This window comes from Mixophyes fleayi, chromosome 6 (genome assembly GCF_038048845.1).
Source record: "Mixophyes fleayi isolate aMixFle1 chromosome 6, aMixFle1.hap1, whole genome shotgun sequence".
Lineage (NCBI taxonomy): Eukaryota > Metazoa > Chordata > Amphibia > Anura > Limnodynastidae > Mixophyes > Mixophyes fleayi.
Genome location: NC_134407.1, coordinates 153991308 through 154063396, shown reverse-complemented (window position 1 = coordinate 154063396; position 72089 = coordinate 153991308). Strand labels below are relative to the sequence as shown.

General features: G+C 40.0%; 1 protein-coding gene across 1 annotated transcript; it reads left to right on the top strand.

Moving 5' to 3' along the window:
- The first annotated feature begins 16765 nt into the window (after positions 1-16765).
- On the top strand, positions 16766-68496 carry GDAP1L1 (ganglioside induced differentiation associated protein 1 like 1). Its single transcript, XM_075176825.1, has 6 exons — positions 16766-17140; positions 32388-32580; positions 39890-40063; positions 44824-44918; positions 50530-50644; positions 67075-68496. The coding sequence occupies exons 1-6, from the start codon at positions 16961-16963 to the stop codon at positions 67416-67418; spliced, it is 1101 nt and encodes a 366-aa protein (XP_075032926.1). The 5' UTR covers positions 16766-16960; the 3' UTR covers positions 67419-68496.
- The last annotated feature ends 3593 nt before the right edge of the window (positions 68497-72089 follow it).

Genomic DNA, 72089 nt, shown 5'->3' with positions numbered 1-72089 from the left:
TTGCCCAGAACCACTTGTCCACATGTCCGTGGTTAAGTGGACAGTGGGTACAACCGCATTTTTTAGAGCACTGAGGACACTTGATCGTACTTCTCTGTACATTTTTGGTATCGCCTGCCTAGTGAAGTGGAATCTCGACGGGATTTGGTACCGGGGACACAATACCTCCATCAACCCTCTAAATCCCACTCCACTGATGGCGGACACCGGGCGCACGTCTAACACCAACATTGCAGTTACAGCCGCAGTTATACGCTTTGCAATAGGGTGACTACTATCGTATTTTGTGGTCATGGCAAACGACTGTTGGACGGTCAATTGTTTTGTGAAAGACTTAGCGGTCTTACGACTTCCCCTCTGGGAAGATGACCGACTAACAGCAGCAACAGCAGCAGTGGCAGTAGTAGGCGTACCGCTGCAGGATTCCTCGGATGAATCCCGTATTGAGGAGGACTCAGTCTGGCTGCTGACTTGGGCTGCAGGACTGAATCTGATGGAGATTGTGGAGGAAGTTGACGAGGAGGGTGTTGCTGGTGTGTATCCAACTGGACCACGGGATTTAGGTGTCCCTGTACCGATGAGGGTCCTAGCCCCAGTTCCTGAACTAACCACTGAACTATGAAGGTTATTCAGGTGACGTATAAGGGAGGATGTTCCTAGGTGGGCAAGATCCTTACCCCTGCTTATTTGAGCTTTACATAAGCTACATATGGCCATACATTGGTTGTCTGGATTTGGATAAAAATAACTCCAGACCGAAGAGGTGCATTTTTTGGTCTTCTGACCAGGCATGACGATGGGCTTTTTCATCCCATGGACATCAGCTGTTTCCCCCCCCTGGTGCCTCATTTACAATAACCACATCACCATCCTCATCATCAAGTTCCTCCACAGCGCCAGCTACATCATCAATAGCCTCCTCCCGAGCCACCTCTTCCCGTACAGTGATGGGAAGGTCAGGCTTGACAACCACCAACATCCTTGGACTCGCCTTGTGGATTTGTGATAATTTCTCTTTAGAAGGCAGAGTTGTTTGCTGTTTTGTTGCTGACAGCATAACTCTCTTCAATTTTTTGTAGGGGGGGGAGGAGGAGGAGGGCTAAGATCCGTGGGTGAAGCTGAACCACTAGTCATGAACACGGGCCAGGGCCTAAGCCGTTCCTTGCCACTCCGTGTCGTAAATGGCATATTGGCAACTTTACGTTTCTCCTCAGATGATTTTAAGTTTCTCTTTTTGCTACTTTTTCTTAACTTGGGCTTTTTGGATTTTACATGCCCGGTACTACGAGATTGGGCATCGGGCTTGGAAGACGATGTTGATGGCATTTCATCGTCTATGTCATGACTAGTGGCAGCAGCTTCAGCATTAGGAGGAAGTGGGTCTTGATCTTTCTCTACTTTATCCTCCAAATTTTTGGTGTCCATTATATGTAGCACAAGATACTGCAGAATGTGTGAACTTGGTAATATTGCAGTACCAATGGACTTATACTGCTGGATTGGTTTTGCAAATTTGGTTATAATTATATATATTTTTTTTAATTTTTAATTTTTAATTTTTTTTACTTTTTTTTTATTTTTTAAAAACTTGGGAATAATGGGGAAATAACTATGCCCTTAGAAGCACAGAGCACAGGACACAGCACCACTGGACTGAACAGGACACGGCACAGGACCCAGCAGCACTACGGAACTCAGCAGGACAGAGCACAGGACACAGCACCACTGGACTGATACTGCAGAATGTGTGAACTTTGTAATATTGCAGTACCAATGGACTTATACTGCTGGATTGGTTTTGCAAATTTGGTTATAATTATATTTATTTTTTTTAATTTTTAATTTTTTATTTTTTTTTACTTTTTTTTTATTTTTTAAAAACTTGGTAATAATGGGGAAATAACTATGCCCTTAGAAGCACAGAGCACAGGACACAGCACCACTGGACTGAACAGGACACGGCACAGGACCCAGCAGCACTACGGAACTCAGCAGGACAGAGCACAGGACACAGCACCACTGGACTGATACTGCAGAATGTGTGAACTTTGTAATATTGCAGTACCACTGGACTTTTACTGCTGAATGTGTGAACTTGGTAATATTGCAGTACCAATGGGCTTATACTGCAGGATTGGTTGTGCAAATTTTGTGGTAATTAAAAAAAATTAAATTAGTTTTTGGTATTTTTTTAAATAACTTTTTTTTATTTTTTTAAACACAGGGGAATATTGGGGAAATAACTATGCCCTTAGAAGCACAGAGCACAGGACACAGCACCACTGGACTGAACAGGACACAGCACAGGACCCAGCAGCACCACTGACCTCAGAAGGACAGAGCACAGCACACAGCACCACTGGACTGATACTGCAGAACACAGCACAGCACAGCACAGAACTAAACAGCACAGCACAGAACTAAACAGCACAGCACGAGATCTACCAGGACAGAGGACCACCTAACACACCCTCCCTCTACCCTGATCAATGCCCGAGTGAAGATGGCGGCGACTAGCGGGGAATTTATAGGATCCGAGTATCGCGAGATCCGACAACGGGATTATGAGTCAGAGCCTCAGTTTCAGATTTGAATTTGGCGCCAATACCCGGATCTGTCTCGGATCCGACTCGGATCGGCAACGTTCGGGTGGGCTCGGATTTCAGAAATCCGAGTGCGCTCATCTCTACCGTGGAGCAGAGGTTTTTAAAGGTTCCCGGGGTTGCGCATGTGCAAAATACTTGGCAATATGGCGACCGAGGTTTGAGGAACGCCAGGCTGTACAATAGATAGGAGTAACCATGGGAAACCCATGTATACAAGGATCAGAATGGAACTAAACCGGTGAGATGCATGATACTTATTTGGAGCTTGTGGCAATTATGTATTGCACCTAATCACTGTTTATTACTTTTCCCCTGACTATGCATGCATGACAATGTGTATATTGTATGTAATCTTGTAATTTAATATCAAAGTGTGCTTTGCTGGCTGACATAAATGATCTGTGCAATTGACAAGAGTCTTTTGAAAGTAACCAGGCCCAGGGACAGATAGCATCTCTGGGGATTTACAGAGGATGTGTAAAACAACCTGGCCAGCTAGGCAGAATGAACAGAGGTGAGAAGTCCTGCCCTTTGAAATTTCAGATTTATCTCAGGACATTGATAACTCATTCTGAAAAGCCCCGTGTCATTCTGGGAATCAATTTGCCCTCACTTTGAGAGAGTTAATTTCCAAAGGTGAGGGTGGGAGCAGTGTGAGAAGTTAAAATTTGTTGCCTGACCCAGTAATATTGTTCATTTCTATGGGGAGACCTATCAAGGAGGAGATGTGCCATTGCTCCCAAAGTGTACTCCTCTCATGCCAAGTCTTAAACTAATAAGTTAGTGACTCTGATTTTATTTACTATTTTATTTCTGAAACTTATTTGTGCAAATTATTTTGTATATCTTGTTATTAACTGTTTTGTTCTTAAGCCTTGGAAATATTTTTCAGATTCAATACATTCAATATATCATACTCTCTGTGATTCTTTGTGAACTTACGAAGCCAAGTGAGGCTCATGCTATATGTGTATGTGATTTAGGTGTGAAACATTAATAAGTGGTTTTGGTGATCGCAAGGACTCCATAGTAAATCCTTTGTGGTGGCAGAAAAGGTGTATTCATTGGTAAGTGACTAAGGTGACTAGTCTAGGCTAGCTGTTTCAGACTGCTGTATCTGAGGCACGCTGGGTGTTCGTGACAGAGCTTCTCACGTAATCCTTTGGGAACTGTGCTTGAACATTGCTGTGCTGCTTTCTTTCTCTCTCTGAAAATACCAGCTATTTAGAAGATTGATTGTTAGGTAATTTAATGCAAGATACAGGCAGGACAGAAGTTCAAACAATTATGAGTTTATTTGAATATGTCTAAAATATCCAGAGTAACCAATGAATAAAAACAGGGAAAATACAGCTTGCTTGTTAGGAACAGCAGGTAACTGCTGTTTTCATTTTGGCTGCTGCAGTATTGTTGTCAGCCTGGATGTGATCACATGAACTCCACTCACTTGCAGGTCAATCTGATGCAAGTTATTAGCCATTAAATAAATGGGCATTTGAAGAATGGAGACATTGGTTGTAAGGCTCTAAGCATACCATTACAGTATACAAGGATGACAAAAATATCCAATACATTGAGACAGCCAAGAGGTTGAATCCCAGACAGTCGCGCTGGGCTCTTTTCTTCTCTCGATCTAGTTTTGTGATCACATATCGCCGTGGTTCTAAGAATTTGAAGGTGAATGCCTCATCCAGAATTTTCCTACGGAAACATGAGAATCCCCTTTATAACACTACTATCATTCATTCTAAAAACCATTGTCTCAGGGCTGACTCTGATTTGTCATTCCAGTTACAGGCAGTTCAGGATCAGGTTCCAGTTTCTATGCCTCCCAATTTGTTGTTTGTGCCAGCTGTGAAGAAAGACGTAAGAGACTTCGTTCAGTCCTGTGAAATATGTTCCAGGGTGAAAAAATCCAGAGATTCACCGATGGGACAAATGATCGCTTTACCTGTGCCCAGTGTTCCATGGACCCACATTTTAATGGATTTTATCACAGATTTTCTTTTGTCTATAGCGTGTAATTGTATCTGGGTGATAGTCGATCGCTTTAGTAAGATGGCTCACTTTATTCCATTACCAAAGCTACCCTTTGCTAAATCTTTGAATCCACTGATCATTCAACACGTTTTCAGATTACATGGCATACCCACTAATATTGTCTCAGACAGAGGTACTCAATTTGTGGTCTAGCTCTGGAAATTATTTTGTGCCTTGTTAGACATTCAACTGAGTTTTTCATCAGTCTATCACCCAAAAACTAATGGCCAGCAGAATATTAGGATCTGCCTCTGGATGCTGCTTCATCTCGGCAGCTTCTGCCTCTGAGACTATGCTGGACTTTATTATTGTATTTACCCTGCAGTACCTGTGTACCATCAGAAATGCTGCTATTCTGTAATTGCGTTCCACTACCAGGGATTATCTAGCTGCACTAGTCAAGCATTTGCACCTGAGTGTCTCCTATATATGCCTGCCTCTCCTTGTTCCCTTTGCTGGTCATTAAAGTGTCTGTGCCTGTTTATGTTTGTTACCCTTGAACTACTTCCTTGCTTTTCTCTGATCCTGTGGAAATCTTTGCTTAACCAGTTACTGCTTCTCTGTAGCATTTACCACTCACCTGTATCTTGTCTCCTGAAGGTAAACCTTATTTCTGCATTATTACCTGATGTTCTACAATACCTGGAAATCTGTTTATTCATTGACCTGGTCTGTGTTTAAATTGCATCACCTGAACTGTGTTTTCACTGCAATAAACAGTTTAATGTGTTCAACATATGTCTGGCTCCATAGCTGTAATTACAAAAACCTAGTTTGTGGAACAGATTTGTAACACAGAGGGGGTAAACCAGTCTTTGGAACAATACTTAAGATACATCTCTGAATTACCTGACAACTGGGTGGAATACCTGCCATGGGGTGGAATTTGCCTACAATAATTCACCACACTCGTCCTCTGGTTATGTCCATTTTTACTGCATTTATGGTAGACATCCCAAGTATGTTTCGTTTTCTGACATCATCCCACCCACCCTGAGGTTGAACACATTGCTCGTTCTCTAAAGAAAATATGGGAAAAAATTAACCTTTTTATTGAAGCAAGCGGCACCTCGAGCCAATTTGTTCAAACATTCTTGTAAGTTCAAGGAAGAGGACGGGGTATGGCTTTCCACTAAGAACATCAAACTCCGTCAGCCTTCTTTTAAGTTTGGAACCACATATATTGGTCCATTTAAAATTAAAAAAATATATAACCCAGTGACTTTTCAGTCCAACTCATTAAGGACACCCCATACTTTCCATGCATTCTTATTGAAGCCTTCTCATACATCCCAGAGATTTCCCAGAAAACAGCCTGGTAAACCTGTTCCAGTGATAGTGAATGGTCAAATGGAATATGTTGTTTAAAAAATTCCTGATTCCAAATGGGTACAAAGTCAACTCCACTACTTTGTCCACTTGAAGGGGTATGGTCCTGAAGAGATATCTTTGGTACCTGCCAGTTACTTGCATGTCATTGACTTAAGGAAAGCTTATCATCAGAAGTTTCCAGATAAGCCTAGATTAAGGGTTTTCTTAACCCATCAAGGGGGGGTGGGTGATGTTAGGAACAGCAGGTAATTGCTGTTTTCATTTTGGCTGCTGCAGTGTTGTTGTCAGCCTGAGTTTGATCACATGAACTTCACTTACCTGCAGCTCAATCTGACACCTGCCCTGATTGGTTACTACTGCTATAAATACCTGTCAGTTTCACTGAGCTTTTGCCGGTTATAGCGTTCACACACTTGCTTCACCGTACTCCTGTTCCTAAGTATATTCTGCTCCTGTCTGACACTAAGTTTTGACCTCTGGCTGTGACCTAACTACCCCTGATCTCTGTCTGGATAGACCTTTTGCTTGTGACCCCGACTACGTATATCGCTGCCTGGACCGACCCTTTGCCTGTTGTTTGACTTTGCCTTTTGTCGGTAAGACCACCACCCAACAGCAGGATCGTTGGTGCCTGCTATCTGCTCTTGTGTCAGCGGTGTTTCACCATCCAGATTGACTGCTCGATCATGCTCTGACACCTTCCCTTGCACTGTGTTGCTCCCCAGCTCCCTTCTCTACTCTACACTGCCTTACTGTTATACTGGTAGAGCTTGGTACTACAGCATATTGCAACTCTGCATATTCTGGTTCAGATGCATCCTGCATCCCTGTTGCCATAGAGATCTCTACTTAGCATGAAGCTGCCAAGTCCTTTGTGGTGCCCACCTACCTGAGTCTCAGAGAGCATTCTGTGCAGGAGACCAGAGTAAAGTCTATCACCCTACAAAGAAGCATAGAACAGAAGGGTGTTTTAAATTCCAAAGGTCCCATCAGGTCAGGAAAGAATTCCCTAATTTAATGAGACAGGTGTGCAATGACTCATGCTCACCACTGCAGTAGAGGTAATGTCAACATAACAGTCAGTGACTCATTCTTAAAGAGGCAGTTCCAATATCTTAACATTGATATTACATTTATACATTTATATAACAAGACCGTTGCCTTTCTTGACCAACTTCAAACCTCAGACCAGATAAGCAGGTGCTTAACTGGTATGAGGAGACTGTGGTATTAAATGCACCTCTTTATTTAACAAAGTTCATACGTACACTACCTGTGAAAAGTTTTAGAATACTAAAATTTTTCCAGTTTTTATTGAAATTTACACAGGTTATTGTCTCAAGGTACTATGAATTTAAATCATATTACAAATAAACAATTGAGACAAAAATGAAATCATAGAATAATTCTGCTTAACAAAATTTTATCAACATTTTTGACACTTCAGAGTAGCCACCACTTGCAGATATAATCACTGAGCACACTTGTGGCATGCTGTCTACAATGGACATCAAATATTGTTCTGAAAATTATCTCCAACACGGTTGCAGAAGTTCCCACAAATGTGTTGGACTTGTAGGTTGCTTTACTGCTTTACTTTCACCCTTCTATCCAGTTCATCCCAAACCAGCTTGCTATTATTTAAATATGGAGACTGTGCTGGTTATTCCATAATTGTTCTTTTCTTTGTAGGTAGCTCTGACATAGCCTGTATGTTTTGGTTGATTATTTGCTGTAAGAAGAATCCCTGACTAACTAGATATAGACCAGAAGGCATTGCATTGGTGCTGCAAAATGCTGTGGTAGGCCATTTAGTTCAGGTTGCCAGTCACTCTGTTGCAAACTGTGGGTCCAGCAAAAGAGCCCCAGACCATCACACTTCCTCCTTCATGTTTGACAGTTGTTGTTACACACTGAGGAACCATCCTTTCCCTGACACATTGGTGTATATAATCCCTGCGTGATGAACCAAAGATTTAAAAAATTGAGAATCAGTTCATAAGACATTCTTCCAGCCTTCACTTCATTGCCAAGGCAAGCCATTTTTTGTTATTTTGCCATCTTAGCAATGACTTTCTTACTGCTACTCAACCTGTCAAATCTACAGTTCAAAGTCTGTTCTTCACAGTTGAAACTGAGACTTGCTTACTTTGATCACTGTTAAGCTGTGATTTAAACTTATCTTGTGATTCTGATGTGGTTTGGGGTCTGCCAGACCTCTTCCTTCGAGAGTTTCCTCTAGTTTCCAAGTTCCCTTTGATAGTGTAAGAATCTGTACTCACTGACACCTAGGGCTAGATTTAATAAGAATCGAGTTTGGTGGCGGTTGTTTAGTCATCCAAACAGCAACATTTACTATAGGAAGGTTTGAGGCTGCAATTTAAAATTGATGACGATGTGTGGCGGATTGAAAAAGCTAAACCGCCGCCGGTTTGGTTAAAACCGCCATCAAAGCCGCCAACCAAAAGACAGGACAGGACAGTTTTAATACCTGCTTCTGAATGGCTTGATAGCTCAAACATGCTGTTTGAGCTATTTTGGCATTCAGAATATAAGAGAAAGCCCCATTGACATTTAAATTATTTGGGCAATCATTATTTGTTGATTAAGGGGCAAAATTAATTTAATATTAACTTATGGGGGAAATCCCCCCCCCCCCCAATTTATAAAGGGGACAACGTTATATAATTATTAAATTATTCGGGCTAGTGACAGTGCCCCCCCTTGATGAGGGGTTAAGGAACCCAACAACCTGGTTTCCCGGGAAACTTCCTAAATAACTTGATGATGAGCTTGTCAGTGTGTAGACGCCTCCACGGAACTCCATGAACTCTGGGCCATAGCAATTCAAATGTACAAAGAAATGAATTTGCCCCTGGACATTCTTGGAGTCAAGGATCTTCTCCACAATAACTTTGTGGTGCCCATCCACATTGACTGGCTGCAGTCTTTGTGATCTGTGAGATTTGAACTTGTTAGATGAAACCACAGGTTTCAAAGGAGAATAATGGAACGTGTTCAGAACTTTTTATGACGGTAGGAGTTTAAGCCTGAAGGCCGCGGGATTGACCTTTTTGATAATGGTAAAAAGTTCAATGAACTGGGTCCAAGTTTCCAACAGGGCTGCCTGAGCCTAATGTTACAGGTGGAGAGCCAAACTTGATCACCAACTTTAAAGGAGCAGGTTCTACGATGACGATCCAATAAGGACTTGGATCTGAAAGAGTCCTGGAGCAAGGTGAAATGGACCTTCTTCCAAATTGCTCTAAGCCGTAAGACAGTAGAACGAATTCCAGGAAGACCAGAAGAAATAATTGTGGAATTTGGAGATAACAAGCAAAGGAATTGTTCCAGGGACTGGTTTACTCTTTCTACCTGCCCGCTGGATTGTGGCTGGTAAGCAGATGACAGGCTAACCTTCATTCCCAGCAGGATGCAGAAAGATCTCCAAAAGTGGGCAATAAACTGAGAACCACAGTAAGTCAATGTCTTCAGGAACGCCGAGGAGGTGTAAAATGTGTTGAATGAATAAAGAAGCCAGAGTTTGAGCATTAGATAGCTTAGGTAAAGGTACGAAGTGGGCCATCTTACTGAAGCGATCCACGACCACCCAGATGGTATTGTGGCCAGATGACCATGGAAGGTCTACAATGAAATCCATCAAGAGATGCGTCCAAGGTTTAACTGGAGTAGGCAAAGGCATCAACTGACCCGACGGATGGCTACTAAAAGATTTGCCTCTGGCACATTCTAATAACAGAGCACATACTTCCTGACATTGAAGGATAGAGTGGGCCACCAGATCAGGTGTGAGAGGATTTCAATGGTTTTAAAGATTCACGGATGTCCAGCAAGTCCAGTAAGTTTTTTTCAAGGCATTCGGCAAGTACTGTTTTGATGAACATGAACAAACAACCTGTCCATAGGGGTTTCAGAAGGAGCGATTCGTTGAAATTGGTGGAGAGTAACCCCCAGGTCTTGAGTCAAACCAGCATGAATAGAGGAAGATGAAATAATGGCAGAGCGTTGTAGGAAACAAAGCTTTTAAAGAGTGCATCGGTTTTGATGTTTTTGTGGTTAATGAATGCCCATTTGATGGCTAACAATTTGTGGTTGCCCACATCATAATTGACCTCTACTACAGAGAATTTTCAGAAGAGATAAGCACAGGGGTGCATTCTTTGGTTCCGAGGATCCTTTTGGGAAAGGATAGCGCCAGTACCTACTTCTGAAGTGTCTACTTAGATTACAAATGGACGTTCATCAATTGGATGCCTGAGAACTGGAGTGGAGATGAAGGCATACTTGAGGGCCTTGAACGATGCCAAAGCCTAGGAACTAGCATAACACATCATTTCTATCATCATGTATGCCCACTGGGGCATTACAGAGACCAAATGGCATGACCAAATATTCATAGTACCCTGAGAGAGTGTTAAATATGGTTTTCCATTCATCTAATTCTTTTATTCTGACCAGATTATAAACTCCCCGTAAATCAATCTTAAAAAAGATTGTAGCCTATGTGAGCTGATCAAAAAAGACCAAAATGAGAGGGAGCGGATATGTGTTTTTGACATATGATAGGAGTTAGCGCTGCACCAGTATATGCCTGCACACTAATTAAAATAGAGATGACTTTGGTAGATTGACAATATGTCAATGATATATAAGAGAAAATAATGGTGTGTTGCCTAAAATAGGTACCTAATACCCCACGTAATGTATATGCAGAACAGGCGCAACAACCATATATAACTGTAAGCGGAATATTTATTAAAAGCAACTAAAAAATAGTATTGCCATACTTTGACACAAATGCAAACAAATTTCAGATAAAAACACAAAATAAAATTTGAAATAAAATCCGTATGGATAATAATAGTTCACAGTGGTGTAGTCTATTAATCAGGCAAATCAGAATCTTATGAAAGATGTTGAATTTTCATCTGATATAACTCCCTCATTAGGGATCCTCTACAAACTGTGTAGCCTTGATGTATTCATAAAATTCGCAGATATGCGGTCCTTGGTGGAGGGTATCTAATAATATAAAACAAAGGTCCCAATACCTTGAAAAACAGTCCTCTCAGGTAAGAAGATTAGCGGTGATGTGTGGCGAAATTTCCTGTCCAATGATTCTTCCCGGCGGCCAGCGCTGGTGTAGGCGTGCGTTCCACTTCGCTGTCTGGAACGTACTAGTTACTTCCTAGTTCATGTCTAGGAAGGCAGAAACAGAAATGAAATGGGACCCATAGGCCAGCCGGGCAGGAACCATCACAAAATTCTTGGAAGAGACTATTTAAGGACCTAGGCGCACCCCTTCCTCAATGTCTAGGGCTGGTCTTTTCCTGCCTTAATAGGGCAAGTAAATTACCCCTATTGCCACAATATAGGCAGAGACCCAAGGAGCATCGCCTAGATCAGGCCTGTCCAACCTGCGGCCCTCCAGATGTTGTGAAACTACAAGTCCCAGCATGCCCTTCCAGCTATCAACAGGTTGTCTACTGGCAAAGCATGCTGGGGCTTGTAGTTTCACAACACCTGGAGGCCCGCAGGTTGGACAGGCCTGGCCTAGATCCTTCCTCTGGAGAGAGGTGATAAGCTCCCAACTGCATGGGTTCAGGTGCGTCCAGTGGTGCAGGGTGAAAGACCAGAGAGTAACCAGAGGAAGAGGATGTGTCTCTTTCAGCTTTCCTTTCCTTAATTCTATGGTCAATATTAATTACCGGCTGTATAAGAGCCTCCAGGGTATTAGATGAAGGATACTGCATCACAGAGTGTTTAGTCTGCTCAGAGAGGCCAAAATGGAATTGAGTGAAGGTTGTAGGGACCCTTTTTGGGGGGTTTACCTTGGACGTCTGCGCTTCTTTTTTGTGTTTTGGTAGTTGTTGCTGCCGATATGGGTGTCACGGTCGTCCCGATTTCCGTGGCTGGAGTATTGTATTTTGTTGGTTTTGCCGTGGCGCAACTTGAGGGTCCTGAGGGTGGAGAGAAGAGGGAGAGAGATAGGAGGTGGGGTGGGAAAACAAGATGGAACAGACTAGTAGCGGTACAGACAATATACTGGTGTACTGAGTATTGTAGCTGGGTGATTATAGCCTTTTGCAAATTTGAATGTTATAGCTATGTTTTGCTATATGGTTATAGCTCTATTGCGGTTTATATTGACTGTAATGTTTAGGGCCTACTAAGTTCTCTTAGCTCTCTGTTTAGCTCTTGGAGAGAAATATCAGGTGTTTATAGCAGAGTTTATAGCTCTTTGTATTATAGCTCTTAGTAATTATTTTTTGTGGGTTTTGAGAGCTAACGTTTATAGCTGTGGTTTGTTTGTGGTGTGTCTCTGTGGGTGGAAGGTGGTTGAATGACGGTGTATTGTGGTGTGTGTTTTCTATTAATATAGAACTGGTGTGGTCTGTTTGGGTGAGTGTGACGTGTTACTTCTCTTTGCTGGTACTGCGGTAATGAATGGTGTGCTCTTGAAAAAGGTTGCTCTTATAAGAGCAGTTTTTTGCTTTTGATATAGGTTGTCTTTCTCCGGAGCTCTTTTTCAGCTCTATCGGCACTGGGTTAACTTGGCCGAGCGGCTTCCTTGAACGGCACTTGGAACGCACTGTGCGTTCCAAATGCCGAACTTCCGGGTTTCCGGTGGAGCGCACAGATGCCCCTTCGTTCCACTGCTGTGTGTGCTCACTGCTGGCTTCTTCTTCGTTTCCCCCTCGTTCGTTCTTTGGTGCAGGGGGTGGATGTTGTTTGCCGATGATCCGGTGATGGTGTGGGGATTCTTTGGAGTCTTTATGGTGTAGGTGCTGTATCTTATCCAACGCTTTTCGTCCGGAGACTTCCTATCCTGAGGATAATGTGTTTTGATGGGTACACATTTATCACTTAACAAACTTTCTATCTTTTTTCATTTTTAGAGAAGGTAGAGTCTTCCTATCTAAGGTGGTAGGAACATTTTCTGCATCTCACAATAGTGTCTTTAGAGCCACTCTCTACAAACTTTTCTTTTTAGCATCCATTGATTTATAAGAGTGTTGAGAACTATATCCTAAGTATGACTGCTTCCTGTTACTTCCTCTTCAGTGTGCCAAGAGACAGTAGAGGATTGGAGGATGGGTTAGAAAAATACTGAAATGTGCACTGTGTTTATACAAGAGTTCTGAGGTCTGCGTTGTAACACTACCGGAGATCTGAAGGTGGCATTGTAAAATTGAGCTACAATTTATTTGAAGATGGCAAACTGAATCACTGAATATTTGTCTATTTTCATTTAAAAGACTGTGACTACCCCTAATGGAGGAAGGTGCCACTATAGCACATCCCAATAGTCTTCATTATACTCCATAGCAGTGGTTCTTAGGGGCATATTTAATAAAGCATGATAGTGCTTTTAACGGGTCATTAAGGTCCCACAGTGTCCTCCGCAAATTTATTAAGGGGGCATCGCAGCAGATATCATGGCTATCTGCTGCTTTGCATTCCTCTTCGTTTTTGGGAGCAGTCACCATTCAACAGAATGGTGACTGCTCCTGGCCGCAACCTAACAAGTCCCGGAAAAACATTTTTTTCGGGAACTTGTCATGTTAATGTAAGCTGGCGTACATCATCCTAATTGAAGAAATCTAATGCTGTCAGCTCTGCTCCGAAGAGCAGAGCTGGACAGCGCATGTGTGGAGGGATCACATGATCCCTCCCTGTCACTCAGCGCTCTCTCTCTGCAACTATCGTTGCAGAGACAGAGAGGGGATCTGTGTGCGCATGTCCAGTTCTTGGAACTGGACATGCGCAATTGAAGAGTGAAGAGAAGACCCGAAGACAGCGCTTCCGAAGAGGGGGGTAAGTATGATTTTTTTTTATCACTGAAACAGCAGTTTTTCGGAACTGCTGTTTCTGTGCAGGGCTGTACATAAATGTGAGAAGTAGTTCAATCTTTATCATTGCGATAAGGATTGAAAACTACTTTTCACTTTATGTGAATATTGATAAATGTGCCCCTTTGCCTTTTTGACTCCTGGGACACATTAACACTTTTCATAAGTCAACTGCCACTGCAATATATGTAAACAGACCTGTGCCCATTATGGCCTCTATTTATTATAAAGCGATGATAACCAGAATTTACCAATAACATGTCGCAGACTGACAGCCCTTCATTGCCCACTTCTTGGTTGTTGATAACCACTGTGTCATAAATGAGAATCCCCTTATAGACAAGCACTGGGAGGATTGCAGATCACCAATTCTCCCCTTTAGACTTGGAACACTGTTTAAGCTATGAAGAAACACCATAGAACTGCCATATCTAGCACTGCACACGCATTGACTTTTTATTTTTAGATTTTTTTCAGAACAGGATGTATATATAATTTCATTATACTTTACTGTGTTTAGGATTCATATAATATGTACTAATACCGCTTTCATACTGCCGCCCCGGCAATATCCCGGGTTTTTCAAGCCGGGTTTTTGCCGGGGCTCGGAGCGTCCCAGCTCAGAAACACCATTCATACTGCACCTCGGACCCGGGAATTTCCCTGGCAATTTGTGGGAGTCATCACCAGAGCAGTTTTTATTGGCTGAAAACATTTTTTTTTTTTGTAATAGTCTGCTTTTCTGCTGTTTTGTCCATAAAGATGTGTGAGTGTATCTTATAAGATATTTTAATTTTTATTGTTCCATTGTATCATTTGTAAACAATCAGACATTTCTTCAGTGTTTCCACCAATTCCGTTCTGTACTGCTCACCGCTCCGTACTTTACTTTAGTCACCTATGTAAAGTATGTGCGACCTTTCTCTTTCGTTTGTTTCTTATAGTGTGGATGATAGAAGTAGTTGTTTCAGTCCATACTGTTGTTTTCCTTTCGTATTTTTTTTCCCTGGTTTTATGTATGCAGTTAATGTAAATATTGTGAGCATTACAGGTCATTGCAGTGTTGACACTGTGACATCATCCTCCAGAGACAGGCAGAAAGCCAATCAGCTTGTTTTCTGTGCGGACCCGGGTTGCCTGCACTATGAATGGTGCAACCCGGGTCCGACCCGGGAATTACCCCTCGATAAATCCTGGATTTTTGACTTGTACCATTCATACTGCACCAAGACCCGGGTCATTTGAGCTCGCCCCGGTAAAAACCCGGAATTTTGGTGCAGTATGAATGGGGTATTACATAGGATATGTATATTTAGGAAAAGTCAAAGTTGGAACCCCTATAGTCAAAATCCAGCACTTGCATTGAAGTCTTAAGATTTTGTAAACGACTATGGTGGATAGTGTTCTGAAGGAGAGCAAGTCAAGGTTTGTTAGGGCTTCTGGCAATAAAATTGTCTGCAGGTAGATCATGTCAGAGACACCCAACATGGCCTGCAAGCTGATCTGTTTTCCACACATTAACAGTGTAAATATGCATTCCCTCCATATAGAAGGGGTCATTCATTATTCATCCTTTAACAGGGGTTTGGTGCGGTGCTGCAGAACCAGAGGTACAGCTCTCATAATACATTGCATGCTGTGCTGCGGCTCCAGATGGGGGAAGCAGGAGGCAGAGGGGGAAATTTGTGGGGTTCCCCTGATGTGTGGGGGGTGCAGGATGAATGCCCCTGTTGCTTCACCCATAATCCAGCTCTGTTCTGAGGACTACAGGGTTGTGGCACAAGCTGAATTAGTGATTGTTAGAGGTACTGTGAGAGTACAGGGTAATAGTCGTAGTGGGATTTTGGCTACTTAACCTGTTTACACTTACTGACATTTACAGATGTCAGATCTGGAAATGCCATTCGGCAGAGTGATGTTTTAAAATATAATCATGCAGAAGGGGAAGGGGCTGAAGTTGTACTTCTGTAAAAGTAACTATGGTAAATTATGAAAAGTGTATTTTTAATGGACCTAAAATAAAACGTTATATATTTCAATATGTTAACAAACATCATCTATATGTTCTGAAAAGGCAATATAAAATTTGCTTGGCTACGTAGATTCCCTGCAAAACCAATGCAACATGACACCATGAAAATGGATCTGGTCTTAGAAGTATAAACCACCTCCGGTCCTGTAGGGATTAAGAATTTGATACTGCATGGTAGCAGTCATTTTAGGGTTCCTCTAGATTGTCTGGCAGGACTTGCTGGGAATAGTTACCTATCTCTGCATTTTTAGGATTAGATATATCTTTAGAGTATATTTAACAATATCTTGCATTTACAAGATTTACAAGATGAAATCCTTCATATTTCCATGTCAACAGAGGCTTTAATATGTGATCATGCAAAACTGTGTCCCTATTTGACTCGTAGTGTGATTTCAAATAATAATCGCTGAAGTCACACTCCTGTAATATAAATATTTAATGTATTTCTTCTGGGCATGTAATAACTCCCCAGGAGCTGAGATACTTTGTACACATCTTAAATTCAACTCAATTTATTATTTTTATATTATTCCTCAAGTTCAATCCAGTTTTCCAAATAAATGTTAAAAATGCTTTATTTTAAACCTGATGTTTCTATCTTCCAGATATCAGCATACTTCATTAAGCATTTCAGTGCATAATTACTTATAATTTGATTTTTCTAATAGTGCATATCCAACATAAGTAAAAGTATTTAATTCAAACGAAAATGAAACGTTTGCAGCCTTACAATAATGAAAGGACAAATGCAGATGTGACCTTTTGCTGAATGCTGCGTCCTATATTTTTGCTGAGTTACTAGTAATTAGGCCGATATTCTTACGCACCGTAATTTATCACACACAAGCCATCAATGCAGTGGTTACTTAATATCAGAGGGAGATTCCTGATGTTCTAGCACAAGCTGTTAAGGATGATTGCATTTATCTGTCAGTCTTTCCCTCAGCACCTGATGTGATGAGTAATAGGACGGAGGCTCTCTGCTAGTGGTGATGTCCACAGAAGCCATGTGATGCTTTCGCTGGAGCAGCAGCAGCTCTCTAGCTGTCTCCTTTCTTCTGTCTCCGGCTGTCATGGCGACTGCCAGCAATCTTACTCCCACAAATTGCAGCTGGTGGCCTATTTCAGCTCTAGAGAACGATGCAGGGAAAACAAATGAGGGTGAGGAAGATTCTGAAGCCGCTAACCCAAGCCTCAAATCCAAGGACAGGCTGGTTTTGTATCACTGGACACAATCATTCAGCTCGCAGAAGGTGAGGGCATGCACTGACTGTATAAACGGCGGGGTCCATTACTATCACTGAAACAGCATCACTTACATTGCAGGCTGCAATAATAGGCAAGATTACTGCCAGTACATGTGGTAGAAAAAAAAAGCTGTACTTATATATATTTATTGCTGTAGAAAGATGCATATGCTGCATTGTACAGGGGGTGTGCTGTTTGTGTTTATTATTGTACTCCCCTATAGATCTGCCGGTTACATACATTATATGACACATTCTCTAAAGCATCAAGGACAAATCAGTGTAAAATAGACTTCACAAGGACATGTACATTCTGAAAATGTTACTTGTATGCAAATTGCCAATCATGGCAGTATAATAATACTGTTGTTATTATTATAGGCTTTATGTGGGCACTAGATTTATATGCAAACATCTTTATGATCATTTACTTTCCTACTTGACTGAAACAAATAAATGCCATAGTGGGAAATCATGCCTGGGGTCATGCTTAATAAGGCTGTAAGCTAGTCTTTTTTCAGTCTGAATTAATTTTTGTTGCTATTATACATTGAACATGCATTTTTGTGTGTGTATACCTCTTTTTGCATGATATAATGTTGAGATTGCAAGAATCATAAGCCATATTTAATGATAAGGAATTCTTAGACTTGGGAGTATAAATGGCTGACCCTTATGACCTCGTTCTCTGTATTGACTGAAAATATCATACTAAATTAAATCCTTTTTACTAGCATGTGATGTATAGATAGATGTCACCTATGGCAAATCTAATTTCCTCATCTTACATGTACATGCTTCCAAAAATGTTAGGCCCCTGTATTAGGCCTCTTACACATAGGCATTATTAATGCGTGTAATGTGTATTTTTAAAGCATATTAAAGGAGTTTTGACGCCGATAGTTAAAAAATAATGTAAGTGAATACAAAACACAAACTTTCTCACAAGCATTCACTTAGATGCATGTCAACTGAGCGTTAATGCTCAGTGAAATGCATTAGCGTTGCATGGGGACGTTCAGTGCAATGCACATATACATAGTACACTGTGCTGCAGGGAAGGTTTGAGAACACACCGTTAAAGTGAGGGAAAGTACAAGGTTTTCTCTACGCTTCAACTAGCACTTTTCAATACCTTTGTGTACCAACCCTCAAAATCACAGGGACAGGTGGCTGTTCAATATTATTTGCCTGTTTGTTTGTTTTTTAAATAATCATAATCCCATTTTTATTTCCATAATTATATTTATTAATATATGTATATTAATATTATAAATTAACATTAATTTACATGGGACAGCTTGGTGATGGAAAGCTTATAAAGACTTTATAATAGTGACAGGATATTTTTTTATTTTTTTTTATCTTTTTTTGTTTAAATTTGATTTTGACCCATCCCCATAAACTTTACGTTTTCTGAAAATGTAGGTATATTATATGTTTTCTTCTAATTATTGTATTACATTAGCCGATGCCTAGCTGAGGGGTCTTGTGGGGTCAGGTCAGACCTCTGCCAAAGAGGATCTAACCTGACCTCACTGTCATTAGTTCCAAGTAAAGGGATGGGATCCCATAGATTGTAAGCTTGCGAGCAAGGCCTTCTCACCTCTTTGTCTGTTTTACTCAGTTTATTAGTTTATTATGTTTGTCCCCAATTGTAAAGCGCTACGGAATATGTCGGCGCTATATAAATAAATGATGATGATGATGCATTCCTATAATTATGGGTTCAGCCCACAAAATGGTTGCCGCCAATGTGTGTAGGTGACATGTACACTATAAGATGTCATGTTTTGCTTTAGTGTCGCTGTAAATTATTAACATAGCTATTGTATATTAACATAGCTACTGTATATTATTGCAGCGGATTCATTTAGTTAATTAATTTGTTGGTTTAAAACACATCAGATCTGGCAAAGATTTTTGTTTCTCTCTTGGTACTAATTTAATGCACAGATTGAAAGATCTCTTAATTACAACATTGTCAATCTTCACTTATATACAAGTAGGCACTCCCTGTTGTGTTCTGATCTCTATTGAATATTTTCTAAAAGCTGTGAGCATCAGAGGTTTCCTATTATTTTATAGTGAAATCAATGAAGTAGCTTAATTTAATGGCAATAATAGCAGACCACCCCAGGATGCTGTTATCAGGTCGTTCTGCTCAGGAAGTACAGTGGATCGATTTGAATTCCATTTGCCTTCAGGGCTTTCATTGTGTGTTTCCTCCTATAGCTTGTGAAATGGTTTCTAATTCATCCCTTTAAATACTGAGATGTATATATTTTACATGTTGTATGGATGATTGGGGAGTGGGGGGCAGTGTGTATTTGTACACTTTGCATGTTTCACTATTTAAAAGTATTGGTTGACATGTTATAGGGAGTAATAAAAATTGTGGGGAGTACAGCACATAAAGAATAATTTTAATTAAATAATTTACTACAATAAAACCCAAAAAGAAACTCACAGAAGATCTTTAATGAACCACAATACATGCAGGAAGGAAGAGGATTTCTTTTTTTTTTTAGCAAAAGCACAAAAATAAGTGCATGCCCACATTGAACTTTTATATGTACTCCTCTGAGTGACCTATTGTGGGATTGTGGGATGACATGAAAATTTGTTTGGTGGCTTAGTAAAAACCTGACAGTGAGGTTCCGTTTACTACATTAGGACCACCCCCTTATTCTTTTCAACTTTTAATTTTTTCGGTGTGTATTAAGTTAAATTAATCATGAGGGTAAGGGGCTCAGCACTATGTTTGTTACATGCTACTATCATACATGTGAATTATTTTGTTACATTGGTAGAAATGCACCAAGAAATAGGTTTCCCATATAGGGCCTCATTTAGATTATACTTGCCAATAATTTCAGGGAGATTCCTCAAGTAAGACCTAAGCAGCATTCCGTTGAAGGGGGCGTGTCCTGCTTTGCCAAAGGGGTGTGTCTAGCCACACCCATTGGCATAAGTAGTGACACCCAGGGACGTGTTCAGTGCTGCTGTCTGTTCTTTGCCCATTATCTCTGTTTACTTTGCTGAGCCTTTTACTTACCTTATCAGATAGATTAGGAGACTATCCCGGGAGTCCGGAAGACTGCCTGTTATTCCTGGAGAGTTGGCAAGTATGATTTAGATTTAGGAGCAAATCAAGCTAAAGGGTGCAAATTTGCACCTGGACAAACCATGTTTGAGATGCAAGGAGAGCAAATACAATTATTTTTTGCCTGCAGGGGAAAAACATCCTGTTTTGCATGTAGTACACAAATACTGCACAGATTTACTTTTACATTGCGATTTACAGTTGAACTAGAATTTATTAATATATGGATATAGGGTTTATTTTGTAAAATCATCTATCGCAATTAGGTGTTCCCTTTCCTGTTGCTCAGAACCCCCCTACATTATGGTATCACTTCAGATTAGCCCATACTTGCCAACATTTTTCACCTCACCTCTGAGAGAATCGTTGCTTTATAATAGGCCGCAATGCCAAGTACAGGCAGTCTTTCATAGTCCGTGTCGAAGTCAGCAAATTGGATAAAGTCATTTAAATTAATGTCGAGCAAACTTGATTGTCTTTGTCTGAAATTATGCGTAGAGCACGCTACGGCGTGGAAGGGCGTATCCAGCCACAACACGTGACAATAACAGTTTTTACACTTTTGTATACATTCGCACAAACACACACATTTGTAAATAGTACACATTGATCGTAGTTGCAACACATAGTTATTTATGTTGAAATATAGTAGTGTTTATGTGTAATAATATAAGTTATATGCATATTAGTGATACATAGGGTTCAGGTTAAAGGAAATGTGTCATGTCTCATATCATATTAATCCCCTTTACATCAGCAGCTGTCCGGTGCATTCGGCGAAGAGATTGCACATTGCATACTCTAGTTATTGATGTTAGGGAATAAACCTTTAATATGATGCTGACTATAAAATGCTAATAGACTAGTTGTAACTGGAGTCTTGGCGGGAAGAAAGGAGCACATCCCCTGGAGAGATGACCCCCACCTTTGGAGTCTTTAGTTTGAACTGGCCTATGATCTGCAACCCCCTGGACCTTCCTGAAGCTTGGACCAATAGAAGCAAGCCATACCATCTGCATTGTTTTACTATATTTCTGTTTGCATATAAGCAGTAGCTTTCATCTAGTGTTCAGTTATATCGACCACAGACTTCAGACCTGAATGACTGTTCACTGGATCCAGAGCGCCTGCGATAAGTAACGGCTGTACTTATTATTATTTCACTTGAATTATTCTGCTACTTTTTGAGAATAAATATTTGTGCATTGGAAACACAAATCGAGATTCGACAATCATTATTGGATAGCGACAGAACATGCATAACATCCGCATGAACTGGCGTAATAGAGGGCAATCGGTGGGGACAAAGTGTGTAGCAATCAGAGTGACAAATAGGCTGACAACAGCATATGAGGGGGTGGTTTATATTAAAAAATGTAAGGCCATAATTTATTATTAAAATCTTGCAGAGGCTGCTGAGCAAGCTAACTTGTAGATTCACAGCGCCAGTCGGAGTAGATATGCGTGACCTGGCTAAATGTTTTTTAAAATGTTTTCTAACATCTTTAACTTATTAATATGGGATATTTTGGGCACGTTACTGCTAATCGGGTATGGTCACATCTCAATGGCGATGTGTTCACATCACAATGAGCCCATGACCACAACCTCAGGACGTGTGTAGCACTTCTGAAGTGCTAGATCATCCCTTACTCTTACTCCCCTCCCCTTCTCTAAAAACCCCACTCTGAGCTGGGCCTTGATGTCGAGCTAGAAGCCCACCTTACTGTCCACCCATTGCATCAGATTCTCACTGCTGTTCAACCTTTCCAACAAATTGAGAGCCACACTTGGGGACCTGAAAACTGATGCTGCTGAGCTGGGAGACGGTACTGACCACCTAGAGACCAAAATAGGCGAGCTGGTTGCCTCTCACAATGACCTCCTTTCTTCTCATAACCAACTCCAAACTGAGGTCAACTTCCAGAAGGATAAAATGGTGGACTTCGGGGACTGATCACGCATGAACAACATCAAAATCCGGGGAATCGCGGAATCTGTGTCTAAATCCAACTTGCAGGAGTATGCTATTTCTCTATTTTGGAAACTATTACCTTCTGCGGATGATAAAGACTTTCTCATAGACTGCATTTATCATCTGCCACGCTCACGCTGCGCGTCAGGAAACTACCCCAGGGACAGTCTCCTCCAGATTCACTTTTTTCACATAAAGGAGGCTATACTTCAGGCTGTACGAAACTCCAGTAATGCAGACACCCTTGGAGATCTTCAACTTTTCCAGGACCTTTCTCTGACCACCATCAATAAGAGGCGCACCTTACAACTGATGTCGGTGGCTTTACAGGCCCACGGCATCTCTTACCAATGGGGCTTCCCTGTTAAACTACTGGTTCACTACAAGGGATCCATCTATGTAATCTCGTCCATCAAGGCCAGCTCCAAACTCCTGGAGTAATGGCAGATACCTCTCTCCTCTGGTTTCTTTGCAGGGAAGTCTCCTCAACATACGGAATTGACACACGTTGGGAAGGACTGAGGCTCCATGCTTTGCTATGGGCTTTGTTCTTGTTCATGTATTTTGTATACATGATTCTTTTTTTTCTCATCTTTTTCTCATTCTTGTTCTCTTCTTTGTGTGTCTCTCTGGCCGTGCAGTTTCCCATGTTTGACTTATATCCTGACCATGACGGATAATAGAGGCAGCAGAGCAGAAAACGCCATCGCGAGTTTCGCTAATGAGCTTTTCAAACCTTACAAAATCTCCCAAGTGAAACGCACATTGGCGTCTACTGCTCTGCTTGCCTTTATTATGCACTATATCTGCCATTTCACCTAATTTTTGATCGTTCCTCAGTTTATCATAGGCAGGGACCTCTCACATATCTACGATATAGGTGATATATTTTGGAGGTTATTACACAGCTAATCTCTATTTTGGCGCCCACAATACAGGATATCTGGCGTCTCACTTTAGACACTCCAAGCTTTCTTTTTTATGGTGCCATAGTATCCTATTGTTACTCAGGAATTTCTCTATTTTCCGATCATACCCCAGCTTATAATAGGCAGGGACTCTTCACATATATTACAATCTAGTAGAAATAATCAGGAGGATATAATTTCATCTATCCTCTATTTTAGCACCTCACACATAGCTTACTCAACGTTGTCTTTTGTGAGTAGAATTGTCTACTTTTAGAAATTTAAACCTCTCATTTCTATCAGAGAGTAGAATTAATATATTTTTTAGTGGTATCATATTATAATTATATTTTTCTCACCACAAGAGTTTGTTATTAACAGCGGACTATATATAAACCTTATCATAGGAATATACTCTGATTTGTATAGAGGCAGCAAAGCCATGCAACACTATCTTGCATTTTTAATTCACAATAAGCACATTTTAACTCTGTAAGTTTTTAATTATTTTGCTCCAGAAATCTGACACTTTCCATTTCTTCTTTTTAACGCATACCTATTAAAAATAAGAATTTTATTATTTGTTATCCGGAAGTGCCCCCAAAGTTATACAGGCTTCCAGTCTTACTCCTATGTACTGAATTCACTGCCCCACGAGTATGGTAGCCCTTGGTCCATGTCCAGTCATGCCAGCCTGCGGGGGGCTGCACGCCCCCTGTTGGTTGGCATGGTGTTGAAGTGCCTCTTTCAGTCTTGTTCCTGTACAGATTTCATTGTTTTATTATATTTGCTAATATTTTTGTAACATGTATGTTATCATGCCTCTTGATCACGCTGGTCTTTCTGTATCTCTGTACCTTGCTGAGATTTGTATGTTTTACCATAACTTTTTGTAGTATGGGAGTTGCCCTGCTGCGCCCCAAATGTTAACTATTTCAGTTACTGTATGTCATGGATACATTGCCCGTACTCTGAATCTTCTCCCCTGTGGTACTTAAGTGGTGGTTAAATTCTTTTCCTTGAATGTTAGAGGCCTTAACTCCGTCAACAAATGCCGGATAGCTCTCACCACCTTTCACAAATGTAGGGCTGATATTGTTGCCTTATAGGAAACGCATTTCTCCTCTCAGGCCCCCACCCCTACTCCAAGATCCTAGATGCCCTGTTTGTTATACAGCAAATGGCCTATTTAAACAGAATGGGGTGGCTATTTTGTTTAGTGCTTGCTTCAAATTTAATCCCCAGGTGACAGTAGAGGGACAATTTCTGATTCTTGCGGGAGCCCTAGAGGATAAAGCGGTGACTATAATTTCTCTATGAACCCTAATTCTCGACAGATTCCCTTCCTTAAATCATTGTGCGAGGATGTTTACAAGGTGCAAAAGGGCCACCTGGTCATGATGGGGGACTTCAATCTAACCCTAGCCCCTAAACTAGATAAGTTATATACCCCTATCCAGGATAATTCTGCTGTTAATTCTGGTCCCTGGCTTGTGTTTTGCAAGTTGTTGGTGGAAAGAGATTTGTATGATCTGTGAAAGGTCAATTCTACCTGTAAAAGGGACTACCTATTATTCAGTGGTCCATAACTTGTAGTATTGACATGATTTTATCAGACAAATGGACCCTACAACACACTGGTTCCACCAATATCCTTCCCATCACATGGTGAGACCAGGCATCTAGAGAATGGTCTTGGAACCTCCATCAGACCAAGGTCCCCCCTAGACCCTGGAGAATGCCATCTTACCTTCTCTCCTCTCTGGAACCTAAGTCCACCCTCTCGGAAGCCCTGACCCTTTGCACCCAAACTAATCACCCAGAAGACACCTCTATTTTCACATCTTGGTGTACTCTAAAAGCAATCCTTCCTGGTAAGGCCATTCAGATAGGTTCCCACCTGAAAAGACAGTACCTCCATCACCAAAATAATCTAGACTCAATTAACCAACCTGGAACTCCCAAATCAGAGGCACCCCCTAAGTCTCTCCGGAAAAAAATAATTGGAAGTCTAAAAACGCCTTAATCCCTTAATATATATTTTACGCACCGTCCCCAAACGATGGATCGGTTCTAATGCTTCCTTGGTACAATATTAGGAGGCTTGTATGTTGACACACCATCGAGACTGGTTACCCCCCCCCACCTCTAAATCATGGGTAGACCTCGAAAGAAAATTGCTGCATGCCCAGACTTTCCTTTAGCCAACCTGCTCTGGACTCCCAAGGGTGCTGCTCTCCATCTACTCGTAGTCTTCTTTCTGTTTCAGATGTCTGGGACAAGCTGATTGGGCTGCAAAAGGAATGGGTTCTCCTCCCTCACAACCTGTCTCTCCAAGCTCTGTACAAGCTTATACCTAATTTGAACTTGTCCACATGGTGTGCCATGGGGTTGCTTTCTTTAAAAGATCTATTTGCCCAAGATCTCCTTCTCTCTTTTGCTTTCCTGCAGGACAAATTTGATACCCCAGTCAAACACATCAATATATACATTTAAATCAGACACTGGGTCACGGCCTTCTCCCTCATTCTCTGCGTTTAACCCCTGCCCCCTGGTAGACAGACTGACAAAAGGTGCCAGTAGGGGAGGGATCACATTTTGGTATCAGTACTTTCACTCTATGGTTCTGTCTTCCAAGGTCCCTTCCCAGATACACTGGGAATGGCTGACATATTCCATGTCTTTTTATTCTGCCTGCTTATTCAATCACTTTGGAGAGAAGTTTTCTATGTAATATCTTCCGTGCTTGGACATACTGTTGTCCCGGAGCCTGGTCTAGTACTCTTTCATGTTTATCCAGCATCTGTCCCACAGCATGATAGATATGTCTTGGGGCATATCTTAATTGCGGCCAGAGCCGAGAGCCCAAAACTGGAATACTCCAGCCCCACCTCCTCTAAGATTGTTGCGAATATCCAGTAAAGTTTTGACATGAAGACTAGATATGCCCTATTCCACATCTGCATCAGCTCCGATTATGAAATGGTTTAAATGGCATGAGTATATTACAGACGGATCATGCTCAGCTCAACGGGACTTGGCTTCGCCCTTGAGTACCACTCCCTTTGCATTACTCGAATCCCCTCGTTTTCCCTGTTTACTCAAGCATACTTGTTATAGTCTGATATTGTGCCATGTTTCTTCTATTTTTTTCTCTACTCTTCTGTGGTACATTATATTTCGCTCTGTGCTTCAGTATCCTCATGTTATTTTGACTGTGACACTCCCTCTGAGTAACTCCCCTCCCATCCCCATGTGGGGATTCCCCCTTATGTCCTATCTGTTTTACTTTCTCCTTCATTTTTGTTCCGCTGTATACCTTTCAATAAATTTTAATAAAAATTATTGATGACAAAAACCCCTATGCATAGCCATGAGCATCTATGCAGATTTGCAGTTTACAGGACATACCTCCCAACATTCCTACTGTCGGGATGGTGGATCAGGCCCCTCAAATCAGTACTGTCTCTCCTAAATTTGATAACAATAGGTTTATTAAAATAAAAATTAATTGCATTGTGCTTTTAAAGAGAGCATTTAGAAAATAATGTTCTGTGCCATTTTGTATATGGATACATGGGCCTGATTCATTAACAACCGCAAAAACTGAGTGGATCTGAAGATATGTCTAGGTCCACTTTGCTCTAACAGACAATTTTTTTAAATTATTGTCACTTGTTAATAATATAGTCATTAATGACAAAAAAAAAATTCTATAACATTTAATCAGATGTTCTTAATGTCTATTGTATCTAAAATACATTTTACATTTTTACAGTTGCTCCTGATTGCAAACACATGTAATAGCATGCATACACAGCCATTATCGCTAGTAATTGGCACTTACACCAGACCTGCAGCTGGTGCAAGTGATACGACTGAAAAGCACATGCCGTTGAGATGCCCAAAGATTAATACTGACGCGCTGCGTGCGCTTGAGCTTGGCACGTCCCCAACTGTACATTGACTATTTATGTACGCCCAATCCCCTCCCCGTTCCGCCCCTAGCTGTAGTAAGGGTCCTTTTCTGCATTCTTTGGCTTATGGTCCAGTTCTGGGCATGCACAGAGTAATTGTGTAAATGAGTAATTTTGTGCATTATATGCAACTTATAGCTATTTACTCCTTAATGAATCAGGCCCTTGGTGACAGCAGGAACTTTTTAGATACATGTTCTGCAGAATAATCCTCTACCAGAATGTCATTGGCAGATAAGACTCATATTATGGTTGCCAAGTCGTCTGCTGTAAGTAATAAATGTAATACCAATAAAGATTGGGCTTAAGAGCATTAGGGGAAATGGAGACAAAAATCAGCACAGGAAATATATATTAGCTACTACAGGTTGAACATGGCAACTTGTCTGGTAAGTCTAAAGGACAGCTGTGACTGACACAACAAGCAAACAAATTGTCCTCTAGCTAAGCAGTTCATTTGCATTTAATTTCGCAGTGATGATGTCACAGAAAGTAAAGTGTTTTTGTCCATTAGAATCTCTTAAAGTGACATTACTTAAATTGCTAGGCACACCTCAGAAAACATGGCACACTCCATGTGACGTGATCCCGACTCCTAATTGTGTGAGTGCCGCATAATGACATTTTTACATTGTGTGTATTTAAAGGCACAAGGGTCTGCCCAGCCTGCAGATCCTCCCATCGTGACACAGATCCCTGCGCTTACCGTAAAAAAAGGGTATACATATCTGCATGACGCTACAACATGACAGATGCACTGCAGATCCGTAAATAATGCTTTATGTACTTGGCTCAATCTGTGATTTTTATATTTGATGGGTTTTCTGTTTCTTATGTTTGTTTTCTGTTTCTTTATGTGAGATACAAACAATGTTTTATTTGTAGATTTTTGGTAGGAATATATTTCTATCAGCTGTTCTAAGAGCCCACTCAGTACCCCTATTACCTAGCTTTTGCCAGTGCTATGCCACAGTGTAGCCCCAGTCCGAAGAAAAATGAGGCTCAGTTAATGGAAACAAGCATGCCAGTTAATTTTAACTTGAACTGGGAGTGTTCATTTACTAAACTCATGGGTCGGTCTGATAAAAATTCCCCGGGCTGAACATTTCTTACAATGTCCGTTTCTCATTTTGTGATTTTCTCCTGATATGTAAATGGCAGTTCAGTGGCACACTGATAAATTTCCAAAGATTTCAAACAATTAAAACATAATTGGCTGTATTTGGGGAAAAAAGTCTTTGACATCTTTTTGTATCCTCCTAACTTGTGCCTTTCCACAGCTTTATCCCAGAGCCGTTTTGGAAACACATTTCCAACCTTGGTGAATTCTTGGTGAATTCTTTGCCTTCCCATGCACTGCACATTTCCAACCGTGGTGAATTCTTGGTGAATTCTTTGCCTTCCCATGCACTACACATTTCCAACCTTGGTGAATTCTTTGCCTTCCCATGCACTACACATTTCCAACCTTGGTGAATTCTTGGTGAATTCTTTTCCTTCCCATGCACTACACATTTCCAACCTTGTTGAAGTCTTTGCCTTCCCATGCACATGTAGTAGTACAATCCTCAAGGAACTGCCTGTTTCTTATAAAGATATCAAACACACTACAGTTGATGTCAGGTGGAGGTTATTTTTAATGTGATGTTGAGGGTCATAATGTGTAAATGTAGCTTGGAAAAGTTGATTTAATTTATATCAATTTCATTGCTGTAATGATGACTTTCTATAGGCACTATATACAAGAGCAGCTTACAGTTAGCGTGGTCTGTCCCACGAACTCTACAAGAAATTATCAAAAGTGATGGTTAGAAGTAACTGGACTACAGAGACATTATCAAAATTGGTGCTGCTGTAGAAAAAAACATTGGTAGGACACATGTGGTCTTTATTTTATACTTAGTAAACCCCTATTCTAGATGATATACACCCATCTTTTTTTGTAACTGACCTTTTAGTACTCTATTTTTCGAGTGTTGTTTGAGTGTATGTAAGTGTATATTAGTTTGCCAAACTATTAATAAGTGTATAAAATATGCTTGTTATAAGACTTTAACTATTTTTAGTGATAGTGCTAGTAAATCTGCTCACCATGTAGTAGACCATTCTTTGTCTTCATGTGTTTTTATCTCCTTACAAAGCCTTCCCTTCTGTAAGTCTTATACTAGGTATTATAAAGAAGTTGCCATTTTTGAGGTTAAAGCCCGTTTAAATTGTCTGCATGTTATAACTATAAGTCTATTTCATTCTATTGAAGAGCATGTTAGCCCGGGATCCTATGGTAACATTAATGGTAGCCTGACTTGTACCTACTGGATGTAGACAGCAGTATTTGCTTATCAGTTTGCACAGACAAACATAACATTTTCTGCTTTAGCTATTTATAACCTAGCATATGGTGTATTTCTCTGGTTTGCTCAGTCATACCTATTTGTGCAGCGACTGTAAAAGATAGGAGTCATTTTATGCATTATCATGAAAAAATATGTCTTTAGTTTGATAAATCGTTCTGTGTAAATCACCTTCATCAGTCACCTTAACTTCAGTAAAATGCCATATAGAATTTCAACACTGGTTTGTATAGTCAGCAATGATGGCCTGCAAATATAGTCACAATATACTTGGGACGGCTGTGGGGTCAGAACAACTGTGCCATCCGACCTTAGTGTAACTCCCAAACTGTGCATAACTGCATTTGAAGACTTGGCCATAGCTATATGAGTTAACATGAGATCTGTAAAAGCCAATCAATGGGTTTTTTTTTGGCTAGGTTGTGGGCAAAACCTATTTTCAGAAGAACATAATAAAAATCTCACAGCAGTCCAGAAAAATCAGAATTCTTTGTTATAGATTTCCCCATCAGGACAGTCCAGTTGTTTTGCATTTTACGCATATTTTAAAGATGAACGTTCGTCTTAAATAATTGCCATGTCATTAAATAGTTGGTTTCACTAAGTCATAAGTAAAACATAGACTTGGATAATCCTTGCAAAAATACAGTAAAAGTTTTGAATTGCTAGATGATTTGCCATCAACAGGATGCCCAATTAGAGTGTCTCACTTCATAATAATGTCCCTCAATTTGCTATAATACTGACTTCTGCTAATAATTTTTTTTTTCAGGTGAGTAAAACAATGGTAGGCAGTCAAAGATCATATTGAACAATAATTCCCTGTATCCAGTCTACACATTGATAAGTGTGTAACAATTGAAGTTCTAAACGTTCCCCAATCTTACCACAAGCTTTGCTACAACTGAGAGATTTGAATACGTTAGGACATCTCTCTCATGCAAATGGTTAGAGTATATTGTAGTGTTGGCTAACCTGTGACACTCCAGGTGTTGTGAAACTACAAGTCCCAGCATGCTTTGCCAATATATAGCAGCTTATTGCTGGACGGGTATGCTGGGACTTGTAGTTTCACAACATCTGGAGTGTAACAGGTTAGCCAACGCTGGTATAGTGTATAGCTTCTGGTTTCTTTAAGAAAATGTGGTATCATTTGGTAACCATTTTTTTTTTATTGTACAACATTAAAAAACTATTTTGGACCCTCCCCCCTTCTGCTTTGTACACCCAATTAATTATTGATGAAAATGGAATAAAAAAAATTATGACACTATATAAATTGATGATGATGATAATGTTGTGTGCCACCATTCCGCCTCTCCAGGCATATGGACACGCAGGTATGAGATTCACAAACATCGATTCAGATGCATTTTTATGCATAGGATATGAGTATATTGTTTGCTTCGAAAATTGGTGTTTTAAAGGGTTGGTTGTCCGCTAAGCTTGTCAATCTATAGGAAATTCTGCCCCTGAAAATTTGACAGAAAATGAAACTGACTGAATGGAGGGAATTCAATTCCCTCCGAAGTACCGCCGCTTTATGGATATTAATATTAATATCAGGGAGCTGCGAGCAAAAAGCTGGCGTTAAAACTACCGTAACTACGCGCACTATTACCGTAATAACTGTAATAGTTTGAGCGCGGTGGTACTTCGGGGGAAATTGAATTCCCCCCAATGAGTATAGTATGTATGTATGTATGTATGTATGTGTGTGTGTATATATATATATATATATATATATATATATATATATATATATATATTTATTATATATCAGAAATGCAGAAAGTAGTTGTGACAACAGTCTGTAGTTTTAAATTATACGTCTTTCTTTAAGTCACCAGGTCGGAAGTATCCACTTATGGTCGCAGTGTGTAATGTGGTCAGATTAACTGACATTTTACTTCAAAATAATTATAAAAAAATAATTTTGCTGTAGCTCTTCATTGTGGTTTGGTTATTGAGGATACGTATCTATCTATCATTCATCGGGTCTGTCTTTCATTTCAATTCTTCATGATTGCGGAGGTATAATAGAACGTATAATGGGCCTCGTTTAGGCCACATTTAAATTTTTTTTGCAAGCCTGATTCCCCTAGGGACCATTTGTTACTGATTTCCCTGTTATAGTGGGACAGAGCCCCACCTGTCATAGCCTGATGCTAGGTGTGGCTTTGGCTAGGGGACTCCTCATTGTTCATCTCCCATACATTGGGTGGTACCAGCCCAGCATCTCTTTTTGGGGCAGGTGCATTATGAAGGACATTTTTTGCTGTGCAGAGGGGTACATAGTTATTTCCAGTCCACAACGTATCTGAATTTTGCACCAGCTCAAAGACCTAAGATCAGGCCTCATTCTATATTTTAAATGGGACACATCTTGAACCTTCTAATAGCACTTCAGAAATGCACTTCTAAACAAAAAAATAAATACATGAAAGTGCTGCCTGTAATAAAGACTGTATCCATGTCCCAATATATGTATGGTGACTTCCACATCTCTGCACATCAAGGTGAACTTCTAGCATGCAGAAGTGTCTCAAGAGAGGGGAGGATAGACGCATACCTTGAACGGTGCTGGGCGGACCTCCTAGGTGCACAGTTGCAAAACAAAAGCATTTGGATGCAACTCGTAAATGATGTTCGGTGGCAGCTGTCATTTTATGCTCTGAACAAATATTCAAAAAATGTAACCCATCCATTTATTAGGAACTAGAGAGTAATGATGCATCAACAGCCTATTAGCTCAGTAGGAATGGGACATCACTGAGGGTAGCACCAGCAATGTAATTTGTTTATAATGAATTGATAGTCTGCATTTTCAGGTCTTTTGATTAAGTCCACATAACGGAAGCCTCCACTGTGTATTACATCTGTCATTGTAAAAGTGGAAACTTGTATTCTGTTTGTAATTGCTGCTCCACTTGCAGATACGTCTTGTGATTGCGGAAAAAGGATTGCCGTGTGATGAGCGAGATGTCAGTCTGCCTCTCGCAGAACAGAAAGAGCCATGGTTCATGCGTCTCAATCTTGGGGAAGAAGTACCAGTGGTTATCCATGGAGACAATATCATCAGTGACTATAACCAGATCATCGACTATGTTGAAACTAATTTTGTGGGAGGTAAATGTTGTTTATGAATTCTTACTTCTGCAGAAATAATTGGATTTCAAAAAAAATGGAAACTATTCATTAAAATTGAGCGGACATTTACAGAGCTGCGGGGCAAGAGTTAAAAGTCCATGTATGATCTCTCACTAGGTCAGCTTAGTCCACAACTCTATGTTTTAGCCTACACTTCGAATGTATGAAATTACTGTTATTTATATTTGAACTGGTAATGTGCTTTATGTATAATTGGGGCATTCTAGCATCAGAAGTTGCTATTATCTAATTTACAGAAGTTGCAATAGACAATGTACAGTACATTGATTTGTATATATAATACATAAAAAATGGTGGCTTATTTTTAACCAGTATGTTAATTAAGCTAAATACTGGGGGCTCTGTCTCCCAAGGACCCACTAATATGTAAACCAAAGCCCTGGCTGTCTACATTGTAGGCCTTTATTACGACATTGAGGTAGATGTAGAATTCAAATTGACTTGAGTCATTTAATGGTTTCTTATCATATCTCTTTGCTGTATTTTATTTAATAGTTGGAGTGTAAACAATCTTGTGTTTCTTTGACTCCTATGTAGTACCTAAAAGCTCATGAATATATAGTTGTCGACATTTGAATACAATTTCCAGTGACACTGTCTGGCAACAAGACATAAGCAGTGGACATTAACAGATTGTATACTTCCCAACAGTACCATTTTTCACAGGTCAGTGCAGATTTCTGTGGCCAAAAGGGGGTGTGGCCTTGTGATGTGGGTGTATGGTCTCATGGTTATGGAGACATGGCTTGAGCATATTGGAGTCTCACCTGGTGCAGCCTAAAATAACCTGATTTTAACGTCCAGAATGTTAGGAGACAAGATAATGTACCTAGATGTTATGTTAAATCCTCCACTATATTAAGATAGGTGTCATTGGGCAGTTGTCCAGGCATTCTTCATGCACTGCAAGGTAATGAGACACAGTCTGTAACTACTGTTCCACTTTAATTTTTTCCTTAAACCCATAAATAGTATTTCTGCTTACAGAGAATCTTTACACTCTTGTACTGCTTGTGTCAGTGACATTGTGTAAACTGCAAGACCCACAAAGTACAAGTAACATGTAATTGTAGAAGAGCAGTGCAGAGTCCAAACATTAAGCATTTGTGGCATCACCAAGACTACTTTTGAACCAAATTGCTGGACAGTGGGCAGATCATGGGTGTAACTATGTAGACAAATGTTACTGTGTAACGCAGCATAAAAATCCCCAAAAAACTAAACGGTGGCTTAATAGAAATTTTAATAAGCAAAAAGTTGTTCACTTGGCAAATTTAAAGGCATGCCATTTATTTGCAGTGGGTGGAAGACTTTATGTAGATATTTCCACCTGTTTGAAGGTGATGTAAACTAGAATTTTCAATATGAAGTCAAGCCTGTTCTTAGGTGCACAACAATTACGTAAAACACATGGAGGATACACACACAACTCTTTTTTCCACTATCCACGGCTGTTAATAATAAAAGTTATTGTGAATTGAACAGTTACAGAAAACATTACATTAATGAGCATGTTAGCAATAAGAATGCATAAGTGAACCTACAGCACATGGAAGGTAAAGGAAGGAGGGGTCCAGATCCAATGTAAGACCAGCCACAAAATCTGCACACACAAGCTGGTGCAAGAGACACCTACACATTGTAAATGACACCAAAGTTTAAAGCATAGTGTAAAAATACTTATACAAAAAAAAATAGTTTTACAGCTCAATAAATCCTATGTACCTTTCTTATCTGGCTGTTACAAGCTATAATATATTTTAAGCACCTTCAATCAGTGCAATCAACATGAGTAACCAGAGCCTACATTTTTTTATGTGCATTTCCTGTATTGTTTGTGTCTGCAGAGAAGTCTCTGATCACAGTTTAATTTCCTTCTTAAAATGCCATCTGGGAACAGCAAGCTGTTAAGACTGGTAAAGACCTAAATTATGACTGCCTCTCGGCTTTATTAAGTGCTATGACTTGTAAATGATCGGGAGAGTGACAACCAAAGGTTTTAGACTCATAAGTGCCTATTTCTAAAATGTTTTCAAATATACAGTATGTTAGAGCCAATGTAATTTTTTGTATACTTCATACTGCTATACTTTATACTGCACCTCATTTTTTATTATTGTATGTAAACTATTGACTATTATACTTGTCATGCTGTTTAACCTTGTTTATGACTTACATAAATAGAGTAAAAAGGGGTGGGGCCTTGTGATGTGGGTGTATGGTCTCATGATTAAGGAGTCATGGCTTGAGCATATTGGAGTCTCACCTGGTGCAGCCTAACATAACCTGATTTTAACATCAGGAATGTTAGGAGACAAGATAATGTATCTGGATTTTATGTTAAATCCTCCACTATATTAAGATGGGTGGCATTGGGCAGTTGTCCAGGCATTCTTCACGCACTGTAAGGTAATAAGACACAGTCTGTAACTACTGTTCCACTTTAGTTTTTTCCCTAAACCCATAAAATAGGGCTGTCTTCATTAGTTGTCACTTTATTGTGTTTGAAACTTTATTACATTTTTCGGACTAGATATGCACTTATCTGCTGAAGGCCTCTTCTTGTACTATACACATGTGCACTTATTTACATGTTTTATTACAATTATAATATAACATATAAATAAACAAATATTTAAAAGCTGAGACTTCCTCCCAGATCCTCAACAAGTCCCAGTGCTAGAGAGCCTTGGTAGGTTTAAACCAGGGGTGTCCAACCTTTTAGCTTCCCTGGGCCACATTGGAAGACGACGAGTTGGTTTGGGCCGCACATAAGATACACTAACAATAATGATAGCTGATCATCCAAAAAAACATAGAAAACATAGTTAACATATATATATATATATATATATATATATATATATATATGAGAAAAAAAGTGATATATATATATATATATATATATCACTTTTTTTTCAAATCCCCCTATACTTACCTTTAAATCGCCCTGTTCAAAAAATCCTCTCTAGTTATTATACTATAATCACTTTTTGTATTGTTTCGATGCAATATCAATAAAGTGCATTTAAGCCAGGCATTGTATATCAGGGTGCCCTGACCAGGCCTGCGGTACCTGACATATACATCACTGTGACCCCAAATTGTGACCTGTTTTGCTAATTACACCACTAGGTTAGTTAAGGGATAACAACTTATAATGGGCCAAAGAGAATAATATATAATGCCCCATTAGTAATACAAGTAGAAGTATGTAGCAGGGAGATAAGGTCCTTGATACTCCAGGACCAGGTGACTTTTATTCACTGGTCAGCGTCCCTTGAAATAATAAAAAAAATCCCCCTTAACTTACCTTTTAATCGGCTTGTTCTCCTGTCCTCTTCTCTTCTTTTCTCCAATTCTGTGCTGCTGATTGTTCTTCTCGCGCGGGTGACTCCTCTGTGCTGCGCTCCGCAATGGATGTTGGGCGTGATGACATCATGCCCGACATTCACTGCGAGCACCGCACAGAGGAGGAGACAAGGGAGGGAGCCGGAGTACCAGCTGACGTGACCGCGTAACCGCAAGGTAAGTATTTTCTTTTCTTTTTTTTGCAGGATTTTTTTTTCCATTAACAGTGCTACCCCCTTGCCACAACCAAAACTCCTTCTGGGCCACATTTACAGGAGTGCTGGACAACCCTGGTTTAAACTATAACATTGAGATCAACCGCTGCCTGGTCAACGGAGGGCTGGTGCCTTTATGTGTGAGTTGCTTGAAAAAATCAGTGTTCCCTACCCAGAGGGTAATGGCTGCTCGTTGACACACCCTGATGCTCTGTACAACTCTCCTGGGCTGCAGGGCTTAGTGTAATTAACACAATTATGACCCTTGCAGTGGAAACAATGGCTTTGGATTTTTTTAAAAATTTACTCAATTAAAGTTCACTTTAAAATTGTGTGTTTATATTTTACTAGTATAATGGGCAGGGATTTTAGGGACCTCAGTCATTATATTGTAGACATTGTAGTGGACACTTTAGAGGTCCCAATCTTGTTAATGACAATGGGCGCCAACAATCAATGGTGAGCCCCATTGCTTTTCAACAGTGGTCTGATAGCCTCTGGGAGAGGGATCATGTTTTCTGCATCTGGCATTTCTGAGTATGCAGCCTAACCAAATACTAAGAACCAGGACTATATTTACTACAAAGGAAAACTAGGCACATGTGTAGGGCAGCACTATTCATGTGTCGTCATAGAAATGTTTTCATGTTAATTGTATTTATATTTTTAATTTTCCTTTTTTTGCTACTTGCTTGTTGGCATCATATATTTCTCCGGGTTAAAATAATGGAGAAGGGGTGTTGCCAAGATGGGTGTCAGCTTTTGGGTGCAGAATTACTCATTTAGGGGGCAATTACTCACAATGCCTAGGGCAGCATCTACTTTAAATATGGGTCAGTTTGATGCTAATGACTAATGACTTTGTGCCTCATCTATCAGTAATGTCACTAGTTTCTAGTGAATTGAAAGTCTGAATAATGGTTCCCCCCACAAAATAGCTGCCACTCTGTGTGTAGTTGATGAGTACACTTTAAGAGAGAGAGAATGATGTGAAGCATAATTTTGTTTTAAGTACATTGACACACTGCCCTGCTTTTAGTAAAACAATCATTGGCAGCAGCCACTGCACAGTCTAAACTCAGCTCCTGCTGTACTTGGTCAGCAGTGTCACTAACAGACACAGTAGTGAGACAACCAACAGACACAATAGTGAGACAGTAGGCACAATAGTGAGTCAATAGGAACAGTTGTGAGACAATAGGCACAATAGAGAGACAACAGACACAATAGCTAGACCAGTGGTTCCCAAACTTTTGCAGTTCGCGGCACCCTTAGTCTCCTTAATTTTTTCAATGCACCCCTCGAAAATAATTACTGAGCAGTCCTATTTTGGATGTAGTTGTGTCAAAAAATTGTAATAAGTATTTAGGTCTGGACAGAAATACTTATTTAGTTGTATGCAAAAATGCCCCCTCTGCATCCACACACTCTGCCCCCTCTGCATACACACATTCTGCCCCTTCTGCATCCAGACACTCTGCCTCCTTTGCCCCCAGACACTATGCCCCCTCACACTCTGCCCTCTCTCATGCTGCCCCCTCTGCCCTCTCTCACGCTGTCCCCCCTCCTCTGCCCTGTCTCACGCTGTTCCCCCTCCTCTGTCCTCTGTCACGCTGGTCCCCCTTCTTCTGACCTCTGTCACGCTGGTCCCCCCTCCTCTGACCTCTGTCACGCTGGTCCCCCCTCCTCTGACCTCTGTCACGCTGGTCCCCCCTCCTCTGTCACGCTGGTCCCCCCTTCTCTGCCACGCTGTCTCCCCTCCTTTGCCACGCTGTCCCCCCTCCGCTGTCCCCTCTGCCGCGCGCCAGCCATAGAAAAAACAAACAACACAAAAACTTACCAATCCGCGTGGTGCCGGGACCCAGCATCCACCACTCTCACGCTGCCCTCTCTCACGCTGCCCTCTCTCACGCTGCCCTCTCTCACGTTGCCCTCTCTCACGCTGTCCCCCCTCCTCTGCCCTCTCTCACGCTGTCCCCCCTCCTCTGCCCTCTCTCACGCTGTCCCCCCTCCTCTGCCCTCTCTCACGCTGTCCCCCCTCCTCTGCCCTCTGTCACGCTGGTCCCCCCTCCTCTGCCCTCTGTCACGCTGGTCCCCCCTCCTCTGTCATGCTCTCTCACGCAGCTTGTCACTGAATGTCGATATTCAGTGACAAGCTGCGTGAGAGAGGTGGATGCTGGGTCCCGGCGCCGTGCGCATTGGTAAGTTTTTGTGTTGTTTGTTTTTTCTATAGCCGGCACGCAGCACCCCTGTGACAGTGCCGCGGCACCCTTGGGAGCCGCGGCGCACACTTTGGGAACCGCCGAGCTAGACAGTAGACACAATAGTGAGCATGAACACAAATGTGGGCTGTGTTTTAGAGGCAGTCCAGCCTGGAAGCAGATTTTCTTATTTGTATGCTAGGCATGTATTATTATGTGTATTTATTGCATGTGACACGCCAGCTAGAATGCCTTGTGCATTTAATATTTTCTTTGATACTGTGTATCCCACTATACAGTGTATCTTAACAGTCCTAAAAAAATCCTGATTGGCTGTGAAAGATTGCTATTTGCTGATAATTACTAGAAGCACAGAGAATGGCAACAATTAATACAAAAAGAACAAGGAGACGTCTGCTCCGAGGTTACCTAATCATTTATTGAAAGCCATGGTTATCATGATTCGGATTTGTGCCTGATGTAACACGTTTATTTCAGTTTATAAACCACAGAATATATTGGTGCTGCATAAATAAAGACTTGGGAACCTATTTAAGAAAACACAGTGATACCAATGATATTTTACTGCTGATAAAAATCTTACAGATACTGGACTAGAGCAATAAAGGTAAAATATTGCTTTCCTGGCCAGTTAAAGTGGGGGTGTATGCAGTGTAATGCCGTACTGCCACTTCTCATACTGCCTTTATTGTAAAACTTTTCACTCACATTTCCAATACATTTTCCATACCACCACTTCTACATATATTTCCACTGGACCTGACTAGCCGATTCATGCATGCTTCGTGAAACTGAAAGCTAAGACTTGGACTTTCAGTTCTACTTGGCAATAAAAAAGCTAAAATAAAGGGAAGATATGTTAAACATAGATTTAAAATATGACAAAATTGAAAACCTATTTTAAATGTATTCACCACTGAAATATGTTTCATTTAAATAAAGCATTTTTTCATTAATTTTCGGAATTTTATCGGATAGCGAAAAGCCCAGCAATAAATTCACTGTGTTTCACTGCCATTATCTTACACATGCAAAGCATGGTGAAGCCTATTTAATATTCATGGTATTTATTGTATGTGTACCAAAACCATAAATGTTAAACAAGCTTCACCATGCTTTGCATGAGGAAGATAATGGCAGTGAAGCACAGTGAATTTATTGCTTGCGGGGGCTATAGGGCTTTTCGCTGTCTGTTAAATACGCCCCTAAATTAGGTGAACATGATAATTCCAAAGTTCTTACAGAAAAAAAGTAAAATTTTTATATCTAATATGGTCAATCAAGCAAGCCAAATCTGTTCTTATAGGGAATATCTAACTTCCAGCCAGAAATAACATCTTGGGTCATAAATGAGACACCAAGCATGTAAATTTTGAGTTCCTAAAGTCGAATGTATTAGGTCTCGGACTACATATGCTCGAGATTTGTGCTGTGTGTTCTCTAAAAAAAATGTTAAGCTTGTTTTTATTTCCATTCCAGAACTTATTCCACAGGTAATACCAGAAGCTGGGAGTCTTCTCCATTCCAGGGTCGTCCAATATAGAGATATCCTGGAGAGCCTTCCGATGGATGCCTACACTCATGGATGTATTCTTCACCCGGAACTTACCATAGATTCCTTGATCCCAAAGTACGCCACCGCTGAGATCCGCCGTAAGTGGCCATCTTAGCTGGCTGCCTTTTGCTAAGTCAAGTGGGAAGGATAACCTTTAAAAAATATTCATGACAGGTATCAAAAGTATGAAGAGACCAGTTACAATTGTGAGCTTCAATTAAGCTATAATTTTGAGCTATAGGTAGTAAAAAAAACTAAACAATTGTTTGTGTGAACTTTGTTTCATAGATATGTTTCACACAGCAGTGTTCCTGCACCAATTTGATGGGGGCCTCACATTACTACTCTGTTCTGTTTGGTGAACCTGCTCCTTCCACTAACTCTGTCCGTGAATTCCTGTTTGTCTCCATTCGCCTTCTCACATCATGTCAAACCTTACTTAGCCCACACTAACACAATTACACAAATGGAGAGGTCACTGTCCACAAGATTAGCGCACTCACTGCTGTGAATATTTCGAAGACCTGATTGGCTACATGTTGTTCTATCCTCACTTCAGAACTGGGGACATCCCGGACAGATATGAGATAAAGGAGTCTTTTTAGTAACATTAGGCAATATGGAAGATCTTCTTCTACCGCCCACTTTAAGACAAACATTACACCGGGCAGATATTTTTTTTTAATTTAAACTAAAAAAAAAAAAAAGGAAAACATTTATTTTATTGGGTTGGGTATGAAATGTCTACGTTCATAAATTCAAAATATTGACATGTAAAATGTGTACAGGATTGTAATGTCAACACTCAAAATGTCGACATAAATAAATAGATGTAAACAGAAAAAACAGCAATACATGTAAAAGAAAAACTGCAATAAATGTTAAAAGAATAATGAAGCAGTGTGCTCCCCCACAAACAGCTTAACCAACCTTAGTGCTACCAGCCTAGTCAGGTACTAGCAAAATTGGGGTGTCAAAAAGCTTGGGGATCCCCCGACTTTACTATTACCAGCACTAGGCTTTGCCAGACTGGGCTGGTGGCACCCGGAGCATGGGGTCCCCCTGCCATAATGCCAGACCAGCCCCAGGATGGTCCTCACCCCCCTAGGTTTAACCTGCCCGTGATAGCATTAGGGCTCTTTCCACACCCCTGGGGCGGTTGGTGTGGGTAATGTGAGGTAATATTAACTGTTTACGTGTAAAAATCCATTTTGTCCCTTGTGCACTACAGGATCCAGCATGCCCAGGCTACCATTAAGTGTTTGGGGATGCAGGTACCTGTAATGCACCAAGGAAAAAACTAAATAAAACATACACACAAGTTTAAAAATAATTTTATTTAAAATAAACACACCTCATTCAACCTCTTTATTGCTCATCTAGATCCAAGCTCTTCATCTGTAATAAATCCAGGGATCCTTGGCTTGGCAAAATAAAAAAACCTCAAACGTAATGCAATACTGGCTCCAAAGACCTTCTGGTGCAAATACTAGCTCATAAGAGCTCATGGAACTCCCCATGTTATATACAGTGATGGCCAAAAGTTTTGAGAATGACACAAGTATTGGTTTTCACAAAGTTTGCTGCTTCAGTGTTTTTATACCTTTTTGTCAGATGTTGCTATGGTATACTGAAATAAAATTACAAGCAATTCATAAGTGTCAAAGGCTTTTATTGACAATTATATTAAGTTTATCCAAAGAGTCAATATTTGCAGTGTTGACCCTTCTTTTTGAAGACCTCTGTAATTCACCCTGGCATGTTGTCAATCAACTTCTAGGCCACATACTGACTGATGGCCGCCCATTCTTGCCTAAACAATATTTGGAGTTTGTCAGAATTTGGGGGATTTTGTTTGTCGTGAGGATTGACCACAAGTTCTCAATGGGATTAAGGTCTGGGGAGATTCCTGGCCATGGACCCAAAATTTCAATGTTTTGGTCCCTGAGCCACTTAGTTATCACTTTTGCCTAATGGCAAGGTGCTCCATCGTGCTGGAAAAGGCATTGTTCGTCACCAAACTGTTCTTGGATGGTTGGGAGAAGTTGCTTGTGGAGGATGTTTTGGTACCATTCTTTATTCATGGCTGTGTTCTTAGGCAAAATTGTGAGTGAGCCCACTTCCTTGGCTTAGAAGCAACCCCACACATGAATGGTCTTTAGGATGCTTTATTGTTGGCATAACACAGGACTGATGGTAGCACTCACCTTTCCTTCTCCCGACAAGCGTTTTTCCAGATGCCCCAAACAATCTGAAATGGGATTTGTCAGAGAAAATTACTTTACCACAGTCAGCAGCAGTCCAATCCCTGTACCTTTTGCAGAATATCAGTCTGTCTCTGATGTTTTTCCTGGAGAGAAGTGGCTTCTTTGCTGGCCTTCTTGACACCAGGCCATCCTCCAAAAGTCTTCGCCTCGCTTCGCACTCACACCTGCCTGCTGCCATCCCTCAGCAAGATCTGCACTGGTGGTGCCCCGATCCCGCAGCTGAATCAACTTTAGGAGACGGTCCTGGCACTTGCTGGACGTTCTTGGGTGCCCTGAAGCCTTCTTCACAACTACTGAACCTCGCTCCTTGAAGTTCTTGATGATCCGATAAATGGTTGATTTAGGTGCAATCTTACCAGCAGCAACATCCTTGCCTATGAAGCCCTTTTTGTTCAAAGCAGTGATGACTGCATGTGTTTCATTGCAGATAACCATGGTTAACAGAGGAAGAACAATGATTTCAAGCACCACCCTCCTTTTAAAGCTTTCAGTCTGTTATTCTAAATCAGCATGACAGAGTGATCTCCAGCCTTGTCCTCGTCAACACTCTTACCAGTGTTAACGAGAGAATCAATAACCTGATGTCAGCTGGTCCTATTGTGGCAGGGCTGAAATGCAGTGTAAATGTTCTTTTGGGACAAAGTTCATTGTCATGGCAAAGAGGGACTTTGAAATTAATTGCAATTCATCTGATCACTCTTCATGACACTCTGGTGTATATGCAAATTGCCATCATAAAAACTGAGGCAGTAGACTTTGTAAAATAATATTTGTGTCATTCTCAAAACTTTTGGCTATGACTGAACTGCCAGTAAGAGCTCATTTGTGTCAGGAGCTCTTAGGAGCTAGTATTACGTCACATATAAGGATTTTTAATTTTGCCAAGCCAAGAATCCCTTACAGATTTATTTTGTCAAGCCAAGTATTTATTACAAATGAAGAGAATTGATATAGGTGATGAATAAAGAGGGTGAATGAGGTTAGTGTAGGGGTGTTTCTATTTCAAATAAAAGTTTTTTAAACGTGTGTGTGTGTGTGTGTGTGTGTGTGTGTGTGTGTGTGTGTGTGTGTGTGTGTTTTATTTAAATTTTGCCCTGGTAAACTACAGGTCCCAGTGGGCCCTGGGTGTTAGAGCATGTTGGCACTTGTGGTTCCCCAAGTGCCAGTATGCCCTGGCAGCCATAGGTATGCTGTTGCTTGTAGTACTACAAACATTAGCATGCCCATGCACTTAATGGCAGACTGGGCATGCTGTGATGCACCAGGGACCAAATGAATTTATAGACTTAATTAATATTACCCCACACCCACTTTCCCAAGGGTATGGGAAGAGCCCCAGTGCTGTTATTATTATTATTATTATTATTATTATTATTATTAATAATAATAATATCATTATTATTATTATTATGATAATTTTCCACAGCGCCGTATGGTATGGAAAACAGGACATACATAAAACAAAGACATACAAGGCAGACAAAATAAATGCAGACATGAAAACAAATGGTATGGAGGACCTTGCTTATTAGACAGCTTACATTCTAAGCGGAAGAGGGCACAGCTGAAACGAGGAGCGAGTGTGGCTTACAGTGGAGATTGGGACCAGTTAGTGCTATCAGCTAGGCTGGTTAAACATAGGAGGGGTCCGCATGTTTTTTTGCGGACCTGATGCCCCTAGGGAATCCAGGCCCGTGCTGTCCGGCCTGAGGGTTGGTTTTGCAGTATGGCAGGCGGGCCCCACGATGTGGGCTTTCCTGCAATAGGGCCGTCAGCCCAGGCTGGCAGTTGTAAAATGGGGGGACCCTCGTTTTGTTTGCCTGATTTTGCTACTACCAGCCTAAGCTGGCAGCACTAGCATTGGTTAAACAGTTTAGGGGCACTGTGTTTTTGTGGTTTTTAATACATTTACTGCCGTTTTTTTACATGTATTGAAGGTTTTTTTTACATATATATATTTATGCCAACATTACATCCCTGCACACATTTTACATGTTGACAATGTGTAGACATTATGCATGTCGACATTTTAATTGTGTAGATACTAGGAACATTTAGACATTATGACTGTTGACATTATGGTATAGACAGTTTGACTACATCCCATTTTAATAATAAAATCCTGGAGGAGAGCCTCTATTAGCTTCAGATGGCGATAGCGATAGGAATATAGCGGTGGTACCTATACCACAGCTGTACATGGTAAATAGATTTCCTCCTAGGCTTTGTTGGAGGCTCCTGGCAAAGGCTATCACCCCCCTGTGCTTTGGTAAATAGGGAGAAGCACTAAGCCAGTTGAATACTTCAAATTTCGCCTATTGATAAATAGACCCCAAAAATTTAATGCAATAAAGTGCCAAGACCCTATTATTTTTAAAATCAAATATTTAGTAATGTGATCCTACGTTATTCATATGTCCATGCATGTTATAGGGCAGACAGTATTATTAGTAGAGGGAGATGAATGGAATTGATCAGTAGGTGTAATAAACCAGTGCCATGTCCAGGCAAATGACACACCATTTATAAGCAAGGTATATAATTTATTATTTTAATAGATACATTTAATTTCCTTATCCATCACTCCTCAGGACATTTGGCCAATGCCACTACTGAACTCTTGAAACTCGATCACGAGGAGACTCAACTAATGGAACCATATCTTTCCAAACATAAAAAGCTCATGGTAAGTAATATTATCCTATTTCTTCTCATTTATTACTTATATTATGTAATAAAATCCATAAATTCTGTGGAAAATCCATGAGACTAAATATCCAGTCTGAGTCACATTCTCACCTTGCACCATAGGGTGTATGGCGATACCAATTTCCCATTGGCCTAGATTTGTTAGATTTTTTGAATGGTAACAGTGTCAGTTCCTGCAGAGGGACCCCCATTTTTCTTCTAGTTAGGCTGTAAGGGTATGAAGTAATAGTGGCCTAAGAAATGTCTCTTTTTAAATGGTCTGTCCACATTGACAAACCTGCTCTTTTCTAACTAGCTTCCCCTACACCCATAAAGTTGTAAAATGGTTTGGGTCTCCATTCAATGCTATTGGAAAGGGCTGCAATCTTTCAGTGCTTATGACTAGGGCTGAGGTAACAGATTAATAATACATGGGGAGAGAGATGAAAAATTAACAAGGCTCCTGATTGTTATGAACCGAGACTGATAAGTAATATTTGCAGAACATTCTAATGGAGGTGTTCACCTTTACAAACCTTCTGTAAGAGTGTGTTGTGCTTGTTTGTATTCAGATACTCAAGGGAATTACTCTAAAGTAGTGCAAACTTACTTAAGCTGGCTCTAAGTTTAGAAAGGGCGAGACACACCAGCATGCAATCTTCATAATAAGTCTAATAAAAATAAAGAATGGCTGGCTCATTCTTGGGGATATATTTACTAAACTGGGCTTGAAAAAGTGGAGATGTTGCCTATAGCAACCAATCATATTTTAGCTGTCTTCTTGTAGAATGTGCTAAATAAATGATACCTAGAATCTGATGGGTGCTATAGGCAAGATCTCCCCTTTTTTAAACCCAAAGTTTAGTAAATATACCCCTTGGTCTCAGCTAGAAAAGGTGTGCTGATGCTTGCTGCTGTTGCTGTATGAAAAGGAGAAGCCTTCTCAAGTGGTGATGTGAGTAACACCAAGTGAATAACTAGCAGGTAACCAATTAGCTCTGGATAGCTGCCAGAGTTTTCAGCAACAGTCATCTATCCTGCCGATGGTGACAAACTCATTAGATGGTAATGTTCCGTAAACTACCCTGGAAGGCAGAGTGGAAAGCCTAGTCTGACTCGCTGTCCAATTTCAGATGCTAGTTGTAAAGTAACAAAATCTGATAAGTAAAGCAGGGTTTTCTAGCAGTTGGCAGACAAGAAAAGTCTGTGATTCACAGCAAAGTTTGTTTGTCAGGCAGAAAACAAATATATTCTGTTTTCCAAAGCAGTAGTCGTAGGCAGGCAGAAGTCAAACGTAAACTGTTTCCAAAGCAGAGTTTGTGGGCAGATAGAAGTCAAGAGTAATATGTTTTCCAAAGCAGTATTTGTTAATAGGCAGCAGACAAGAGTCACATAGGTTCACAGTAGCTGAGCGAGTACTATGACCAGAAAGTCAGACTATCACCAGCACTGGAGAGACAGTGAGACAAGAACATATGGTGCTTAATTGAAACACCTGTCTCATTCCCATGACTCGCACACTCAGCTGTAAGTACCAAGCATTCAAAGATGGCAATGTCCATGGCAACAGTAGATACAGAAAGAGGACAATTTGTTATAGCTCAGAGAATTGCACAGCTGTACAGAATCCAGTATCTAAGTATCTAAGTCTGAGTAGCCTGTCATGGCTTCTAACTAGAGATGGTCACTGACCCCCGTGTTTTGGTTTTGGATTCGGTTTTGGATCTGGATTACCGTCGTGTTTTGGTTTTGGTTTTGGTTTTGCAAAACCGCCATTGCGTGTTTTGGTTTTGGTTTTGGTTTTGTTTGGTTTTGTTTTGCTATTTTTTTGGAAAATCCATGTTTTTGGGCCTAAATTAACCCAATTTAGTGCTCCAACTGTTTTAGAGACAAGTAATCTAATTGTTGAGGTAATAAATCATCCAAAAAAACAGTTTAATTCTTCGTTGGTAGGCCTTCATTTATTCTACACACAAAACAGATTGTCTTCCTCTCCATCTATGCATATTGGCAATGCAGCCATCGTCTTTGGATGTATATTACACCCTACACTTATAGTTAAATATGTAAAGAAATGGAAAAAGACAGTTTGCTTTCTGTCTCTATAGGCCCCCCTCCACTTTTTTAAAAAAACTAAAAATTCAGCCATTATAGACTGTACAATATTAATTGACATGGAGAAAGCCAGTTTGGTTTCTGTCTCTCTAGGCCCCCCTCCACTTGTATAAAATACCAAAAAATCCAGCCGTTATAGACTGTACAATATTAATTGACATGGAGAAAGCCAGTTTGGTTTCTGTCTCTCTAGGCCCCCCTCCACTTGTATAAAATACTAATAAATTCAGCCGTTATATACTGTACAATATAAATTGAAATGGACAAAGGCAGTTTGGTATCTGTCTGCATCAGATCCTCTCTCCACTAGGAGTAAAATAGAAAACTATTCAGCCGTTATATAATCTAGAATATAAATAGAAATTGAGAAAGGCAATTTGGTATCTGTCTGCATCATAATCATCAACATCATCATTAGCGCCCTCGTCGCCTACACAAATCTCCCCCTCATCCTCTTCTAATTCCAAAGTGGCATCCTCAATTTGTGTATCACCGGCTACACTCGGGCTATTAAGGCACACATCAGCAAAATGCTCACTATTAGACATCCCACTGTTGGATGGACTCTCCACAGGGATTGTTGTCATTTGTGAATCAGAGCAAATATTCTCCTGTAATGCTTCACTGTTATCTTGCAGCTCGGCTTTGACGCGTAACAGTAGTTGTGCACCAATTGTAGGCTGGGTAACTTTTTGGGATCTGCCACTAATAGCCAAAGGTGAAGGCCTCATTCTCTCTTTGCCACTGCGTGTGTAGAATGGCATGCTTGCAATTTTTTTTTTATCGTCACTTAACTTTTGCTCAGTTACACTTCTTTTTCGCTTCAATACAGTAAAAAAATTTTTGGTTTTTGTTTTTTGCACTAATTTGGAAACACTCTGTTGTTTGACATCACCTTGGCCAGATGACGTACTGGGAACACTAACATCAGGACTGGTGACAGAACCTGGTTGCTCATTCAGATCATATGTGGACTGCTTTGAATCCATTCTGAGCGCAAACCACTGGGGAGTGCTAAAAATTATTTGGTAGATACTGCTGACAGATATGACTTTTGACAGCCAGAAATATTAATGCACAATTAGGGAGGACACCCCCAAAGCACTGAGGAGTGCTAAAAATTATTTAGTATATACTGCTGACAGATATGACTTTTGACAGCCAGAAATATTAATGCACAATTAGGGAGGACACCCCAAAAGCACTGAGGAGTGCTAAAAATTATTTAGTAGATACTGCTGACAAATATGACTTTTGACAGCCAGAAATATTAATGCACAATTAGGGAGGACACCCCAAAAGCACTGAGGAGTGCTAAAAATTATTTAGTAGATACTGCTGACAGATATGACTTTTGACAGCCAGAAATATTAATGCACAATTAGGGAGGACACCCCAAAAACACTGAGGAGTGCTACAAATTATTGAGTAGATACTGCTGACAGATATGACTTTTGACAGCCAGAAATATTAATGCACAATTAGGGAGGACACCCCAAAAACACTGAGGAGTGCTAAAAATTATTGAGTAGATACTGCTGACAGATATGACTTTTGACAGCCAGAAATATTAATGCACAATTAGGGAGGACACCCCAAAAACACTGAGGAGTGCTACAAATTATTGAGTAGATACTGCTGACAGATATGACTTTTGACAGCCAGAAATATTAATGCACAATTAGGGAGGACACCCCAAAAACACTGAGGAGTGCTAAAAATTATTGAGTAGATACTGCTGACAGATATGACTTTTGACAGCCAGAAATATTAATGCACAATTAGGGAGGACACCCCAAAAACACTGAGGAGTGCTAAAAATTATTGAGTAGATACTGCTGACAGATATGACTTTTGACAGCCAGAAATATTAATGCACAATTAGGGAGGACACCCCAAAAACACTGAGGAGTGCTACAAATTATTGAGTAGATACTGCTGACAGATATGACTTTTGACAGCCAGAAATATTAATGCACAATTAGGGAGGACACCCCAAAAACACTGAGGAGTGCTAAAAATTATTGAGTAGATACTGCTGACAGATATGACTTTTGACAGCCAGAAATATTAATGCACAATTAGGGAGGACACCCCAAAAACACTGAGGAGTGCTAAAAATTATTGAGTAGATACTGCTGACAGATATGACTTTTGACAGCCAGAAATATTAATGCACAATTAGGGAGGACACCCCAAAAACACTGAGGAGTGCTACAAATTATTGAGTAGATACTGCTGACAGATATGACTTTTGACAGCCAGAAATATTAATGCACAATTAGGGAGGACACCCCAAAAACACTGAGGAGTGCTACAAATTATTGAGTAGATACTGCTGACAGATATGACTTTTGACAGCCAGAAATATTAATGCACAATTAGGGAGGACACCCCAAAAACACTGAGGAGTGCTAAAAATTATTGAGTAGATACTGCTGACAGATATGACTTTTGACAGCCAGAAATATTAATGCACAATTAGGGAGGACACCCCAAAAACACTGAGGAGTGCTAAAAATTATTGAGTAGATACTGCTGACAGATATGACTTTTGACAGCCAGAAATATTAATGCACAATTAGGGAGGACACCCCAAAAACACTGAGGTGTGCTACAAATTATTTAGTAGATACTGCTGACAGATATGACTTTTGACAGCCAGAAATATTAATGCACAATTATGGGGGACACCCCAAAAGCGCTGGGGAGTGCCAAATATGAAGAAAAAATAATAAACCTCTATCCTCCTCTCTGCACTAGCGATTTTGGTTAGAGCAATTGCAAGAACAATATGGTATTCTCTGTCCCTGCTCTAATTAGCCTATGACTACACCCTGCTCTCTCCCTCTGTCAAATGGCGATGGATTGCTGTGGAGGCGTGTATTTATAAAGTTGAAGTATCGCGAGAACCGAGTCCCGAGATCCGACGACGTCACAATGACGTTCGGCCTCGATTTGGATTCGGAATGGGCGGGAGAGTACCGAGCTGCTCAGCTCGGTACTCGGATACCCAAAGTTCGGGTGGGTTCGGTTCTCGGAGAACCGGACCCGCCCATCTCTACTTCTAACACTGATTTGCCGTATTTAATGAACACCTTCTGTCTTATCAGCTTGAATGCCTAGAAAGAAAGAATATCCTCCATTACTGGAAACCTGCAGCTGTTCCATCTCTCTTCTGGACCAAACATCAGTAGGGCAGGCAGACTACCACCAGTGTATTACGCTGGGAGGGTAGTTTTTTTTAACCGCCATTATAAATCAGGTTGAAGCAGTCTCTAAATGAAACACTGAATCAGGCATGAGCAGTTCTAGCACTCTACATATAGCTCAGTAGATCTGAAGATCATAGAGCCCTCTAATGTATAGAATATACTGTGTGATATACTATCTTCTTTCTGCAAGTGATTCATGCCTTATTAAGTACTCTGTATCACAAACATGGTTGTGTACAAGGTGAAATAAAACATTGCTATCTCTGTTCTTTTCTCCAGGCTAAAATACTGGAACATGACAATGTGAACAACTTGAAAAAAATCCTTATTGAGTTAGCCATGGTATTAGATCAAATTGAGGCTGAACTGGAGAAGAGGAAAATTGAATATGAAGGTATGTGTAAACAAGTTCTTTGCATCAGAAATGACATGAATAAACCAAACTACTCTATTTCCAAAACAACCTATTTTGGGTGTGTTTTGGAAATGCATGCCACCAACAGTGCTTGCATGACCTACCGGTCTCTCCATATGTACTCAAGAAACAAGCTCCACCAAATAACTAAATACCATTGTTCAGTTTTAAAGTGTTTCATAATGGATCTTTCAACAGGGAAAGGCCACTTTTAGTCAAGTGTATTGCAAGAATTTGCAAATATGGGACACGACATAAGAAAACCCCTCGGACATAGCTCTGAACTGGTGTAAAAAGCAAATCCTCCAGAGTGCAAAGAGTCAAGTGACATTCTGCACAGCAAGGAACACACCTAAAAAAGTGCCTTCTCCATCTATTCTTGTAATTACAATAATCTTATTCTATAATTTTACATTTTATTTCCTCTTCGGACTACCTGACAGGAAAAGAAAAACATCTGAGGCTATATAATGTGACTCCTCTACCTCAGTGTCTTTTTTCCTGTCTTACGTTGCTGAGTAGGCAGTGGATTGTGTAATAGTATAGTGTAGGATGGTGTTTTTTGTATGTTTAAATGTAGGACATATCTGGAGCAGGATCTGGAAAGCTGCATATTGTTGCTTCCCAGGGCAAGGGTTTCCTAACTGGGACCGCTACGTTCCTCCATTGAGCTGAGAGAAGCCGGTGCATCTGCCGGCTTCCAGCCAACCATGCGTAGTCAGAAGTCTCCAGCACTCTGGCGCGTCATCTGGAAGAGCCATCCATAGACTCGTGATTAGTGTCGGGGGTTAAAAGAGCACTGATTATAGAGGAACAAAAAGAGGAAGACCGCACAGAGAAGGAGGACATTGACTATGGATCCAGAGCTTCTCAAAAGTCTAAAGAGCACTGAGTCAAGGTAAGTCCCACTATTATTGTGCTGCCATAGGATATTTATTAGGTCAGGTTAGTTAGTATTTCTTATACATTTCTTTAATACCCTTATGGAAGTCTGTTGGTAAAAAGAAAAGAAACAGCATAGCTGTTAGGGTTAAATCTGTCTTGCACCTTGCTGGGTACTCAGGTCTGCTATGTACTTTAACTGTGTTTTCCTCTGTGAGGTGACTGAAAGACTCCACTATTTAAACCCTCACCTGTAATGCATTCATTGCCAGTGATATTGTTGGATACGCTAGCTTTCTGGTTCCTGTACCTGTGTTCTATTTTTTCTTAACTTAGACCTGTTGTTCCTGGCACTGCATTCATTTGTCTCCTGATACTTGGACTGCATAATACAAGTCTGCTGGTTCCTAGTTCTGCTTCAATTTGTCTCACGTTTTCTGTTCTGCATCTACACGCTATTCATATATAGCTCTAATGAATCCTCAGACATAGACTGCACTAACTATCTATTTATCTCTTTTATGGGGCTTCACAGTGATTATTAGACTGTGTGAATCTGCACCAGCATTTATTCAGAGACATTGTTCATATTTCTTACATTGCCTCAGACTATGTAAACATGCACCAGTATTTCTTCAGAGATATTATTTATATCTGTATTGCAACTAAAGACTGTTATACTACTGCATGATTTCTGCATTACATTGTTGCTAATTTATCAGCCTTGCATCACCTCAGAGCTTGTGCTTTTCCTGACTGCTCTTGATACTGCAAGTTCCATAAAGTTTTTTTTACTACAACATAACCTCATTATTCCTGCGATTTCCTAATAATAGGACTTGTGGAGCCTCTAATAATACATTGCCTAATACAGAGATGTGTATGGTTGTAACAGATACAAATTAGGGACAGGTTAGGGAATTAATGGACTGCATAAAGAAGTATTTTGTTACTAGATGATATCTATGCTCATCAGGGTATTAAAAGATTTAAAGCTTATATGGGTTTGGATATGAATGATTTACCTGGTCCTTCTATATGTCTGGTGAATCCATGAAGAGGGAGATTGCTCCGCATTCAGTGAAAACAGTAAAAGTGGAACCCAGGTCATTTAATCTAAATATAGTAGATAATTTACTTAAATGCAGGGGCAGGGGGGCATCTGCCCCCCAGGCCGGTCCCATATTCGACTACTTTAGGCTGGGTCACTGGACCACCTGCAATTTTTATCCTTTAAAATGTCCCTAATAGGCTGCTGAGTCGAGTCTTGCCCCCCCAGGCTAAAACTTGCCAACCCTCCCCTGTTTAAATGTATTAATAAATCCACAAAATCAAGATATTCCAGTCACTATAACAGTGTAGAATACTTTCTTTGTCAATATAACCATAGAGGGCCTGATTCATGTCTGAATGCAACTTGCACGTAAGTTGCGTTTTAAAAAATAGCATGCAACTTGCAGATCTAGCCGTATTCAAATCCAAGTGTATCTCAAGATATTTTTTGATCTGAATCTGGGTGGAAGTATGCTTTGCCTAAACAGTACTTGCAGAACAGACAGTAGTATACACACCTTCGTAAGAACAATACAAGCTCACATCAGAAGGCATAATGAATTGTTTTCTCATACAATAAAATAACAACTCAGAGAGTCAGACAGGCTTAATATCTGTTTCTGGGTATGAGCATAGCTAATTCATGCAAAATATGCTGCGCAAACGGAAAATGTCCGTTGATGAACAGTGTGATTAAAGATCTTAACAAAATGGAATGGTAGCAACCAGAAAGGTGTCAGCTGAATCCTAAGATAATTGAGAGGATGTATATGTTCTCAGACAGTGAAGTAGAAAAATGGGCTGTTATGCTTATAGTCAATGCAATGGTGTCAAGGCAATCAGCCAAGACTACTGTTCCATAAAAAGATGAATGACCTTTAAAGGACTCCATGCATAGGAATAATGTTCAACAATGTTTTTATAAGGTTCAGGATTCTGGTCTCCCCAGTACTACAGGGGCCACTATTCAATATTCAAAACCTTCATCAGTCCCTAACAATCAAAGGGGGAAAGGATTTTACTCCAAACTTTTTTCTGGTGCAAAAACAGTCACAAGATTTCAGGACCGTATTAGATTTAAGAAGCCTGAACAAATTCATTCAAATGAAGTATTTTCTAATGGAGACATTAAGCTTCATTAAAAAGGTGCAAGATTTAGGATATTTTCTGACTTCAATAGATTTGCAGGATGCATATCTTCATATTTCCATAGTATTACAAAATCACCGGTTTCTCAGTTTTTGTGTTCTCGGTTACCGTGCCAACCATTTTGTCTTTTAACATCTACAAGAATAATCACCAAAGTTCTGTGGTTATAATGGCGTCGCTAATAAAATAAGGATATATACCAAGAAAGAACAGACAAGATAACCATATTTTTTAAGGATCACAGATGGGTTATCAACATAAGTCATCTAGTAGTAGCAGCAGTTGCAATTTCTAGGTCTATATGTAGATACAGCAAAAGACAGTAACTGTTTCCGAAGAAAGGATGGACAAGATGGAAACCTTAATAAAAAAAAAACATCAATAAGAAAGTTCCTTATTGGTATGTTCACCTCTACATTAGAAATCAAACCATGGGTAAAATGGCATGAGAACTATACAATTGGAAATGCTCAAGAGTTGGGATCACAGACAAGAATCTCTGGATCCCAAAAAATCTTATTTCAAGGAACTCCTGTTTCAGAACGAGAGTGGCAGATTACCTCAGCCGACATCAGATTCATCCAGGAGAATGGTCTCTGAACAAAGATGTGTTTTGGCTACTAGTACAAATGTTTGGCCTACCACAAATAGATCTAATGGCAACAACACAGAATACCAAATTGAGTCTGATCCTGAAGACAGAGGGAATAGACACCTTGACAAGTCCTTTGATCTAGGATACATATTCCTTTCATTCCCTCATTACAAAAAGTCTGAGAAAGATAAGAAAGAAGGAAGTGGAGGTGATTGCAATTCTCCCCTTCTGGCTTCAGCATCCATGGTTTGCAATAGTCTGGGAATGCTTCTAGAGGCACCATGGCCTCTACCATTATGCCCAGATTTCCTGTACCCAGATTTCCTGTACGAAGGACCAGTGTTACACCTGAACCTGAGTACACTCTACTTGATGGTGTGGAAAGAGAGTGGACAATGCTCAAAATCAAAGGAATCTTAAATCAAGTAACGGAAGTCCTGTTGCAAGTCAGGAAACAGAATTCTTCAATCAACTATATATAAAATTTGGAAAAAATGATTACCCAAATATTCAAATTTGTACAGGAAGGCCTAGATAAGTGCCTGGCTGCGAAAGCTGTGAAAGTTCAAGTTTATGCTTTATGCGTCCTTCTGGATACAAAATGAACATTGGAAGAGTGAATAAAACGTGTCTTCAAATCGGTCAAGAGGTTTCATTAGGCCATTTCTGCCACCATGGGAATTTAATCTTTCTGGATTTATTAACAGCTTTCTATAAGCTTCTACAAAAGACTCTTTAAAAAATGTTGGTTTTTGGTGGCAATTATGTCTGTAAGACGAATAGGAGAAATACATGAATTATGGTGCAAGGAAACATTCCTAAATATTTTTCCTGATAGAGTAGACAAATCCTGATTTATTTTTTTTGGCCTAAAGTAGTGTCTGAGTTTGCATTTGAGTCAAGAAATTACATTGTCAGCATTTTGTCTGCAAGCAGAGAATGAAGAGGAGAAGAGTCTACATACATGGAATGTGGTGAGAGTGGTCTCCACTTATCTGCAGAAAAAAAGAAACTGAGAAAAACTGATGTGCTCTTTGTAATATCTTCTGGAGCACAGCAAGGACATGCCCACAATTGTAAAGGCACACTAAATTAGAGCAATGGCAAAAGAGATTTGTAAAGTGACAAGATGGCCTACAATCTGCACCTTTAAAAGACATTATATGCTGGATAAGAGACCAGTAAGTGAAGCTCAGTTTGGAACAAGTATTCTTCAGACTTGAGATCAATGAATAATTTTTTTTTGGTATTTTAATAGTGTCACTGTTTATTGTTCCAGGCAATATGTTAATGCTTGGGTACATCCCATTGTTTAAAGCTGCCAGGGAGTCCAAAGAGGAAATAAGCAAATTATATTTACCTCTTAATATGTCCACCCTTGTTGTGTAATATATGCTTCAGAAGCAGTTTGGGAACTTACTCAAAGACACTGAGGAAGAAGAGGAGTTACGTTATATTGTCTCAGGTATTCTTATTTTCCTGTCAATGCTCATCTGATTAGGATGTTACCTCATTGGTAAGGGCTGCCATGGAGCTCGAGGAAATAATTATAAAATCATAATTTTAAACATAATTTGCCTATATCTGCTTTGCAAAATGAGGCATACCAGTTCACCTCTTCCGTATTTTCATTTAGAATACCTTCACTCTATGCAACTCCTCCTCTCTGCAGATTTATTTCCCCAGGAACCCATCTTGCTCCACAAACATTCTGTGAAAAACTAAGCAGGCAGCAGGTTCAAAGCAATATTTGTGCTGGGAGCAGTCATTCTGCCCTTTGTACATGACCTCCAGTGTCTGTTGTATTTTCTGCGCAGACAAAATCTAAGAAATGTTCAATAAGGCTTCATGTAGTGTGGAATGCCAACGGCATAAATCAAAACATCATTCAAAGTCTATTTTAATTAGCAAAATGAGCCCTGCAAACAAATCAATGATTGGTCTAATTTCTTGTTAGGAAACAAATGAAGACTATCAAGCACATTGCTTTAAAGTACTAAATTATTTAATAAGTACACACAAGTGAAGCATTGTTTGAATTCATGTTTTGTCTTCCCAGAGCACCAATTTTAGCTCTGTTTTAATATGTAAAGAACATTCCTGATAATCAAGCAATATATGCTAGAGGAAATAGTTAACCACAATTAATTAATTAGTAAGCATCAGTTCATACCTCAGTGATGTCACAGATGCTTAGAGCATTCACAAACTGTATTCTCATTAATATTGGTCAAGCCTCCAGAATGGCTGCCTCCACAGTTTGTAGAAGGCAGTGCCACTTCAAAGAGAATTTATTCTGATGTGTTCTGAAATCATTGTGTCTGAGAAAACAGATTGGTTGATGGCTTCAGTAATGATAGAGACCTTCAAAAACTTAACCCTCCAACATCATATTTTCTCATATATATATATAACCTTTGTATTTGTGTAATGTGAGTATTTAGGAATGGATGTATAAAAATATTGTTATAGGATTTTACCTTGTTTCTCTGATTATATTAGTCTACTTGCAGAGCTCACCATTCATCAAAAATACCATTGTTTGTGCTCTTTTCGCCATAATCTCCTTATTTAACCCAGAGATCTCGTGCCTGATTCATTAAGGAAAGTAAAGCAAAAAAAGAGTAACTTTGCACCTTGGCAATACCATGTTGCATTGGAGGGGGAGGTAAATTTAAAATGTGGGGACAGATTTATTGTTGGAATAGGGCATGTCCTAGATTAATTTTAAATTTCAGTGTAAAAATAAATCTATCAAGTATTTGTGTGTTACATGAAAAAACAACCAGTATTTTCCTTATGTGCAAAATAAAAAGCTAATTTGCACCCTTTGCATTGTAACATGGTTTGTCCAGGAGATAATTTACTCATTTTTTGCCTTTATTAAATGTATCAGGCCCCTCCTGTCAATCTTATTAAAATAGGAAAATCCACTCACAATACAATATCAAAACACAGAGAAGCAAATAGAATGTTTGAGGTTATAGTCCCTTTAACAGAAGCTTAATCTATTTCACAGAGTAGCTCGGTCAGCAAGCAGCCTTTCTTTTTATATCTGATTTGTTTTCACATGCCTCCATTTTCTTTACTGCTTTGAAAGAAAATGAATAATTGATGTGACCTTTGCAGAGTCTCATTAGGATCCAATCTCACATTTCCACTACCTTTTTCCTGCAATTAGCATAACTGGACATGTACCCCCTCCTGCATCCCCGCTGTGCTCTGTTATTTCTGGGGGTATCACACAATAAAGATTCACAATATTAATGCAATATTTATTTAAAAGACATGTTATGCCATTTTTTCTTAAATAAAACAATGTCTGATAAATGTTTTATTCAACTGTAATTGCTTGGTAGCACCAAGCCAGCATGTGTTTTGGACCATTCCCTTTAAAAGAGGCCCATGTTGGGACAAAAGAATAGATATGTTTGAAATTTTCAAACCTGAATATTCACTTTTTTCCTCATTTAGCTTCTGTGTTCTGTGCAGAATTACCACTATCATTTTTTTTATGCCTATTTGGTCACGACATGATGTATCACGTTTTGCTCATTGAAACGTGGGACATAATAAAAGACTTGGTAATACCAACTGTTGCTGTGAGAAGGCAGTAGATTTAGACAGAGGAGGAAAAAAAGTGAAACGGTGACAGAAAAGGAGAGAGCGATGGTGAGTAAAAAAGAGAGAGCGAAAAGGAGAGAGCGCAGACACGATTAAAAATGAGAGGAAGAGTTAAAAAAGAGAGCAAAGAGGGAAATAAGAGTAGGAGGAGAGAATCTGGAGTGGCAATGTAGCCTCTGGTTTAGTAGCTGCCGCTCCAAGTTTTGTTGAGTCTAATTTAGGGCAACAGGTTGTGCCAGAGTGCAGCTTTGAGGAAATTTAGCTTCCTTCAACATTACTCACAGTAGTTGGAAGCAGCAGCGCTACAGAATTAAGTTGCATACACATCTATGCAATTATCATGCAGATCACACAATAAACGACTGTTTATTGCAAGAGTGTGTATACTCCCACGATCATGTTTTATCATACCAAAACATTTGATTTGGTTTTATTAACTTCTTAAAAAACTTGATTAACAATGGAATGATGTTGGGCAAATTTGGAAGTGTGTTTGCACTCACGGACGTCTGTCCATAGTCTGTGCAACACTTCCACTGTATCTCTGTACAGTGTATACATAGTCACAATCTTTTCAGCAGTTGGTTGTGAGAAATGCAGATCTCAGATCTGTTGGTAAATCACGTAGGTGTGTATGCATGAATCAGCATGCTCAACAAGATTTTCAGTAGTTGGTAAAATCGTTACAGAAATCGCATCTGAAGTAAGATTACATATGTGTGTTCCCAGCTTAAGGAACTAACAAAGCCATTTTTTTGATTGATAGGCGAATTTATGCAATTTGAAATATTTGTCCCGATTATTAAGGCATTGAGTGATGTAATGGGCATGGGACTGGAGGTATCTCTAGTATGTGAGCCCAGGTGCGAAGCTTTCACTAACACTTTTGCTTCTGTGCTTAGTGACACATTGAGCGATGAAAGAGCCATGGGCATTAAATGCTTAATCCATTCCTAGTATTGTCTCTGGAGTTGCAGAGGTTGATGAAACACGGTTCTCCCCTGTTATTGACTCCTCAGCACAGATGGGTGAATGTAGTTCTCAGGCTGATCTTGCTGTTCCTGTCCCTAAGCTTGAGTGTGCATCATGGAGTATAGAGCTATACCCTTGAACCCTCTCCTTTGTGGGATTTTCAAACTTTAACATGACAGCATGGTGCCTCACTCTGAGCTTGTTACTTGCTTTTTTTAATGTCAATGTGTGACAAAGCATATCAGTTGCACCTGGCTGTTGAGTTGCGACAGAGAATTTGGCTATTAGATTTCTACTTCATTAGCGTGTGCTCAGGATCCAAGTAACAAAGTCAGCACCTCTTCTGCTGCACCTCGGATGAGGGTGAGCTCCTTAGCTGCCAAGCATCTCACTAGCTGTAAGCATCAGTCTCCATGAGATAAACCTTGCCCTACACCACTGTTTCTCCCCCACTGTCACCAGCACGAAGAACACAGAGCTGGAGAGGGATAATATCCTGCAGTAGGAGTCAAAGGGAGTCAATTTTGCTTTCCATAGATGAAACAATTCATCATGCAGTGTACTCACTGGCATTCATGAGTTCATACATCTGTATGATAGTGTTGTCCAAAGGTGAGTAAGATTTTTAAATGTGCACCTCTTGGTACCGCCATTTGTGGGTACTACTCAGCCGCACTTCTGCATTTGGAGTCGCAGGTGGTTACCCCAAGGCATCTGCAAGCACCTGAACTGGTGTTGTCTGTGCCTTCTACTCTGAAATCCAAATTCAATCATCCAGGTGAGATTCGTCTTGGATGACATTATTCGCTGCCTCTAATTTAACTTCTTTGTCTTACTTTCTTTCACTTTCCTCCTGATCCTGTTGTCACTGGTAAACTGTCAATATTTCATAATGAGTATGATGATATTAATTTGCAGCTGGTACTAAGATTGCAATTTGACATATTCCAGAGCAGATTTTTTTCCATTTGGGATTGTGATGTGGTGCACATCATTATATTATAATGGTGTGATGAATGTAACGCATATCATTACTTAATTTAAAGCCATCAATAACAATCTCACCATTATACTAGCTTCTTTTAACTCCCCATAATGTTTTGTTTTAACTAGCTCATCACGTCACTAACATTTTTCCACATTTGTTCTTCTCTTCCTTCCTCCTCTGTTACGCCATTTGGCTTGAACTCAAAAGTCCTTTCCAGATATATAGCCTCAAATATTGCCATGTTATTGTCATTTTAGTTTATTTAAACTATATAACATAGGAAGATATATATCATCATCAACATTTATTTATATAACACCAGCAACTTCCGTAGCGCTTTACAATTGGGGACAAACACAGTAATAAGCAATACTGGGCAAAACAGATAAAGAGGTAAGAGAGCCCTGCTCGCAAGCTTACAATCTATAGGTCAATTGAAGTAGAATACATGAGGTTAACTCTATATATTGCATATTTGTCTAGCTAAATTGCAAAAGTACAAAATGATTTGTATACTATGTGATCCAGACTCACAGCAATGTTGGTCTGGGGTCAGAGGGTTGTTGTCTTGTGTGAATTGTGTAAAGGGTAGTAATAGGGTAACCTAGTGAGGTAAAAAGGGTGGTTGAGGAATATTATAAGCTTGCATGAAGAGGTGGGTTTTCAAAGAACGCTTGAAGGTTTGTAGACCAGAGGAAAGTCTTATTGTGCAAGGGAATTTCACAGAGTGGGTGCAGCTCAAAAAAAATCCTTTAAACGGGAATGGGAGGAGGTAATGAGAGTGATTGAGAGACGGAGATCTTGTGCAGAACGGAGTTGTCGAGTTGGGAGATATTTTGAGACACGTGAGGAGATGTATGTTGGTGCAGTTTTGTTGATGGCTTTGTATGCCAGTAGAAGAATTTTGTATTGGATTCTGTAAAAGACCGGCAACCAATGTAAAGATTGACGCTCAGCAAAGGAACGCCGATTTGCAAGGAAAATCAGTCTGGCCACTATGTGCAAAACAGATTGTAGGAGTTTGAGTCTGTTTAGGGGAAGGGAATTGTAATAGTCAATGTTGGAGATTTTGAGTGCATGTATTAAAGTTTTTGCAGTGTCTTGTGCAAGATGTGTGTATTCTGGAAATGTTTTTTAGTATGTAACATGATTTAAATATAGAGTCAATGTGGGGAACAAAGGATAGTTGTGAATCAAGGGTCCCACCTAGGCAGCGAGCTTGCAGGATGGGATTTATGTTGTCAGCAGAAATAGAAATGTCAGGTAGGTAACTGTTGGTGGGTGGGAATATTATTAACTCTGTTTTTGAGAGATTGAGTTTGAGTTGGCGAGAGTACATCCAAGATGAAATGGCAGACAGACAGTCAGTAATGCGGGACAACACAGATGGTGAGAGATCAGGAGAGGATAGATAAATTTGATAATTTCATATGCATAGAGACGATACTGAAATCCAAAGGAAATTATTAGTTTTCCAACAGAAGTAGTATAGATAGAGAACAGCAGAGGACCTAGCACTGAGCCTTATGGGACTCTTACTGATAAAGGAAACCTAGCAGAGGTGGATCAAGAGAAATCAACACTTGAAGAGTGATTAGAAATGAAGTATGAGAACCAGGATATGACATTATCTTGAAGACCTAGGGAATGTAGTGTTTGTATGAGAAGAGAGTGGTCAACAGTATTGAATTTAGCAGAGAGATCCAGGAGAATTAGAAGAGAGTAATGGCATTTGTTTTTAGCAGTGCTCGAATCATTGACAATCTTAGTTAACGCAGTCTCTGTGTAGTGTTGAGAGCGATAACCTGACTGAAAACGATCCAATAGGTTGTTTATGGAAAGGAAGTGTGTGAGGTGAGTGCAGGCAAGTTTCTCTAGGAGCTTGGAGGGGCATGGGAGCTGAGAGATTGAACAGTAATTTGAGAGAGAGTTTGGGTCAGAATTTTGTTTTTTCAGAATGTGAGTTATCACGACATGCTTGAATAATGACAGGAACATACCAGTAGAGAGAGAGATTACACTTTAGTTATAAGTGGAATGAGCACTAGAGACAGGGATCTACCAATTTGTGAGGGTATAGGATCAAGAGGACAGGTGGTAGATTAGGAAGATATGAAAAGAGTAGATACTTCATCTTCATTTGTGAGATCAAATGAAGAGAGACTGTCAGAGGATGCTGGAAAGGAATTGAGCTGGTTGCTAGTCTAAGAAGATGATACCATTTCTAATCTGATCTTGTCAATCTTGTCCTTGAAGAAGGACGAAAGATCCTGGACACTGATATTAGTCAGAGGGTTTGGAGTGGGAGGGTTGAGAAGAGATTTCAATTTGTTAAACAGGCATTTGGATTTTGAAGCCTGATCATACAGTCATGGCCAAAAGTATTCAGAATGACACAAATATTGTTTTTCACAAAGTCTGCTGCCTCAGTTTTTATGATGGCAATTTGCATTTACTCCAAAATGTCATGAAGAGTGATCAGATGAATTGCAATTAATTTCAAAGTCCCTCTTTGCCTTGACAATGAACTTTATCCCAAAAACAACATTTCCACTGCATTTCAGCCCTGCCACAAAAGAACCAGCTGACATCAGGTTAGTGATTCTCTCGTTAACACCGGTAATAGTGTTGATGAGGACAAGGCTGGAGATCACTTTGTCATGCTGATTTAGAATAACAGACTGAAAGCTTTAGAAGGAGGGTGGTGCTTGAAATCATTGTTCTTCCTCTGTTAACTTTATCTGCAAGGAAACATGTGCAGTCATCATTGCTTTGCACAAAAAGGGCTTCACAGGCAAGGATACTGCTGCTAGTAAGATTGCACCTAAATCAACTATTTATCATATCAAGAACTCAAGGAGAGAAGTTCAATAGTTGTGAAGAAGGCTTAAGTGCTGGTTCTTAACATCTGGTATTGCATCTGCATGCTCTTCATATAGCTCTACTCAGTATCTTCAGGCACAGACTACGGTAATTATCATTGCTCAATCTGCTGGGCATTCACGGTAAAAATTGTATATTTCTGTATTACTACAAAGGCTTTTTTATACCAGCATTACTACAGATACCCACATTTTCATAAAGACTGTATATTTTTGCATTGCTAGAAATACTGCTATATACCTGCATTACCACAAATATTGTGTTATATCCATGCATTGTCCTTTGGCTGTGACTCATCTCTGAAATACATCAGAGTCTGTTCTTGTGCTTGTATTGAGATATTAAATGCACTGAACTGGAATAAGCTCCATTATAATTTTACTACAACATCACCTCATATTCCAGTGAATTCCTAACAACATCTATTTACTCCTTGTGCCATGGAAATTGCTTCCTAATTTGAAGTGTATGCAACATGTTCTGGGCTGTGTAATATCACTGAAAGTTAGAATAGATTTTGCGGCTCAGTTACAACATTTTTGCCACATCTTAACAACACTTCAATAAGAATTCTGTTACAGTAGGATTGAGCAAGACCAAGACTGGTTGTATTATAAATGTAGTGCCTGGGTATCTTCCACCTAGGCTGCGCACACTCTAAAAACTCTCAGAATGCTGAGGATTCCACAGTCTTGAAGGGTATCAGTTCCTGAACTAACATTTTTGCTAATTTTTCATTCAGCGAAAGGGCTTTATTATGTGAGCAGTGAACCTCTTCCTTTTTCTCAAGAGATTCAGTCACAGAAGGTTAGCAAGTATAACTGGGCATGCTGGTCACATCAGAATTAAAGGATACATATCATTGAGGAGCCCACAGTTGTATCATCATCATTATAATCACTTAATGGATGTGTAATGGCAGTGCTATCTGAAGAATGTTATTATTTGCTAGATGCAACAATATCGAGTTTGAACTGGGAGCAACTGATCTTCTCGATTACTGTGGCACTTGATTCTGCTGAAAAAAAAGTTTTTGCCCTTTCTCAGTGGGTTTTATTATGGTACAGTAGGTGCAATCGAGAGCTTGTTGTGGCTAACCGTGACTTATTTATCCTCTATTAACCCATAAAACACAGAGGTGACACTTTGATTTGGAAACAACGTGCTTATCATTATTAAAAAAAGACTATACTAAAAAAAAATAGAATTTTTATTGGGGAAAAAAGGTGATAGAGAATTTCATAACTGTATTGATTTTTCTTAGAGCAACCTTGGTGCTGGTGGTATTTGTGGTGTTGGCATTGGTGTGGTTCTGTATAATGAGGATAGTGAGCAAGATTGAGATGGAAAGTATGCTCCGGCAATTGACTCTGGTGCTGCAGAATTGGAACAAACTGAATCTAACCTGTCCACAACATCTACATGAGGTCAATGTGCAGTTGAACTCTGCTATTGATATAGAAATACTTGTCTTAATCATTCTTGCTTTTGCTTTCTTTTTTGAAAGATTGCATAGGTTATTTCAAGAGCATTTGTTGCAAGTAAATCTTCTCTGCTGATCTCATTCTTCCTATCTCTAATAATCAAAACGTAATCACTATAACTTGACTTTGACTTATTATCACCAGAAATATAAAGTTCAATTTTAAGACTAGCAACTAAGGTGAACATTGCAAATTAGCCAATTCATTATTATAAACACCACCACTACTTTCTACTTTTGTATTTTTATCGTTATGAAAACATGAGTAAACTGTGCCTACCCCTTGTTGCTCAGTCTACATTAGACGCACCCTTCCCCGCCGTACCTCTCTAGTCGCAAACAGGCACAAGTGTCAGATTCGAGCAAAACTGCATACATGCAGATGCCCATGACTTGTTTTGTGGGCATGCACAGATGATGATGCACAGTACAAGTTTGAGGATTTTTCTTTCCGCAAACAGGCAACTCAGCATTAAGCCCACAAAAGGGCTTTATTTATCACAAAAGTGACCATATTGCAGCAAAGTATTACAAGAGGTCATGAAAATTAGTGTCCATGCTAAACATTGGGTGTGGTTTTATTGAGGGTGAGGCTACTTGGTAATACACATATAGACAATGTTCAAAGCATAGGTTGCGTATTGCTGAGCTGAATAATGCACTTGAAATAACTGAAGTGTTTATACTTAACTAAATATGTCCATCTTGTCCCTTTCACTCTGCAGCTGTTTGCCATTTAGGAGAAGGGAGGTACTTCTCTAACTAAATGAGCAGACAAATGAGTGACTGACAGTTATTTATACTTTTTTGAACAATGTGAATTAGTTGATTCATACACACGGACATGACCAGTATTGATACAGCAACTCAGTCCTAGCTCTTTGATCTCTTATCAGATGTCATCAGGACAATAATAATGTGGGAGGAGCTTTATAATGGAGTGGCGTAACACTGAGCAGTGTATTTTACCATCATGGTTTATATTTGTACATTTAAATTTGGGGGTTCATGTAACATGAACTTATAAACAGGAATTGAGATGATGTTGAGATTGTAAATATGTTTATGAGTATGATTGTATGCTACCACAAACCTCGGCATAAAGAACAAGATACATCATCATCACCATTTATTTATATAGCGCCACTGATTCTGCAGTGCTGTACAGAGAACTCACTCACATCAGTCCCTGCCCCATTGGAGCTTACAGTCTAAATTCCCTAACATACACACAGATAGAGAGAGACTAGGGTCAATTTTGGTAGCAGCCAATTAACCTACTAGTATGTTTTTGGAGTGTGGGAGGGAACCAGAGCACCCGGAAGAAACCCACGCAAACACAGGGAGAACATACAAACTCCACACAGATAAAGCCATGGTCGGGAATCGAACTCATGACCCCAGCGCTGTGAGGCAGAAGTGCTAACCACTTAGCCACCATGCTGCCCCAAGCAGTTTTCAATAGAACAAAATTTGGGTTTCTAATTATCATACTAGTTATTCATTCCCATGGTTAAAAAAGTTTCAGGGTTTTATCTAAAACACATCTTCTGAAGAATACGAAAACTGCATGTTTATTTTATTGCTGTTTTTAGATAGCAGAACAGATCTTTGTACAGAGAATATTTATGTTCTGATTTGCTCGACTGGCAATGTTACCACACCTACTATAACATTTACTCTGTAGATTTGGCCCCCATTTCTCAGATTTTGACCTTGCCTGTCATATCTATTACTCTTCTGTCCTATTTTTATCTCACATCCGCACCTTCCCTTATTATTAATTTACACTCTCATTTTTACTCTCCCACTGATGTCACATGCGGCAAAATGCATGCAATATGTGCGTGCATACAGAGATTTTCATTTTGCCATTAATGTATATCCTGTTCTTTTCCAGATGCAGTAATTCAGTTTCATTTGAAACCTCAAATATCATTCACATAAAACCTTCTCGCATATTCTCCAATTTTCTTTATTCTTCCATAATGAAAAATTAATTCTTACTGATTCGGTTTTTATGTGGGTTTTCACCTTTGGGTTGTTCTACTCCCACCACTCAGTAGGGTACCGTACTTAATGTAATTTCGGTCCACTTCTGGACCTCTTTTGTAAAATTGTATGCAAACCAGAGCATCTGATGCACAGGTAAAAATGCCAGCAGGATAATGACTGGTTGGTCGCTGCACTCAATCTAATCAGGAACCAGTTGTAATTTTGGGCCATGAGTCAGAAAACTCCTGCTTGTGGTTCTTACATAGGAGCTACCCAGAGGAGGTCCCCAATCACAAAAAGTACCATAACCCTGCTACACTGAACAACTGTAAAAAAGCAACTCCTATTTTAAGTGACTGTACAGTTGATCATTTCTCTTTATTTACACAGAAAAGGGGCATTGTTAGCTTTTAATAATGATTGAATTTAATGTTAGTTGACATATGTAGTTACTGAGCAAACTGTTTGCTTTTAAAAATAATAAAGGTTGTTTAATAACATAAAGAAAAAAGCAACACTGCTGTAAACCCAGCAGCCAATCCGATATTAGCTTTAAGCCATCAAATGTAGCAAGACTAATGAAAACTAATATATGCTAAGGGTTACAGCTGATATGTTCTACATACACTAGTCCATTAAAAAATCCATGTTGCCTTCTTATGGATAGGGTGTTATAAAAAATATATGTTGGTAAAAAGATCCATGGCCATTAACAGGTATACACCCGCTTTTATGCTTTACATACATTTTATCTTAACTAAAATAAATATTTTTTTCTTACTTAGGCCGGAAATGTGAGCTTTGGCTTTGTGGAAATACCTTCACCTTAGCCGACATACTTCTGGGAGCTACATTACATCGACTCAAGTTCCTTGGACTTTCCAAAATACAATGGGAAGATGGGAGCAGGCCAAACTTACAGTCATACTTTGAGAGAATACAGAAGCGCTATGCATTTCGGAAAGTACTCGGAGACATCCACACCACTCTTCTGTCAGCAGTTTTACCCAACGCATTCCGCCTTGTCAAACGAAAACCACCATCCTTCTTTGGGGCATCTTTTCTCATGGGCTCATTAGGGGGAATGGGATATTTTGCCTACTGGTATTTAAAGAAAAAATACATCTAACGACTAACTGGTCTTAGTTTGATGTGTCTGTGCAATGTGGTATTATTAAACCTAGTAACAGAAACCTGAACGAACTTCACCATGAAACAAATATCCTAAATGCTAATGTAAACATTCCATAATAGAACACTTAGACCTTATATTGCAATAAAAGTACTAAATTTGCAAATTACTTTTGTAGATTAAGTAAAATAATCTAGAATGTTGCAGTATTAATAGATAAATTAAACTATCACAAACTTGTTGAATTGTGGCCTTTCCCCATGGTTTCAAATTTGTTATGCTTTAAAGTGTACTCATCATCTAAATATATTAGAGACATCCATTTTGAGGTCTGAGCAAGTATACTTGTAAATACAGTCAGTTCCCTAGGAACTCGTCATATTACTGAGGCATGACTCAGCTGTGTCAAATGCCTCGGTAATGTCACTTGCTCCAAGTGACTTGATAAGCTGAATATTGGTAAAGCTCAAAAAATGGCTGTCTCCACATTTACAAAACGTACACTTTAAGCCAGCGAAATGGTGGTCAACTAACCACTTAAAAAATATACTTATGACCAAAATAAAAAGCCATTATCTTTGTAAACACACTGTTTCTTCCTACATATTACTTTTTAAGACTATAAAATAAGAGCACAGAATGAAAGCTCCGTGACATATAATGCTGGAGACAAAGGAATGAAAATGTGTGTTAATGTGTTTATGTCAGTTTTAATTTATTATTTCCTTTAAAGCGAAAATATTTTTAAATTGAGCTGTTTTTAGAATGTACAAGACTTATCCTTTGGATGCCTTCAAAACAGTTTATTTTTCTTTCAAAAGCTTGTGACCATCTGTTATTGCCTAAATCTCATGGGTACATATTTTTTTTACTGCATAGAGAACTTGTAACACTGTAAGAAGAGGGCATTTAAAGGCCCAATTCATATGAAAGTCTGTGGTATCTGTTTGTGCACATCTTCATAATTAGTCACAGGGTTCCAAACTTTCTTGTGCCTTTTGTATGTTAGAAAGAGCAAATTAAGTTCTTAAACAAGAAAGTATTATGGATCAATAAACTTTTGGTGGGAAAATAATAGATGTTTGTTTCACAGGTTTGTTTCTTTTTTATTTTCAAAAAGCTTTATCTATGACAAGGGTAGGCAACATTTTTCAATTTGAGTGACAGATGTTGAGCATTACAAGCCCAAAAAAAAATGGGAGTGCAAACACCATTACACCATATACAAACTTTTACAACTAATCGAGAGGTACTAAAAATGTTTGTTGTTTCCCTGTGCTTTCTTTTGTAAGCTAGTTTGCTCAGGTTAAGTTGATATTTTGTAGTCTAGAGACAAAGACATACTTCAGAATTTTGTACCGTTAATCAAATCTGTGCAGGACTAACTATGTTAAAATCAGTGAGAAGCCCCAATTTGCAGAATAGCAGTACACTGTGCAATATGCTGACACACTCTGTGAGGAAGGAGATTGAAGAAGAGAGAAGGACAGGACTCGGGCAGGGCCAGTGCAAGGTTCCTCAGCACCTTAGGCAAAGCTCCAGTATACCTCCCCTCCTCTCCCAAGTATCCACTTCTCAGCCCCTCACACAAGTGACTTTTGTAAATAGTAATAACTATTCTTACCTCTTCCTGGCTGGCCATCAAGACTGCAGTCCAGATGCACTTATGCATGATCCACTGTTGACAAGGGGCAAATGCAGGATTTCTAGAGCGATTTTAGATTTTGGAACAAAGCAAAAATAACTTGTCGCAGTTAGCCAGCAACAGACACTCTTATTTCATTACCCTATACATACTGATCACAGGTCATTCTGGTATCGCATACCTGATATGCACAGGTCACATCAATATCAAACGCCTGCCCAGCATTTTTTTCTCGCATGTTTCCTCTGCCCACCAGTTTTTTTCACATGTGCCCGCTGTCCACCAATTGTTCTCCCATGTGCCACCCCTGCCTACCAGACTTTTCACACTTGTCCCTCTGCCCACAATCTTTTATCTATAGTTGCATACACTTCATTAATGTCCAGGAGATTCCTGAATTTTGGGGAGTTCTCCCAGTCTCCCGGAAGAGCAAGGCAATCTCCCGCATCTGCCCACTTCCTTAGTGAAGTGGGTGGGGGCGGAGCTAAACACATCATCCTGGCCCACCATCTGTTGTAATATGCCGAAATTGATAAAGTTTAGCAAAGGGACGGGGCCTAAATATGCAATTCGCATGGCCATACCCGGAGATCTCACTGCCAAAGCTGGCAAATATGATTTTCTCTCGTATGCCCTCTGCAAACCAGATGTACTGACAAATGCCATACCCCTGCCTACTTTGCATTTACATGCTCCTCTTTTCAACAGTGTGCCATATATTACCGTTCTACTTACCCGACTCTCTAACAGTGTACTCGGCTACACAGAAACATATGCAGCAGCACATCTCCACAGTGTAGCAGTCACATGACACTGAGACAGAGCCGGAAGGACTACCCATGCTGCTCTGTGAGTGAATCCACTGGACCTGCAGCCTTTGTATGCTGCCATGAACTCTGATCGCTGTACTGTGATCCAGTCACATTGAACTACACCATTCCTGTATGTTGATACAGCCTAGAGTGTTTTACAATGTACCTGTCACCTACATACAGTGGAAGCAGACTTTTTGTGAACTAAACTAATGCTCCTGTTAATTCACTATGAACCAGTACCCCATTAATAAGTCAGATCTGTGAATATTAGATGTTATTGGTCCCTAACAAAATCAAACTAATCTATTATGACTTATGTCAGATCTACAATCCCAGCTTTCGGTCAAAGATAATGTATGTAGTGAGAACAATTATACAATAATGGAAATATTTTGCTTGTCTAATTTTTAAATTGATTTTTTATTGATAAAGGTCAGCGACTATTGATGCAGGACAGATACCCAGAAGCACAACAACATGTTTTGATGAACTAGAACTGTTCTGACATTTAGGGAAGAATAGGATATTGCAGCAATGCCTCTTCTATCATCTACCAGATATTAAATATTTTTTTCCTGTTTAGTTTAAATGAGAAAAATCAGAGCCATCAACAGCCAATAAATGACAGTTAAAATATGTAAAACGGCATAAACTCAGTAGCCACTTTATTAGATACACCTATACCCCCAGAATAGCCTTAATTATTTGTGGCATGGATTCAACAAGGTGCAGTAAACATTCCTTAATTCTGGTCTATGTTAACATGATCACTTTATGGAGTTGCTGGAGATTTGTCAACTGCACAGTCATGCTTGAAATCTTCCATTTCACCACATACCAAAGGTGCTCTATTGAATTGAGATCTGGTGACTGTGGGTGACATTGGAGTAAACTGAACCAACTTGAATGAGGTGTTCTCCGTGAAATGACTAGTTATTCTGCTAGAAGTAGCCATTAGAAGATGGGTAAACTTTGGCCATAAAGGAATGCACGTTGTCTGCAACAATATTCAGGTACGCTGTGACATTTAAATAATGCTCAAATGGTATTAATATGTGCCAAGAAAACAATTTCCACGCCATTACAGCACAACCACTAGCCTGCACCAGTGACACAAGGCAGGATAGATTCATGTTGCTTATGCCAAATTTTGACCCTACTATTTGCATGTTGCAACAGAAATCGAGATCCATCAGACCTTGTAACGTTTTTTCCACTCTTCAACGGTCAAGGTTTGGTGAATTTGTGCCCATTGTAAACTCAGTCAAGGTGTAAACAAGCTCTTGTGAATTTGGAGACTGTAGATGGATCCCCTTTGTCTTCTGGGCCAGTAACTCATGAAACCATACAGCTCCATATGGCTATAGAATATGACATAATGAAACTATAAGCTTTTATTTGATTGCTTCATCTAAATACCCCATTATTTTGTGAATCCCCTGGCTGTCTACCCATAATCCATCTGTCAACTAGGAAACTCGTACTTTATCCTTCCCTTCTGAGCATTGTAAATGAAACTGCTTTTCTGGAACAATGATATCTAAAGTCTAGAGGGCACTAAACTTTCCGGTGGTAGTCACTTCTGCGACTACAGTAAATCCAACAGCAGTTTGAGCGAGAAGTGTGATTTTCAGGTGTCCGACCTGGAAGGGAGAACGACTGCTTGAAATGACTCTTACAAACAATTCCGCAGAATGAACATCCCGGCACCTGCAAATCACGTCAGGTTAAATTGCGACCTAGACATTCTCGCTATTAAGGTGGTCAGTTAAGGAAGCGCCACCTCTATAATGTAGACTAAACATTGTACAGGACACGCAGCAGGGGTCCCCTGCCATAAGGACAAACCAACCCCAGCCTGTTCGGCTCTGGGCTGGATTCCTTAGGGAGCGGGCCTCCCCTCTAGGGACAACCAGCACAGTGCTGAAAGCACTAGGGCTCTTTCTACATCCCTGGGCGGTGGGTGTAGGGTAATAGCAGCAATAAAAGTGTTGAAAAAAGAAACGGATGCCATTTTGTTTTGTGGAACTACAAGTCCCAGCCAGCAAGGGTACCATAAACAGTGTGGGCATGCTGATGTTTGTATAACTACAAGCACCAGTATACCCATGGCAGCCAGGGCATGTTGGCACTTGGAGAACCACAAGTGCCAACATGCCATTGCTAGGCACGCCTGTTGCCTAGCAATGGGACGCGATCCTTTCTGTC

Bases quoted from the DNA above. Each gene is read 5' to 3' on its own strand.
- GDAP1L1 (XM_075176825.1), top strand. From the start codon at position 16,961: ATGGCGACTGCCAGCAATCTTACTCCCACAAATTGCAGCTGGTGGCCT. The intron at 32,581-39,889 runs GTAAATGTTGTT...TTTCCATTCCAG, and splicing joins TGAAACTAATTTTGTGGGAG to AACTTATTCCACAGGTAATA. The intron at 40,064-44,823 runs GTAAGTGGCCAT...ATCACTCCTCAG, and splicing joins CGCCACCGCTGAGATCCGCC to GACATTTGGCCAATGCCACT.